The 72,089-nt window shown below is 45.0% G+C and overlaps 1 protein-coding gene across 1 annotated transcript; it reads right to left on the reverse strand.

The window, feature by feature from the left end:
* Positions 1–444: 444 nt before the first annotated feature.
* LOC147725934 (uncharacterized) lies at positions 445–26,318 on the reverse strand. Its single transcript, XM_086960061.1, has 3 exons — positions 26,162–26,318; positions 24,367–24,490; positions 445–2,771 (listed from the first exon to the last, which is right to left on the reverse strand). Exons 2-3 carry the CDS (start codon positions 24,449–24,451, stop codon positions 676–678), a joined length of 2,181 nt encoding a protein of 726 aa, XP_086816187.1. The 5' UTR covers positions 24,452–24,490; positions 26,162–26,318; the 3' UTR covers positions 445–675.
* Between the last annotated feature and the right edge of the window lie 45,771 nt (positions 26,319–72,089).

Below are 72,089 nucleotides of genomic sequence, written 5' to 3' on the forward strand. Positions count from 1 at the left end.
TGGATCCATTTGCTTCCAAATGAAGATAATATTTTATACAGTTCTGATTGTAGTGGGCCCCAAATATTCTTGGGCTGATTCGCTTGTGGAATAGTACATTTCTCATTGTAATGTATAATGTTGTTTAGCCACCTGTTCACAGCCGGAGCGTGATCCCCACCCCAGAAATATGCCACCCACCTCAGACACAGAATTGCTGGTCAGAGCAAGGCATAGGAATTAGGGGTACCTGACATTATTTTGATTTCAAAGACCAGGTCATCTGAGACAAGGGCAGATGTATCTTTTGCACCTTTAGATCTGGAGTAGAGATATTTGACACACCCTAAGATTAAGGGTAGAGATATTTAACAATGCTTAGAGTTCATGGCAGTAGTATTTTGCACAACCTCTAGCTCATCCATGAATGTATCTAACATACCAGTGCAAATAAATGAGTCATCATTGCTTGGTATCTGCCTTTAATTTAGTTTCCAAAGAATGGCGTTTCAAGCTCAATTTTAAATGAAATGACAAAATGTATTTGGAGCAAGAAGATTGATACAACAAATTTAAAGTGAATAACCCCCTCTACCAATAAAAAAGAAACAACTTCCACCCTCCAACTCCAATTCATTATTGCTTAAGCAAAGCTTAAGGAATTAAGCCTGATTTAAAGAGAACATATTTGTCCTCTTAGACAAAGCTTGATGTGTCCAGATTCATGTCACTCCTGTCCACCACGGCGCTTGCCCCTGCATTTACAGCCTCACTGATGCGCTTCTTTTCTGCTGCTGACATGGGTGGGATGGCTGCTCCCAGCTGACAATTGAATGCATCAACTCTTGCCTCTATACTCAGGTCAAACTCTTGCTTTTTGGACACCACTAAGTTTAGAATTGATTGTTGAGCCTCAGCACAGCCACTGTGTAACTTCTCGCGCTCGATCTTGAACTCTGGGTTTGAGGGATTCATGGTGAGAAGTCTTCCTAAAGCGCTCAAGCGGTCCATCAAGTAGCGTTGTGACACCTCGCAGTAGGTGGACGAGATCATGTTGACTAAGTTGGCAATGTTGCTGGCTTTGAAGGCTTGGTTGTACAACATGTCCTTCACAAAGGCTTCAGAAGAATAGTTGGGAATGCTCTGCACCGATTTGGCAGACTCCACTAATTTATTGACATCTTTTGAGAGGCAGGAATTAATGAGGCTGGATATCATCTGGAAGAAGCGGATCATCTTCTCCCACTGCTCCTTCACCTTCCCCAGGGCGTCCAAGCCTTTAATGAGCATATTTTTAGCTGTTACGAAATCAATATTTTGCAGATTATGGCCCCTCATTTCAACCAGGATCTCTGTTAGTTTCTCATTTTCTTTTTTAAGGTTCTCAAAGGATTCCTTGTATGCTTCCTGAGTTTTTTGAAAATGAAGGTTGGCTTGTTCCACTCGTGCCTGTGCCATTTGTGCAGACTGAGTGCCCATGCCGACACGGCCTTGAGTGCGCGCCACATTCGGTGGCTTTTGCTGCAAAGGCGGAGCATTAGTCGCTGTTTTACAATATGAATCAACTTTTATAGAGTTGCTAAATAGTGACTTTATCCTTTGAGCAATTGATTTCAATTCCTTCTCATCTGTATTATTAGATAATGCAGCTTTTTCCAAGTCTTCACAAATAGCAACAGCAGATAGTAAAACAGCATCCATTTTTACCTGTGCTATACACTCAGCTTCTTTCTCTATATCCCCTTTCAAAGACAATGTTAGTCTTTTTACATAGTTTGTCGTCACTGAATGCTCTCTTTCATTATAAACAATCTTCATGTTAATTTCTCCCTTACTGTCTAAGACTTTTTGAAAATTGTCTGTGATAGCGGTCAACTGATTGGACTTGAAGCAAATATTGTTGGTTGCATGTGTGGACTTCATATCACCCGTGTCAGCAGCACCAGCTGTCCCACTGGGCGAACCACCTGAGTCAGGCGTATTGTCCACTGCATTGTATTTAACTAAAGACAGTCCTTCAACAAGGGCTCCAACGAAATTAGCACTCATGGTTTCCCACACAGAGGGCACTTTATCCAAAGCCTTCTTATAAGCATCTGATGCATCCTGTAGTTGTGTCTCAGTAGTCTTCTTGAATTCCTCTGCCATTTGCACAGATTTCTTTGAAGATGCTTCTCTTATGGTGAGCTGTTCCAGGGCAATCTTCACATCAGTAATCTTCTTCTCGTAGCCCTTCTTGGAGTTCAGACAAGCTTCAAGCACCTCCTGGACTAGATGAATGGTGTTACTAAAACTAATCTCCACAGACTGAGCTAATGATATGCATTCATTGGACAAACTGAGTAAAGCGCTGAGGCGCCTCGGGAGCAGGGCATTAACAATAGCAGTCTTCTGGAACAGAATCTTGACTATTTCTGCATTGGCCTCTGGCATGGAACCTGTCAGGAGCCTGATCTGATCCATGTTTTTGTTTGCAATGCTGAAGGAAACCCAGGCTTTATTGCAGACTTGCATTAGGGTGGCAGCAAAGGATTCTGGGTAATTCATGTACTTGAATCCGTTTGGTGGTGGATCCAGATTGATCGAGAAATCGCCTCCAGCTGATGAAATGGCTGCCAGCTCTCCCAGAATGGCGATGGAGATGGGGGCGGGCACCAGGAACTCTTCCCAGCTGGCGTAGGGTTTCATCATCAGCTCAGTATCCCTCCTGATGTCCTCAGCTTTAGTGACACTCCTGACTGCATCGTTGAGATTAGCAGATGATGGATTACAGTCCACTTCTCTCTTGAATCCTAGAGAAAAAAGTTTTTTAAAAGTTGAATTAATTGTCTGCCTGACCATTAAACATGAGAGAATACAATGGGTAAAAACACAAATCTAGAGGGAATCATGTCCAGTTGGAAGAGTTAACAGATACATTATATAAACCTATCATATGTAATCTTTAGCTGTACTGCTCAGCTAATCTCTCTCACAGATCCAGACTTCACATGTAGGGCAGCAAGTGCAAGTTAGATGTATTCATTTAAAAAAATATTTATTTGGGATGTAACCTTTCCTCTAAATTACATAGCAACAAGCAACTATAGTGAATGATCACTGAAAACATGTTATCAATTAACTATTAATCCCTTATGTATTAACAGAGATAATATGGTGTTAAACTCTTCCGGGTGACCCAAGTGCACGTCCTGCCCATTGCCTGCTCCCTCTTTGCCTTATTTCATGAATTTGTTTATATTAACTTGTATTTGAGCTTGTAAAGCCCACTGCTACCCGTAGGTTTCCTGGCGCTGTATAACGCTGGGGAACCCGTCCTGGCTTTTCCTGTGGGATGGTCCCTGCTGGAAGTCCCCAAGGTGGAACCAGGCATCCCCGGCGTTGATGGGGCCGTTGTGGAGTTTAGGCAAGCTAATGCCCAGAGTTGCCGAGTGGGACCCCTGATTAGAGTAGGCACCGAAGCAAGAATTATCAAGTCCGCTGACCCAGGTCCACGACCCTGCAGCGTCGGGAATTGAACCCTGGTCCCGGGCTGACTTCTGCTCCCGGGTCTGCCGCCTCTAACCAGTGAACCACACCACACCACTTAAAAAGAGAATACTGGGAAAAGTAAGAGCATCTCAGGCATAGGATTTTGTAGCAGTGGAGGTGAGATGCTTCTGTTGGGAGATTGCAAACTAGGAGGTCATCACAGTGTCAAAACAATCTTTGGAAAAGGCAATAGTTCTAGTATTGGCTGTCAGATTTTGCCAACTCTTGTTTTGTTTTGCCATGATTTTTAGAAAACTTTAATGTTGAAGAAACTGCCAGAAAGAAATAAAAACACCTGGGGTTTCAAAGACACATAGAGCACACTCACTAGCTTATATTCAGAGTTTTTGTGCGCTTATATCAAATTACAAAAGTCAAATAAACAAGAGACACCAAAAGAAATGTACTACATCATATGCAGGAGATGGAGTCTGATAAAGCTAAATAGCCTCAATATGGCCCGCTCTCACATCAAAAGTGTCCTCCTATTCCATCAGGGTCTAAACACAAAGACAGCACTAAATTAATTATAACGTTTAAAAAAAACCACTCTCACTGAAAGTAACTAACTGGTTTACAGATCTGTTCACTGTGAAAGAGCAAAATGCAGTCACTCAAAGTGAGGTTAAATAGTGGGTTAAATAGTGTCTTAAATAGGCTGACCCCTTGTCCTATGGTTTATGCTGTAGAGGGTGGAAGCAAAATGTAAATGACAGAGCAACAGACCAATAGATAGACAGGTGGCTGAAAGCCAATTTAAGGAGGTATATTATACATATATATCCCTGATTATGATGTCAGTTGGAGTTACTTCCGACTGACTGACATCATCGCAGATTGTGGACCGACCAACCTACGGTCAGCGGTCCAGACCACAGTATCACAATGCAACAGAACCCGGTGCGGTTGCATGCTCCCATTACTCTGTGGGAGCCTGTGCTGTGGACGTAAATAGGCCATAGTGCAAGCTCACATAGAGAAATGGGAGATTCTGTTAATCCCTGCACTTCGTGGCAGGCACCTTGCGCTGCCTGCCACATGGTGCAGGGATTAACTGGGGGGGGGGGGGGGGGGACACCGTAGGTGCCCCATCAGCAACCAACCAGAGGCTGTGGAGGAGTAGGGGCCCTGCTAGGCACCCTCAGTTGCTTTCTGACCGGGTTTCCATGTCGGAAAGCCCAACATGGAAAGCCTGTCGTAAACCAACATTGTAATCCCAATGGGGGAAACATCGTCCTCAGAGATTAAGGTGGGGCCTGTGACTGGCTCTGTCGAAATCCAGCCTGAATGACCAGCCCATTTCCCAATCGAGTGCCGACATTGTAATGTGGCTGTCAAAAGTGAAACCTATGATGTGAGTCGGAAAGCCTCTGATCTGCGGTTGGAGGCTTTCCGACTCACATCGTAATGAGGCCCCTAGTTTTTGTAAAAGGGAAAGGTCTTGGGTAATGCCAAACCAAAAATCTTTTAACATACAAATATGTTCTAAGAGTAAACAGATACATAGTAGACATAGAAAAAATACTAATCCACACAGGCGTACTATAAATAGATATACTACACATAATGTGTAAAGTGGAGAAGTGTGGCTCAATGGTTGGAGTGGCAGACCCTGATGCAGAGGTCTAGCCCGGGACCAGGGTTCAATTCCCTGCCTCGGCGGGTCTTGGGCTCAAAGAAATTCCACGGACCTGATAATTCTCGCCTGGGTGCCTATTCCAATCATGGAGTCCCACTCGGCAACTCTGGGCAATAGCTTGCTTAATCTCTACAACGGCCCCCACAACGCTAAGGATGCCTGGCCTCCACCTTGGGGGTGTCCAGGAGTGGACGCCTCACAGGGAAACCAGGATGGGTTCCACAGCAGTATTTGTACAAGCGCCTTGAGACCCTTGCGGGTGAGTAATGCGCTATACAAGTATCAATTTACATTTACATTTACACATAATAAACATACATAGGCTGACTAGACAAACTAATTTAAAAAAGTCCTTTGCCACTTGTAAAAGTTAATTTTCAGAGCACTATGAGGATTTGCTGCTTCTTGAATTCACAAAGTTGATCTTGCTGCATAAATCTACTATTCTTATGTAATGTTACTCAATGTCAGCACCATGTTTTGCAAACGTGAGTCTCATACAAGTGGAGGGGAGTTGGTGTTTCGATATATTTTTGTTAATGGAATTTGTAGAGCACCTGGCTACTCAATCAGTGTTTCCCAGCACTAAAAATCCAGCTGAAAGATAAACATATGGATCCTTGCAATAGGAGAAGTAAAAACACATATCCTATTTTTTGGGAAAAGTCATGTTTTCAGAAGTTTGTGAATTCGAAACTTTGTAGGGGAAAACTGCAACTGGGGAGGAAGAGAATTCCAAAATGTTGCTGTCGAGAACTTAAATGACCCTTCACCAGCCCAGGCCCCCTTACTGTCAGAACCTGGGCAAGATAATGCTGAAAAGACCAAAGACTTCTAGTGGGGCAATACATTGAGATCATGTGGAGGAGATAAACCAGGCCACCTCCAGTCAAAGCTCTGCAGATAAAAGAAAAGAACTTTGAACTGGGTAAGTTTGCCCCCGGAAGCCAGTAAACAACCTTAAATTGGGCTGAGATGTGGGTGTACTTGGGCAAGTATCCCTAAAGGTGAACCCACACATTCTGAATATTATGTAGCTGTTGGACAAGAGATTTGGATACTCCCACATATAAAAGCTTATCATAGTCCAGCTAAGATATATTACCAGCCTGGATGACCATTTTGTGGCTCTTAGCAAGCAGAGATCAGAGAAACATCCTTAAAGCATCTAAGCATGTAGAAACAGGATACTGCCGCTGTGTTGATCTGCTCATCAAACTTAACCCGTTGTATGCTCATGACGGAGCCGCTCCGTCATGAACATCGGCTGAGCTGTGCTCATGACGGAGCGGTTCCGACATGGCCCTGCCGCCGCGCCTGCGCGGCGCGTTCTATTAAGCGGGCGGGGCCATGACGGAACCGTTCCTTCATGAGCACAGCGCAACCGCGGCTCGTGACGGAGCGGCTCCATCATGAGCATGCGAGCGCCGCTCGGGCCCCCCCCCCCTAGCGCTGCGGCGGAATTGCCGCCGCAGCGAAGGGGTTAAGGAGGTTATCAAGCAAGATGCCCAAATGTTTTATTTTGGATGTCAGTACTGGGAACGGACCTAGGTTTCTAGGCGACGATTGCGGACCCTTGAAGTTGATGGCTTATTTTCTATCACCATAACTGCTGTTCAATTTTAGACAATTAACGTCCATCCATTTAGCCACAGATTGTAAGCATAGCTTGAACGTAGACGAGCCGTTGTTCTCATCATGCACCAGTCTGATGATAATATGGGTGTCACCCGCATAGGATATGAAAACAATGCCAAATGCTTCCACTGTGTCTGCTTAGTGGTGCATATAGACATTGAAAAGGGTGGGACTCAGAGAGGTACCGAATATGAGTTTCAGATGACCTGGAAGATTTGGATGATTCCTGAAAAGAGTGATTGCACCAAAAGAAACAAACCAGTTTGGAGCAGACCTTCTGAGCATCACCAGGTGGACTCAGAGTCAATTGCCAGAATGAGGTCCAACAAGTTAAGGGCTGCTGTGCCTTTCAATCTAATGTCGTCGCCAAAGGTTCTTACAAGATTTAGAGCCCTGAACATAATGATGTTACTCGAAGTAATTTTAAAGATGGAGTTTGATATTCTTTTTAAAAAAATGTCTTTGAAAGAAAGGCAAGAAATAGGGGGAAATCCAGGCAAGGGCTGGGTCCGAAGGAGAGCCTCATTTTACAGAGGACACTACAGTAAAAATAGCATTTGTTGAGCAACGTAACATTTAGCAGATTGCCCCTCCCCCAGTTGCTCAATTGTAGGTGAATTCAAGGTACCACTTCCACGATTGTCTATGAAAGAAGTGTAAATGTCTAAATTCAAACGAAAAAGAAGTCTACAAGCTCAGTACAGTTCTCCTCTGAATGAGAGGGGCTGGGAGAAAGGTGTGCCGGATCCATCAGAGACTTTACAATTAGGAAGACATCTTTATTGGACTGTTGAGAATTTTCCGTTTTAACAGTCTAATATGCAAGTCTTCTGCTCTAATAGACCTATGGTACTCTTTAATAGTCTTTTTTAGTTCCATTTAGTACCCTCACCATAAGATATACACTAAATAAGTTCCAAAGACTTGCAATTTCTCTTCCTCTCTAATAGATGCTGATTGAATCAGGGGCAGGGCATGTGGTTTAAGTCTTCGCACATTCAGAAAAAGCAGAGTCTTGTTGAAGGAGCATTCTATTGCAGAGGTTATCTTCATATTACACTCACTCCTCTATTGAATCATCCAAAAGAATAAGTAACGGCTTGAGGGTTTTTGCAGAAAACATATTCGGACCAGAGTCTTTGTTGCTGTCTAGAGCTAGAATGATATACCCTCTGCCTGGGGGAAATAAAAAAAGGGAATGACACAATGATCTGACCAGTAAGAACAGATAGGTTAGAAAAGACAAGATCCAGAATATGTCTTACCTTGTGCGTAGGAGCTTTTCCAATTGGTTAAATTGAAGAGCCTCCGAACTCGGACCCAACTTCATTGGAAAGAGGAATTTAGGATCATCAAAACTAAAGTTGCACTCGCCCACAATTATTACATGCGTATTTATCCATATGAAGAAATATAATTAGCCAGCTGCACCCCAAAGCAGTATCGTCCGGCAATGCTCGTGGGTGAGGGGGCGAGTGGGAGGGGTTGCGGGGGATTCGCTGGGGTATCACGGGGGGATCGTGGGGAATTATCAATTTTTTAAAAATTCAATTCAACTTACCTTTCTGTACGCTGAGTCCCGTGTCTTCTCAGCTCCTGCTCCCCTGCCTCTGACAGGAAGCAGGCAGCCAGGCTCCCTCCCCTAAGACAATCACAAATCTGAAAGCCGCATTGTCATTGGTCAGGACGCCACCCAGCCAGGGGCAAATGGGGTGGCCATGTTTTCCATGAAGGCTGCGGAGCAGCTTGCATGCAGAAGGGCAGAGTGCACATGACTGGTGTAGATGGCCTGAGAGGTCCGACTAAACAGCCTTTGCACACTCAGAAGTGGGCAAACCAGTCCTCCCCTGCCCTGCTCAAAGAGCAGAGCAGACCTGCCTAGCTGCCCACCCACAATGCGCAAAGAAAACATAAAAAGGTAAGGTGTTTCTGCTTCTCGCACTGAGAGAAAGCAGTGGGGTGACGCTCCCCTGCCCTAGTGGAAGAGCCGCCCCTGCCCCAAAACTACAACCAGGCTCAGAGCCTGTTGGGGCGATAAAGTAGCAGCCCCGGCACAGAGAAAGTGCCTGATAGAAGAACTAAAAACACTATGCATTCACAATATAGAACATCGAGAGAAGTAAACAAACAAGCATACCATGTCTGATATATGACAGCAACTCCCCTTCCTTGCTTAATATGGCGATCCTTCTTAGCAATGGAAAACCTGACATAGAGGGCCAGCATTATATCAAGCGTCGAGTTAAGCCAAGTCTTAGTAAGAAAAGTATATCCAGGTTAAGATCAAACATTTAAACCTTATGTTTAGGTAATGAGCAACATTTCAAACTAGCCAAGAAAAACATTACTCAAACCCAACTCAATAAGGGGTTTGCTTACCTCCATCCACTGTACCCCTTGAAGAAAACTCACATTCACACCCAGTACAAACCTGAGAGGCATCCATAAGTATAAAGCTGTAGGTTCTTCATGCCTCTCTAATTTGAACCCAGTTCCTAAGACATTCTCTACTGTATTGAAGATATTGCTTGTCAAATAACCAGTGTTCCTGGTCAAATGTGGACATGGACGGGAGCAAACGGGTTTGCCTTTGGCATACCTTCGGCGCGTCAGTGGCGCATTCGTGTCTGAGATTATTTTTTTGAGCTGGTTGTCAGAATGTACCTGACATCCACCAAACTACCAGACTGCACCCAGGAAAATGTAGCCCAAGATGGAGGAGAAAGAGAATGCCACCCTACCCTCTCTGCAAAGGGAGTAGAGGACTAACAAGAGAGGAAACAGACAGGGATAATTTAAAGTTCCTTAATTTCCACATACATATAAGACTGTGGGAGACAAAGCTCTCCTATGTCCCTTTTCTGATTTGACCTGGATGGGGAGGCTCTCTTGCCAGGAGCCAGAGTAAATTCCCTTCTAGGGTGAGAAGAGTAAGGGACCAGTCCCAACCTTTGTTGGTGTCAGGTAAGAGATTCCGAAATGGGAATTCACATTATTCCTATGGAGAAAAACATACAGAAAATAGTGCCATTGCACAAGTAAGTTGGTTTTTTCCTGGACTAAATTTGATACTGTGTACAAATACTCAACTGGAAATTGCCATCCAAAGAAACAAATAGGAATGTAGCTCAAACATGCCTGGAAAACTGCAAAGTTGCTCAGGTCATCAAGTTCAAGTTTTTCTGAACTGTAGAAAGTAGAAAACCTGCCCCTGTGCAAAAATGTAATTCTCTGAGTGCAGATTTGCAACGTGACATCAACTACATATTGTGATCATATCAAGAGATAGAGTTATTCTAGACATAGAGCAGGTGATACCAGACATGGACACACTAGACTTATTGCAGGATACTCCTTAGGCAATACATTCCAGAGCATCAAATGATAATACTGGATGTGACACACAGTAATGAGGATTGTCTGAAAGATATTAAGTTTGGCCGCACCTCAAATTTAGCAATTGAAACTTAATGTGGTAAAACATACACTCCATTATAGACTCTCTTTACAATTAGCCTAGCAAATGGGCCACTATTTGCCCACACCCAAAGTTACTCATGCTAGAGGCAATGGTAACTCTTGTGGTGATAAAACTCCCACCAGTTATGAGCTGGGACCTGATGAATCCCTAAGAACTGATTTGCCATCAAAGTCTGTAATTCTGGGTTGGATTCCAGGGGTAATTCCTCATTTTCCCCAGGATTTTCACGTGGAAATTTCAGCAACCTAAATCCCCTTGTAGAATTAATGAGATCTACGGTCTTCCAGAAGATCTTTTAATGTTGATGTGGATAGTTTCTGTTGTTTCCAGCCCCAGTGGGATTGAGAAAAAAATTGTTCCTTAGAATTCTTCGATAAAAAGGGAATAATCATAAACTATCGAAAAAAGAGGGGCATACATAGCAAGACATTCCATTCTGCATAATGGAGGTATTCAGGAATATTAAATGAAGGGGTGTATATAGGCCCTTTATTATATATTGCCAGTCACCAAGTATCTCTGTAACAATATAGTGGCTCTGGGCCACGGGTCAATGATTATGAATCGTTGAACTTACATGGACTTTTAGAGCAGTGGTTTCTACCCATTTGACATCTGTGGACCCCCACTTAATCATTACTGGACTCCCTGAACCCTAAATAAATCATTACTGGAATTTGGGATCATCACAAAGTCACTGCTGGATGCCAGAGTCACTGTCTAACCAATGTCGAGTAAGGATACACAAAAATAAAGACATTTTGCTTCCATATTATGTGTATTCTATTAATCTGGAAATATTATTACATTTTTCAAGCAGCTGCAGGCCCCCTAATTAGTTTTCGCGAATCCCCACTGGTGCCCTTGAGCATTGGTTTAACACCTCTGTTTTGGAGAGTATGAGTGCTATTGGTGTGCAGATTCCAGGAGAGTGTGAGTGATATTGGTGTGCAGATTCCAAGAGAGTGTGAGTGATATTGGTGTGCAGATTCTAGGAGAGTGTGAGTGATATCGGTGTGCAGATTCCAAGAGAGTGTGAGTTAGATTGGTGTGCAGATTCTAGGAGAGTGTGAGGGATATTGGTGTGCAGATTCTAGGAGAGTGTGAGTGATATTGGTGTGCAGATTCCAGGAGAGTGTGAGTGATATTGGTGTGCATATTCCAGGAGAGTGTGAGTGATATTGGCGTGCAGATTCTAGGAGAGTGTGAGTCATATTGGTGTGCAGATTCTAGAACATTGTGAGTGAGATTGGTGTGCAGATTCTAGGAGAGTGTGAGGGATATTGGTGTGCAGATTATAGAAGAGTGTGAGTGATATTGGTGTGCAGATTTCAGGAGAGTGTGAGTGATATTGGTGTGCAGATTTCAGGAGAGTGTGAGTGATATTGGTGTGCATATTCCAGGAGAGTGTGAGTGAGAATGGTGTGCAGATTCTAAGAGAGTATGAGGGATATTGGTGTGCAGATTCTAGGACAGTGTGATTGATATTGGTGTGCAGATTCTAGGAGAGTGTGGGTGATGCTAGTGTGCAGATTCTAGGACAGTGTGGTTGATATTGGTGTGCAGATTCTAGGAAAGTGTGAGTGATACTGGTGTGCAGATTCCAGGAGAGTGTGAATGATATTGGTGTGCAGATTCTAGGAGAGTGTGAGTGATATTGTTGTGCATATTCTAGGAGAATGAGTGATATTGGTGTGCAGATTCCAGGAGAGTGTGAGTGATATTGGTGTGCAGATTCTAGGAGAGTGTGAGTGATATTGATGTGCAGATTCCAGAAGAGTGTGAGTGATATTGGTGTGCAGATTCTGGGAGAGTGTGAGTAATATCGGTGTTCAGATTCCAAGAGAGTGTGAGTGATATTGGTGTGCAGATTCTAGGAGAGTGTGAGTGATATTGGTGTGCAGATTTCAGGAGAGTGTGAGTGATATTGGTGTGCATATTCCAGGAGAGTGTGAGTGAGATTGGTGTGCAGATTCTAAGAGAGTATGAGGGATATTGGTGTGCAGATTGTAGGACAGTGTGATTGATATTGGTGTGCAGATTCTATGATAGTGTGAATCATATTGGTGTGAGGATTCTAGGACACTGTGAGTGATATTAGTGTGCAGATTCTAGGACAGTGTGAGTGATATTGGTGTGCAGATTCTAGGAGAGTGTGGGTGATGCTAGTGTGCAGATTCTAGGACAGTGTGGTTGATATTGGTGTGCAGATTCTAGGAAAGTATGAGTGATACTGGTGTGCAGATTCCGGGAGAGTGTGATTGATATTGGTGTGCAGATTCTAGGAGAGTGTGAGTGATATTGTTGTGCATATTCTAGGAGAGTGAGTGATATTGGTGTGCAGATTCCAGGAGAGTGTGAGTGATATTGGTGTGCAGATTCTAGGAGAGTGTGAGTGATATTGATGTGCAGATTCCAGAAGAGTGTGAGTGATATTGGTGTGCAGTTTCTAGGAGAGTGTGAGTAATATCGGTGTTCAGATTCCAAGAGAGTGTGAGTGATATTGGTGTGCAGATTCTAGGAGAGTGTGAGTGATATCGGTGTGCAGATTCCAAGAGAGTGTGAGTGATATTGGTGGGAAGATTCTAGGAGAGTGTGAGAGATATTGGCGTGCAGATTCTATGAGAGTGTGAGTGATAATAGTGTGCAGTATATAGGCCAGTGTGAGTGATACTGGTGTGCAGATTCTAGGAGAGTGTGAGTTAAATTGGTGTGCATATTCTAGGGCGGTGTGAGTGATAGTGGTGTGCAGATTCTAGGACAGTGTGAGTGATATTGGTGTGCAGATTCCAGGAGAGTGTGAGTTATTTTGGTGTGCAGATTCTAGGAGAGTGTAAGTGATATAGGTGTGCAGAATCCAAGAGAGTGTGAGGGATCTTGGTGTGCAGATTCTTGGAGAGTGTGAGTGACATTGGTGTGCAGATTTCAGGAGAGTGTGAGTGAGATTGGTGTGCAGATTCTAGGAGAGTGTGAGTGATATTGGTGTGAAGAATCTAGGAAAGTGTGAGTGATATTGTTGTGCAGATTCTAGGACAGTATGAGTGATGGTGGTGTGCAGATTCCCAGAGAGTGTGAGTGAAACTGGTGTGCAGATTCTAGCACAGTGTAAGTGATAGTGGTGTGCAGATGCAGATTCTATGAGAGTGTGAGTGATATTGATAACACCCTTGCCTTGAAAACACAGATCACAGGCCTTACGGGCACCTGTTTTGGTCTATTAAAAATGATGCGCAAATTCCTTCCTATGCTCCCTTTGGCCCACAGGAAGCTGACAGTTCAAGCTTTGATCTGTTCCAGGCTTGACTATTCAAATATCCTCTACTTGGGATTGCCAGACTATCTCTTGCACAAACTCCAGGTTGTCCAAAATTCTGCGGCAAGAGCCATCTTCGGCCTACCCCGGCATGCCAGATCATCTGAGTTGCTTTCCTCCCTGCACTGGCTTCCTATTAAGAAGCGTATCATATTCAAAGCACTTACTCTGGCCCATAAGGCACTCCATCGGGTAGGGGCCTCATACATTCAGAAACGGATTTCTTTCTACAAGCCCACCAGATCTCTCCGGTCGGAAAATCTTGGCCTGGCAATTGTACCTCCTATTAAGAAAGTCAGAATAGGTGGACGTTCTTTTAAATATCTCGCCCCCACACTATGGAACTCCCTTCCCGTTGATCTCCGCCACACTCCTAATTTGTTTGCCTTCAGAAAGGCCTTGAAAACCTGGCTTTTTCATTAGTAACTCTGCTTTGTTTCTGTTGTCCTTCTCCTTTCTTTCAGTAATGGGTCAGAAAGCGCCGGGACACTCCTTGGAGTAGCCGTGCGCTATACAAGTCACCCATTAACATTAACATAACATTAACATTGGTGTGCAGATTATAGGACAGTGTGAGTGATATTGGTGTGCAGATTATAGGACAGTGTGAGTGATATTGGTGTGCAGATTCTAGGAGAGTGTGAGTGAAATTGGTGTGCATATTCTAGGGCAGTGTGTGTGATAGTGGTGTGCAGATTATAGGACAGTGTGAGTGATAGTGGTGTGCAGATTACAGGACAGTGTGAGTGATAGTGGTGTGCAGATTCTAGGACAGTGTGCGATAGTGGTGTGCAGATTCTAGGACAGTGTGAGTGATAGTGGTATGCATATTGTAGGAGAGTGTGAGTGATATTGTTGCGCAGGTTCTTGGACAGTGTGAGTGATATTGGTGTGCGGATTCTAGGACATTGTGAGTGATAGTGGTGTGCAGATTCTAGGACAGTGAGAATGATATTGGTGTGCAGATTCTAGACATTGTGAGTGATAGTGGTGTGCAGATTCTAGGACAGTGAGAATGATATTGGTGTGCAGATTCTAAGACAGTGTGAGTGATATTGTTGTGCAGATTCCAGGACAGTGTTAATGATTTTGGTGTGCAGAATATAGGACAGTGTGAGTGATATCGGTGTGCAGACTCTAGGACAGTGTGAATGATATTAGTGTGCAGATTCTAGGACAGTGTGAGTGATAGTGGTGTGCAGATTATAGGACAATGTGAGTGATATTGGTGTGCAGATTATAGAACAGTGTGAGTGATGTGTGCAGATTCTAGTACAGTGTGAGTGATAGCGGTGTGCAGACTCTTGGACAGTGTGAGTGATATTGATGTGCAGATTCCAGGACAGTGTTAATGATTTTGGTGTGTAGAATATAGGACAGTGTGAGTGATATTGGTGTGCAGACTCTAGGACAGTGTGAATGATATTGGTGTGCAGATTCTAGGACAGTGTAAGTGATAGTGGTGTGCAGATTATAGGACAGTGTGAGTGATATTGGTGTGCAGATTATAGGACAGTGTGAGTGATGGTGTGCAGATTCTAGGACAGTGTGAGTGATAGTTGTGTGCAGATTCTAGGACAGTGTGAGTGATAGTGGTGTGAAGATTCTAGGACAGTGTGAGTTATATTGTTGTGCAGATTCCAGGACAGTGTTAATGATTTTGGTGTGCGGAATATAGGGCAGTATGAATGATATTGGTGTGCAGATTCTAGGACAGTGTGAGTGATAGTGGTGTGCAGATTATAGGACAGTGTGAGTGACATTGGTGTGCAGATTCTAGGACAGTGAGAATGATATTGGTGTGCAGATTCTAGGACAGCGTGAGTGCTATTGTTGTGCAGATTCCAGGACAGTGTTAATGATTTTGGTGTGCAGAATATAGGACAGTGTGAGTGATATTGGTGTGCAGACTCTAGGACGGTGTGAAGGATATTGGTTTGCAGATTCTAGGACAGTGTGAGTGATAGTGGTGTGCAGATTATAGGACAATGTGAGTGATATTGGTGTGCAGATTATAGAACAGTGTGAGTGATGTGTGCAGATTCTCGTACAGTGTGAGTGATATTGGTGTGCAGACTCTTGGACAGAGTGAGTGATATTGATGTGCAGATTCCAGGACAGTGTTAATGATTTTGGTGTGCAGAATATAGGACAGTGCGAGTGATATTGGTGTGCAGACTCTAGGACAGTGTGAAATGATATTGGTGTGCAGATTCTAGGACAGTGTAAGTGATAGTGGTGTGCAGATTATAGGACAGTGTGAGTGATATTGGTGTGAAGATTATAGGACAGTGTGAGTGATGGTGTGCAGATTCTAGGACAGTGTGAGTGATAGTGGTGTGCAGATTCTAGGACAGTGTGAGTGATAGTGGTGTGCAGATTCTAGGACAGTGTGAGTTATATTGTTGTGCAGATTCCAGGACAGTGTTTATGATTTTGGTGTGCGGAATATAGGGCAGTATGAATGATATTGGTGTGCAGATTCTAGGACAGTGTGAGTGATAGTGGTGTGCAGATTATAGGACATTGTGAGTGACATTGGTGTGCAGATTCTAGGACAGTGAGAATGATATTGGTGTGCAGATTCTAGGACAGTGTGAGTGATATTGTTGTGCAGATTCCAGGACAGTGTTAATGATTTTGGTGTGCAGAATATAGGACAGTGTGAGTGATATTGGTGTGCAGACTCTAGGACAGTGTGAATGATATTGGTGTGCAGATTGTAGGACAGTGTAAGTGATAGTGGTGTGAAGATTATAGGACAGTGTGAGTGATATTGGTGTGCAGATTATAGGACAGTGTGAGTGATGGTGTGCAGATTCTAGGACAGTGTGAGTGATAGTGGTGTGCAGATTCTAGGACAGTGTGAGTGATAGTGGTGTGCAGATTCCAGGACAGTGGTAATGATTTTGGAGTGCGGAATATAGGGCAGTATGAATGATATTGGTGTGCAGATTCTAGGACAGTGTGAGTGACATTGGTGTGCAGATTCTAGGACAGTGAGAATGATATTGGTGTGCAGATTCTAGGACAGTGTGAGTGATATTGTTGTGCAGATTCCAGGACAGTGTTAATGATTTTGGTGTGCAGAATATAGGACAGTGTGAGTGATATTGGTGTGCAGACTCTAGGACAGTGTGAGTGATGGTGGTGTGCAGATTATAGGACAGTGTGAGTGACATTGGTGTGCAGATTCTAGGACAGTGAGAATGATATTGGTGTGCAGATTCTAGGACAGTGTGAGTGATATTGTTGTGCAGATTCCAGGACAGTGTTAATGATTTTGGTGTGCAGAATATAGGACAGTGTGAGTGATATTGGTGTGCAGACTCTAGGACAGTGTGAGTGATGGTGGTGTGCAGATTATAGGACACTGTGAGTGATATTGGTGTGCAGATTATAGAACAGTGTGAGTGATGTGTGCAGATTCTAGTACAGTGTGAGTGATAGCGGTGTGCAGACTCTTGGACAGTGTGAGTGATATTGATGTGCAGATTCCAGGACAGTGTTAATGATTTTGGTGTGCAGAATATAGGACAGTGTGAGTGATATTGGTGTGCAGACTCTAGGACAGTGTGAGTGATATTGGTGTGCAGACTCTAGGACAGTGTGAATGATAGTGGTGTGCAGATTATAGGACAGTGTGAGTGATGGTGTGCAGAATCTAGGACAGTGTGAGTGATAGTGGTGTGCAGATTCTAGGACAGTGTGAGTGATAGTGGTGTGCAGATTCTAGGACAGTGTGAGTTATATTGTTCTGCAGATTCCGGGACAGTGTTTATGATTTTGGTGTGCGGAATATAGGGCAGTATGAATGATATTGGTGTGCAGATTGTAGGACAGTGTGAGTGATATTGGTGTGCAGATTCTAGGACAGTGTGAGTGATAGTGGTGTGCAGATTCTAGGACAGTGTGAGTGATAGTGGTGTGCAGATTCTAGGACAGTGTGAGTGATATTGGTGTGCAGATTCTAGGACAGTGTGAGTGATAGTGGTGTGCAGATTCTAGGACAGTGTGAGTGATAGTGGTGTGCAGATTATAGGACAGTGTGAGTGACATTGGTGTGCAGATTCTAGGACAGTGTGAGTAACGTTGGTGTGCAGATTATAGGACAGTGTGAGTGATAGTGGTATGCAGATTCTAGGACTGGGTGAATGATAGCGGTTGCTTCCAAGATTAACATAATATTATTCCCATGTTGATGATAAGGATTATTGTTGTTCTTGTTTTATTCTAGAGATTTGTAGCCTGCTGCACCGGCTTGCTCCAGGCTGATATGTCCTCATTGAAAAGACACATGTACCAGAGACAGAGCGTGTTGATATTCACCGCAGCTGAGAAGCCTTTCTTTCACTGCTCTTGGTGTGAATGTTCAACTCTTGACAGCAGTGTGCAGGGCAGCGGCTGTCAAATGTTGACTCTGAAAGCAGGCTGTCAGGAATCGGGCCTCTCGTTCTCCTCGGTTCGGCCCAGAAAGGGAGACTCAGGAGCTGAGCAGCATTCGCTCCTCCCAATACCTTCCTTAGCACATCTACGGTGCCCAGGGCTTGTGAACAGGCTAAAGTAATTCCATGACTTAAAAAACCTGCACTGGATCCAAAAAACAGAAAGCTATCGTCCCATCTTGCTGCTTCCTTGGGCAGCAAAGATCACAGAGGCGTGTGAATTCCCTCCTGTTGGACTTTCTTACTTTTAAAATTATACTGGATCCCTCTCAAAATGGCTTCAGGCCAGGTCACAGCACAGAGTCCGCTCTCATGGCCGTGACAGAACATCTTTGGTCAGCCATGGATGAGGGGCAAACGTCGGTGCTGATCCTGTTGGATCTGAGGGCCGCGTTTGACACGGTGTCTCATGAGATATTTTTGAGTCGTCTTGTAAAGATAGGAATTACGGGTCTGGCACTGGAGCGGCTCACCTCATTCCTTCATGAGAGGTCATTCTCGGTATCTGCCCTCCCGTTTGTTTCTGGTGAACATTGCGTCAAACAAGGGGTGCCACAGGGTTCCTCCCTCAGTCCCCTGCTATTTGACATCTATATTTAACCTTTGGCTGCTATAGCCAAGAGTTGGGGTTTGACCTTGGTCTTATATGCTGAGGTTACTCAGCTAGTGGTGGCACTCTCTAATAACACCGAGCAGGACGCCCTTAATTTTCAGGGCGGTCTTGTGGCAGTGGCCGAGTGGATGACTGCTAACTGCCTCCAACTGAATTCCAACAAGTCAGAGGTATTGTTGGTGGGTAGGGACCATGGTCTGTGGAGTGATCTCTGGTGGCCACTTAGTTTGGGCATATCCCCTTCCCCGAAACAGGCGGTAAAGAATTTAGGGGTCTGGTTGGACTCTTCCCTAAACTATCGAGTCCAAACCAAAAAACAGCAGGGATCTGCTTTGGACTCTTACGGGGGATCAGACCACTGCTGGGCTTTTTTGATGCCTACACATGTGAAGTCATTATTCAAGTGATGGTTTTGTCCAGACTTGATTATGTCTGTTCCCTCTATTTACGGTTCAATAAAGCAGAGGTTCAGAGACTACAAAGGACACAGAATGCAGCAGCCTGAACACTTCTAGGCTTGCGCAAGTTCTGCTCTCTGTGTCCAGTGCCATCCGCCGTCCCCACTGGTTACCCATGGCCAGGCGTATTGAATTTAAGGAACTATGTACCACATTTATAGTTCTGAAATCTGCTACCCCCCTTATTCTGGCCAACCTTCTTTCACCATATGTTCCATCACGGCCCCTCTGGTCGCAGGGCCAGCATTGGGTAGTGGTTGCACGGATATGAAGAGTTTGGGCCGGTAGCTGCTCTTTCGTTTTAAAGCTGCCACCTTATGGAATACACTCCCTGTGCAGATTCGTGGTCTTAATTATTATTTAGAATTTAGGAAGGCCATCAAAACTACTTTTCTATTCCCCTTAACTTAGCTGCTGTCAATTTTGCTGTTATTCCGTTTTTTCTTTTCCGCGCCGGGACGCCCCTTTGTTGGGGCAGCTGTCGCGCTTTATAAAATGTTAACCTAACCTAACCTAGCCTCCCTCCTTTTTAAGCCCCAGTGACATTGAGCTGCAGGAAGAGGGAAGGGTGATGGCTCTGTGTGTGTCGTCCCATGGCCTTACCCGTCACTTAGCAGTGCCCAGTCCATATATTTTGGAGTGGCAGAGGAACGAGAAAGGCACAGGACATTAGGACAGTGAAATGTTGAGGGCAGCTGTTCTGCACCAGCTTATATATGGAGCTGCTGCTCTATTGTCTTCAATTGAGTTCAGGTCTGTTTTCACAAGGTGAAATTCAAGTGTGGAGATAAAATATCTGCAGGGAGGTGCTATTCCTGAATCAGAAGCAGTGTCCTGTTTCTTCACGCATTATAAATAAAGCAGATCAACGACTCAAGCCTCCTCTGATCTTCTCTAAATAGAGCCTATGCATAAACTGAGAGCATGTGTACTACAGAGACATGCTTAAAGCTGAGAGCTGTAGCATATGTGGAGGGTGGTATAGATTTCACAAAAGCTATGGTCTTTCTAAAGAATGAATCAACCACTCAGCCTGTGATCCCCTGTTTTTATGACTCTTTGTAGAGCTGAGATGACCTTCGGCCCACTTGTGGTGGTGGACGAGGATGTCAAATGCAGTCAGGCCACTGTTGCCACTACATGAAGGCACTGTTTATCATGAGGTAAAGACAAGTCAAGAAATTTGTATAGCGCACTACATACCCAGAGGGTTTCAAGGCGCTTAGGAAGGGGAGGAAGATTATTTGTCAAATATCCATGTTTTGAGCTGCTTTCTGAACGCTAGGTGGTTCTGGGTGAGGCGAAGGTAAGCGGGGAGTGAGTTCCATGTTTTAGCAGCCAGGTAAGAAAAGGATCTGCCTCCCATGGTGGTCTTGTTGATGCGAGGTACAGTGGCGAGGGCTTGGCTGGAAGAACGTAGTTGGCGGGAGGGGGTGTAGAAGGATAGTCGGGAGTTGAGGCAATCTGGTCCGATGTCGTAGAGTGATTTGTGTGCGTGGGTAAGCAGTCGGAAAGTGATCCTTTTATTGACGGGTAGCCAGTGGAGGTCTTTAAGGTGACCAGAAATGTGTTCGTTGCGTGGGATGTCTAATATGAGCCTGGCTGAGGCGTTTTGGATACGTTGGAGTTTCTTCTGGAGTTTAGCGGTGGTACCTGCGTAGAGGGTGTTTCCGTAGTCCAGTCGGCTCGTGACCAGAGCGTGGGTGACTGTTTTCCTTGTTTCGGAGGGGATCCAGCGAAATGTTTTTCTGAGCATGCGAAGAATGTTGAAGCAGGAAGAGGATACGGCGCTGACTTGTCTGTTCATTGAGAGTGAAGAATCCAGGATGACGCCAAGGTTCCGTGCGTGGTCTGTCGGGGTGGGTGCTTTTCCGAGGGCTTCCGGCCACCAGGAGTCGTCCCAGGCAGAGGGGGATGTTCCTAAGATGAGGACTTCTGTTTTATCTGAGTTCAGTTTCAGACGGCTGTCTTTCATCCATTCGGCTACTTCTTTCATTCCTTCGTGTAGGTTAGTTTTGGCGGTGCTGGGGTCATTGGTGAGAGAAAGGATCAGTTGAGTGTCGTCCGCGTAAGAGATGATGTTGAGGTTGTGTTGGCGTGCGATGGCCGTGAGGGGGCTCATGTATACGTTGAAAAGGGTGGGGCTGAGTGAGGATCCTTGAGGTACTCCGCAGATGAGTTCAGAGGCTTCGGACTTGAATGGAGGAAGGCGGACTCTCTGGGTTCTTCCGGTGAGGAACGAGGTGATCCATTCTAGTGCTTTTCCTTGGATTCCGATGTTATTGAGTCGTTGTAGAAGGGTGCTGTGGCAGACTGTATCGAATGCTGCAGAGAGGTCGAGGAGGATGAGGGCGACTGTGTCTCCATTGTCCAATAGAGTTCGAATATCGTCTGTTGCTGCGATGAGGGCGGTCTCAGTGCTGTGTTTTGCTCGGAATCCAGATTGTGAGGGGTCGAGGGATTTGTTGGCTTCGAGGAAGGCGGCGAGCTGGATATTGACGGCTTTCTCGATGACTTTGGCCGGGAATGGAAGAAGCGAGATGGGGCGGTAATTTTTGAGTTTGGTGGGGTCGGCTGTTGGTTTTTTCAGAAGGGCGGTGAGTTCGGCGTGTTTCCAGTCTTCTGGGAAGGTAGCGGAGTTGAAGGAACAGTTGATGACGTCTCTGAGGTGCGGTGCTATGACGGAGTCTGCTTTGTTGAAGATGTGGTGAGGACATGGGTCAGTGGGGGATCCTGAGTGGATGGAGTTCATCAGGCGGATGGTGTCCTCAGTGGAGATTGGGTTCCAGTCGTTAAGGGTGTTCACGGGGGGAAGATGGTCAGCAGAAGGTAGGGTGGGATGGTATCCGGGTTGGTTGTCAAAGCTGTTGTGGATGTCTGCAATCTTGTTGTGGAAGAATGAGGCTAGGGAGTCGCAGAGGGTTTGAGAGGGGGTGATGTCGTTGGAGTTGGCTGAGGGATTGGAAAATTCCTTGACGATGTTGAAAAGTTCCTTGCTGTTGTGGGCGTTGTTGTCAAGTCGATCCTTGAATGCTGTTTTCTTGGCTTTTCGGATCAGTTGGTGGTGAGTGCGGGTGGCGCTTTTGAAAGCGTCCTTGGTGCTGGTGGTTGGGTCTTTTTTCCAGGCCTTTTCAAGGGAGCGGCAGAGTTTCTTGGACTTCTTGAGATCAACGTTGAACCATGAGGCTTTCTTGCTGCCATGTTTGCTTTGACGTTTTTTCAGTGGGGCTAATGAGTCGGCGGTGTTGGATAACCATAGGGTGAGGTTGGCGGCGGCTTCGTTGGCGTCAGAAGAGAGGGCTGGGGAGTTTTGAAGGAGCGATGCGGAGATTTGGTCCATGGTGATTTTGTTCCAGTTTCTTTGTAGGGTAGGTTGGGAGTGGTTGATGGGTTTCGGCTTGTTGTAGGTGAAGTGAACGCAGCTGTGGTCGGTCCATAGGAGATCCGTAGTGTGGCTGAAGGAGATATGATTGCTGGAGGTGAAGATGGGGTCGAGTGTGTGACCTGCGATGTGGGTGGGGGAAGTGACCAGTTGTTTAAGTCCGAGGTTGGCGAGGTTGTCCACGAGGGTGGCGGTGTTGTGGTCGTTTATCTTTTCAAGGTGAAAGTTGAGGTCTCCTATAAGAATGTATTCTTTGGAGGGGAGCGCGTGTGGAGAGATGAAGTCCGTGATGTCTTCACTGAATTTTGCACGAGGTCCTGGTGGTCTGTAGAGGAGAGTGCCTCTGAGTGTTGTTTTGGGGTCGATGTGGATCTGGAAGTGAAGGTGTTCCGAGTTGGCGAGGTTGGCGTCAGAGCTAGTAGAGATGCGGATAGATTTCTTATGGACGATGGCGATTCCTCCTCCTGTGTGGCTGGTACGGTCTTTGCGGGTGATCTTATAGTCTTCAGGGATGGCAATGGTGATGTCTGGGGCGGAGGAGGCGTTCATCCATGTTTCTGTTAGGAAGGCGACGTCTGGAGAGAAGGAGTCTAGTAGGTTCCATAGGTCAATGGCGTGCCTGTGCACCGATCGGGTGTTGAGAAGGATGCATTGTATGTGGTTGGGGTCGGGAATCTGTGGTGTGGTCGTAGCGGGGATGTTGTCGGTGCCGGTGAATTTGCAGGAGTAGCAGGAGAAAGGTCCATGGGTGTGTCCAGGAGCGGTTTGGACGCAGGTGGGGGAGCGGCCGGGGTTGAGGGCTAGGAGGGTGGCGGCATCATAGGTAATGCGGGAGGGCTGGGGAGCACGAGGGACAGGGGGTATGGCGCTGGGCGCGGTCCAGGCGCGGACGGGCGTAGACGGGCTTACCTTTGGCGCACCTTCGGCACGGTTTGGGCGCGGTCGCTGCGCGTAAACGCTGCGCGCGGGAACTACTGTCATATGTGGATAGTGGAGGGGGAGGGGCGAGGGCGTCACAGCTGGGAGGCGGGGCGGGCACACGAGGACAACAACAAACAAAATGGAGGCGGAGGGGGGGGCACAGCGTAGCGCTACAGTCAAACGCGCTAACAGGACTGAAAGCGGTGTGGAAACAACTAATAAAGCGCTCGCGAGGCAAAGCGGCAATAAGCAACACAGCAGATGAAGAGAATACAATTAAAGCAGTTCAGGCAAGGCAGCGCTATAAATACAGCAGGCGGAATGTAACAGATCAATTCAAACAAGGCAGCGCTAACAAATAATAATGCAGCAGGCGATATGAAACCAAATGAGAGACGCTTTTGAATCAATGTTCTGGCAATGCAGCGCGGTAAAACCAGATGCCTGCAAGAGACACTGGGAGCGACCACTCAGCTTGTAGGCGAGGAGCGAGTCACGGCGCATGTAGGGAGTGGAGCACTCTTTCTATTCTGTGGGAGGGCGTCACAGCTGGGAGGCGGGGCGGGCACACGAGGACAACAACAAACAAAATGGAGGCGGAGGGGGGGCACAGCGTAGCGCTACAGTCAAACGCGCTAACAGGACTGAAAGCGGTGTGGAAACAACTAATAAAGCGCTCGCGAGGCAAAGCGGCAATAAGCAACACAGCAGATGAAGAGAATACAATTAAAGCAGTTCAGGCAAGGCAGTGCTATAAATACAGCAGGCGGAATGTAACAGATCAATTCAAACAAGGCAGCGCTAACAAATAATAATGCAGCAGGCGATATGTAACCAAATGAGAGACGCTTTTGAATCAATGTTCTGGCAATGCAGCGCGGTAAAACCAGATGCCTGCAAGAGACACTGGGAGCGACCACTCAGCTTGTAGGCGAGGAGCACAGACTCCTGTGGCAACACACTTACTGTAAATGGCAACTGGGCCGGAAAAGGAACTTCCCAGGATGGAGAACAGAATGACCAGTGCGTAAATTTGTATTCGGGGTCCCATGGTGCCGGTGCGGACTAATCTTCTAGCCAGGTCTTCTTCCTGCATAGGAGCCCAGAGAAATATAATTTTTCACATATGTAAAAACCCCAGACAACTTAAAACCCTAAATATCTGAAGTTTCAACTATCAAGAACAGCATTGTGCCAAATATTTGAATACGGAAATGTCTTCATAAAAAAGATAATTGAGGGGCGGATTTACAAGAAAGTGATCCATCTGTAGAGATGCATCACTTTACCTGTGCCCCTCTTAGAAACCTTTGTGCCACCAAGGATGTGCCGTATTTACAATATTGCACACCATGGCGCATGGATTCACAGATGTGTCAGAAATTCTGACGCATCTGTTGGGGCAAAAATCCGGAATTGCTGGAGTCGTGTTGCAAGCACTTCAACTTGCATTTTAAGGCATATTCCCACTACACTGCGTCACTCCTTATTCCTGCTCCAAGCAGACGTAAGGTTTTGACGCAGTGGCATCCTAGAAATGACGCTGTGAAATCTTGTAGATAGAAATGACGCAAAAGTAGCGCAAAAGTGTTGCAAGGGGCTTGTAAATCCGCCCCAAAGTTTGCAGGAGTTTCCATCTAACTCTGCCCATCCATTACATGTCTCTCCTCCCCAGAAGAGCTCCCGTATCTGGAGTGCAGATTGAACGCCTAGCTCCTCCTGTTATAGTCAAGTGCCTGGGATACACAACAACGAAAACAAGGAAGGCTTGGGTCTATATCACCTTAGCTGCTTCGTAAATATCCCTCCCCAGTGCTGCGCTGTCCATTGGAACTAGTGCTGAATGGACGTCCAATGGTCGTGCGCAGCACTGGGGAGGTAGCGCTCGTGACGACCGTTGGCCGTCAGCAGCGCTTAAGAGGATATACTATCTGGCCTAGACCACTCAAATTGAAACAACAAAAATACATTGGCCAGGTAGATTAATTATGACAACAAAGTCTGGTACCACTTACCCAATTGATCTAAGCGAACACACTTTTCATTTAGTATTTTTTACTCTTTTTTCTTTTTCCACAGAATTCATTCGTATATGTCAAGAGAACGATGCAATTTCAGTAGCAAAAATTCACATAAAGTTACACTTTTCACAACATAAATTGGACAATCACTGTGAATGAAACATATTTACATTTACACAATATATACATAAAACACAGACAAAATGCCTATTGTCAATAAATGTTTTGAGGCACCAGTCCTGATATACAACCTATAGACAACCAAGAGGCACTGAGTATTTTTGCTAGCCTGCTTGTTTGTTTATACTGGAACAATAGCAAGTACTAGGGTCATAAAACAGGTACACACTACTGGAACAAGATTCAGGAAGGGCATGTCAGGATTTTGATTGTGGATATTATTCTACCTGTTTTATGACCCTACTGCTTGCTATTGTTCCAGTATAAACAAACAAGCAGGCTAGCAAAAATACTCAGTGCCTCTTGGCATTTGTGTCTGTGTTTTATGTATATATTGTGTAAATGTACTGGAAGCACTTACTGTGGGGAAATGCCTCCTGTGAGCTGTGTGTCCCATTTACACACTTACAGGTTTGCAGGTTAAGTTTCTCTGACGCTTAGGACTTCCCTCACAAGCAAACATTTAGCAGAGATTTCCTACTGAGACATCTGCTTTTTTATATCTTCAAACTTCCCAGAGTTGTCACGAGAATAAACCTTTGAACATCCTTTCTACTCACCTGCCTATCTGATTATTCGGTGTTCGTCTCTGCTGCTCTCTTCTGTCAGCACAGGTGGGATCTCCCACACTCAGTGAGTGATGGTGTCAGCTCTCACCTCTGCCTGCTGCTGTCTTCAGTGAGTGCAGGAGGGATCTCCCACAACTGGTGAGTGATGCTGTGGAAGAAAACTCTCTAGATATAGAACCTGAAATGCAAATTAGGAGCAATCTTTCGAGGTATAACTGTTTCTACGGAACCAACCAGAAGGAAATCTTCCCCCTGCAAACATTCTTCAGGTGAATAATCTGGACAAACATCTGAGAGCAAGTGATGTTGTTTAATCTTTATTAGTTGAGGGCTGGCAAGCCATGAGTCATGTTACATGCATCTCACCCCGGCTCTGGCAGTAAAGCATGCTATTCAGATGTAAAACCATTCAAAGTAAGTGTGACGTCAGAGCCCGACCTGGGCCTCATTAAATCATGTTTAGTCATCCTAAAAGTAGGTGTAGTCCCACAACAAAGGACTCGATGCTGCAGCTGTAGGTCCCGAGTACATGCACAAGGATGACACTGAAGGTGAGGGAGACCCAGGACCTGCGTACACTCCTGAAAGACCGGAAGTGACATCAAAAGACTAGCATACCTCTATGCGTCCTTCTAAAATGTAACTCAACAGCTGTAAAATGAATTCAAATACTAATTTGGCACAAAAGTGCCTAATAATGTAACCCTCAGGCATTGCCACTAGAAATATGCAAAACACACAAGATGATGGATGGAATGTTGCACAATGGCAAAACATTCACCCCCAGTCAGAGTTCTGGGTTTAAACCATCGTTATTTTGCTCACCTAGCCACCTCAGTTCAGACATAGCCATATGCAAATCAGTCTGACCCTGTGCCTCACGGGAACAGTCCAGCCCGAACTGCCAAGCCATGTCTTCCCTGGACCGGAATCAAGCATCCTAGGACCGGTTTCTGGCTATCAGCCGTCTTCAGCCAGGATAGCTTGACTCCAGTGGCGCAGTGAGCACGGGACCCACGTCTGGGCATACCCTTCCCACATAGGGTGAACAGCAATACACACAAGATGGTGGACAAAATGTTGCACAATGGCAAAACATTCACCCCCAGTCACAGATCTGGGTTTAATCCATCGTTATTTTCATCACTAAGCCACCCCAGTTCAGACATGGCCATATGCAAATTAGTCTTGACCCTGTGCCTCATGGGAACAGTCCAGTCCGAACTGCCAAGCCATGTCTTCCCTGGACCGGAATCAAGCATCCTAGGACCGGTTTCTGGCTATCAGCCGTCTTTAGCCAGGATAGCTTGACTCCAGTGGCGTAGAGAGCACAGGACCCACGTCTGGGCATACCCTTCCCACATAGGGTGAACAGCAAAACACACAAGATGATGAACGGAATGTTGCACAATGGCAAAACATTCACCCCTAGTCACAGATCTGGGTTTAATCCATCGTTATTTTGCTCACCAAGCCACCCCAGTTCAGACATGACCATATGCAAATCAGCCTCGACCCTGTGCCTCATGGGAACAGTCCAGCCCAAACTGCCAAGCCATGTCTTCCCTGGACCGGAAACAAGCATCCTAGGACCGGTTTCAGCCGTCCTCATCGAGGATAGCTTGACTCCAGTGACGCAGTGAGCACGGGACCCATGAGGCACAGGGTCAGACTGATTTGCATATGACCATGTCTGAACTGGGGTGGCGAAGTGAGCTAAAGAATGGGGATGGATTAAACCCAGATTATTTGACTGGGGGTGAGTGTTTGGTTTGCTCAAACGCTCCGTCCATCATCCCCTTTTGTATTGCTTTGTTCGCCCTTAGTTGGCAGGGTATGCTCAGACGTGAGTCCCTTGTTCTCTTTGCCACTGGATTCAAGCTAGCCTGGCTGATGACGGCTGCAAAGCCAGAAACCAGTCCCAGGATGCTTGTTTCCGGTCCAGAGAAGACATGGCTTTGGCAGTTCGGCTGGACTGTTCCCATGAGGCACAGTGTCAGACTGATTTACATATGGCCATGTCTGAACTGGGGTGGCGGAGTGAGCTGAAGAATGGTGATAGATTAAACCCAGATCACTTGACTGGGGGTGAGTGTTTGATTTGCTCAAACGCTCCGCCCATCATCCCCTTTTGTATCACTGGAATTATGCAGCATAAGAGGATCCCATTATGTGGCAGGCTTGACTAAATTATATGGCACAAAGGGCAAATTAGTAGGCGTGATTCAGCTTTCTTTGTGATAGTACCACTTACTCGTCTCTTCAGGTGAACCGATACCTTGTTCCATGTGTACATAGCACATTTTTACACCGGTGCCCTGGGACATTCTACAGTAGCTGGCCCATCCTCTGCCCGGTGGTCTTCTCCCTGCCTATATTGAGCATGCAGTGCTGTCCCCTACTGCTTACACCAAGTGCATGCCGGGTTTCATCTTCAACCGCCCCTCCCAGCATCTAGAATCAGCGCCACTGTGGATACCTTTCTTCCCAGCCCCACATGGCTCGCACAGCACTAGCAGCACAGTAACTGGTTACCTGCCTGAGCATCCTGCCACCCACAGCATTGGCCACAGTGCTCATAAGACTCAGAGAGGTGGCAGCCCTCCATACTCATTGGAGTCCATTTTGAATCGGGAGGCTCTTGCCTAACCAAGTTGTCTTCTGCCTGATAGCAGTCATCATGATTGGGATGTCCCACCATTCTTCAGCTTGAACCTGCCTACTGCTGGTGAGCATCATAGATGGGAGTCATTGGCGTCTGCAGGGGGAGCAATGAGGGGCACTTCCCCCCCTGATCATTCACCAGTCGCCTGGACCACTCGGTGGGGGCAGGGGCGGCTCTAGGCTCATGGTGGCCCTGGGCAGGGAGCATAGGTAGGGGGCTCCGGAAGATGGGGTCGGGGCAGAGCGCGGAGGCCGGTAAAGAGGGCGGGGGGGTCATGGTGTTTGAAAGTGGTACAGAGCCGGAGGCCGCAAAATCCCTGCCAGGGGCCACCACGCAATATGGATCCATCCTCAGAGGATTATTATATTAAGGATATATATTGGTGTTGTGGACCCTGGGGTTTGGTGGCCCTGTGCAGGTGCACAGCTTGCACATGCCTAAGGCCACCCCTGGTGGGGGCCGGCCTGTCCGCCGTATTGTTACGCTGCACTAGTCGACTCATCTAGTGTAGATGAGTCGACTAGTACAACGTTACCAATTAATGGTGCCTGCATGGCTGCAACGTGAGCAGTAGTGCTGTGCAAGTTCAACCACCATAAATGCATGCATGCATGAGTACTGTGGGAGTGCGGCATTACAAAAAATAATGGCACCCGCACTGTGATCCATAACTAGAATCTAGTTACGGATGGGCAGTGCTGGCGCCATTGTTGGGAAAAACAGTCCAGTCATGCTACCAGTGAAACTTAGCATAGCGCTCAGCTGCAAATGACAGTCGGACTGGTCCCATGGTCCGCATCAGGCGCCATTGCAGGTAGTGACGAGTCGAGATCAGGACCAATCATGGTCCGACTTCAACCTGCCCTCTGGGCCCCAGTCCCCAGCAAGCGCGCACTGTGGCTGAGAAGGCTCCTCTCCAGAAAGACGGTCTCAGGCGGAGAGAGAGTAAAGAGTGAGAAGCATTGTCTGTGGTGCGCAGGGCTGCAGAGAGGGCCACATTGGTTTCAATCACTTTACTTCAAGTTCTGCCACTTTTTTTCAACCACCCAGCTACTACTGCTTGCAAAGAGCAGACTTGTCCTCCTGGCAACAGTGGCAGCCAGCTATATGTTTAAGTTTGCTGCCTGGGCTCGCTTGAGCCTCAGATTGTATTGTTTAATTGAATAGAAGAATACAGGAAAGAAAAAAAACAGAAGGAGAGGAAGTTAAGCCAGAAAAATGGGGGCAGGAACGAAAAATCAGAAAAAAACTAGGCAAAAGCATGAGAAAGCACTTCCAAAAATGGGGAAATTCACTTAATATCGCTATTTCTACAAAAATTAATGTGCCCTTGTGTAAAGTAACTAGTGCTATTGTAAAGTGCTCCAATGCCTTTGGGTGGTATTGGCGCTATATGAAACATCACAGAAATTTAACTGGTGCTAATGTAAAGTGCTCCAATACCTGTGGGTGGTGTTGGCACTGCACAAAACTGTGCAAAAAAGTGTGAAAATCAGAGTCGGTGGAGGAGGGGGTCTGTGCAACAGAGTTCAGCTGGGCAAGCAGCGACCAGCGGGAGCCGGACGTAACTCTAAATGCAGGCAGCCATGGGGAAATTACGTTATTTGCTTGCAATCACAAAATGTGGAGCTGAGGCCGGGGTAAAAGCAGGAGCAAGCAGTCAGACAAACATGGGGAGAGGGAGGGAAAAGCATTAAAAACAAGGCAAAAGCAGGAGAAAGAACTCAGAAAAATGAGGGGAGCAAGTACAGAGCAGAAAAAATTAGGCAAAAGCAGGAGAAAGCAGTGGGTTTATATTTTGCGCCGCTGTGGGGGTTATATGACTTATTATCTGGTGTGCTGGGGTTATACCTGGTTATGTGGAAATATCTGGTTAATGATGTGGCTGCCCAGTGCCACTGCCAAGGTGCACTTGTCAAGCGCTGTGGGTTTATAGCTGGTGGTGGTGCTGTGGCAAGTGTTTTGGGTGCAACCTAGTGCTGCTAGGGCAACTGCTGTGCTTTAAGTCTGGTGCTGTGACATGTAAAATCTGGTACTATATATATCATAAACTGTATACATCTTGGGCCAGATGTAGGTAGCCCTTTACCGATCGGAATCGGCCGAAAATACCGATTTTCGGCCGTTTTCGATCGGTAAAGGGCTATCGAGATGTAGGGGCACATTTTCGGTATTTTTACCGAATCGGTATCATTACCGAATCGGTAAATTTACCGATTCGGTAACATGTACCGAATCGGTAAAATAATTACCGATTCAGTAATATTTACCGATTCGGTAAAAATACCGAAAATGCAATGTAGGTAGCCAATTTACAATTGGCACATGGCTTACAGAATCGGTATTTTACCATGGAATACAAATCCATGGTAAAATACCGATTCCTGTGTACATGCACATCTGTGCATGTACACATGTGCCATGTGACAGACAGACGTGCCCTTAGGGCATGTCTGTGTGCCACATTGCACACATGCCCGTTTTGGGGGTGCTAGAGGGTGTCAAAGTGACACCCCCTGCACCCTTGACAAAATCGGTATTTACCGATTCAGTAAATACCGATTCGGTATTTGAATTGAATCCTATGGGCTTCAAAGGCCCATAGGACTCAATAGCAAATACCGATTCGGTATTTACCGAATCGGTAAATATCGAATTTGTAAGGAATCGGTAACGATTCCAGATGTTGGGACCTACATCCCATTTACCGATTTTGAAATACCGAATCGGTAGCATTCGGTATTTCAAAATCGGTAAATCGGATTTACCTACATCGGGCCCCATGTGTGTGTGCAACAGTGTGTGTACATATATCCACTCACAGACACTTTTCCTTTTTCAACTTTCTATCACTGCATATAGGGCTATATGTATTCAATAAATAGTGCATTGTATGTGAGTAATTTAACGTTCACACATCTCATCTTACCAATATAATTATGCATTTTGCAAGGAAAGCTTGGTACTCCTTGCAGGAGAAATTTAAAGGGAATTTTTGACTCGATGCAGCTCATCTACAACTCCATTTATTTCATACAGCCAGCCTGGTGATGAGCAGAGGATTTAATTATCCCCAACGAAAATCGGGTGACTCAGAATCTGATATTACGGAAGCAAGAAAAGAATCTAGACATGGTGAACAGGAGGAGGCAGAAGAGCCAAGCACAAGCAGTCCTGCAGGTCCAGTTTCTGCTCCAACAGAATTTTGCCATTATGTTGATGCTCCACTAAATGATATTGGATTGCGTTTTAACAGATGATGTAAAATACAATCTTCTAGTAAATACGTATACTCCACCAGAAACTTATGGCTTCAAGAAGGATTCAGGTTGAATATGCTGCTTTCGTCATTTTATTTATTTATTTCTAAAGTTTTATATAGTGCGAACGTGACCCACAAGGGTATCAGAGCGCTTTACAATACACTGTTATTATACATAAGATGATTGGGGTAATATACATGCATTTGAAAATCGACGTTCAATACAAACGAGGTAGACGGTAGTATATGGGTAGCATAGGTGGTTAAAAGTCATCAATGAATTAAAGGCTTAGGATGTGAATTTGTTAATCATAAACATTTTTACTTATTTTTTGAAGGAGGTTAAGGAAGAGATTCTGCGTACATCTGGAGGTAGGGAGTACCAAATCTTTGGTGCAATCCCTGAGAATGCTCTGCAACGAGTTCTCTTTTTGTGGAAGGATTATGGTTTCAGTAGTAGTAAACTCACACTTGGCGATAGTCTGCATCCTCCCGACCGCTCTAGCTTTTGTGCAAAGTAACTGGGGGCATTGCTATGCAGGGCTTTATGGGTCATGCAGGTGATCTTTAGTTGTATTCCTGCCTCGTAGGGCAGCCAGTTCAGAACTTTCAAGGTCAGAGAAATGTGGTTATTTCCTTTAGTTCCTGAGACCAGTCTGGCCGCAGTGTTCAACGATGCCCTCAGTGGCACCAGCTTGTATTTGGGGAGAACGCATAGAGTGCTGCTTCCATAGTCCAATTTTGGTAACAGTAGGGCTTGTACCACCATTTTTAAGTCGGTCTGTGGGAGGAAGGGTTTAAACTTCCTTAGGATATTCATCTGATGATTAGCTCCCTTGGTGGCATTATTGAAATACGCTTACATATTTAAGTGTTTGTCTTGGGTGACTCCCAATGATTTCGCTGAATCAATGATGTGGGGAGCACAATCAAAGGTAATTGGATGCTTTAGCCATAAGTTTATCTTGGGAGTGTGATTGGGGGAGAGATGAGAAGGAATTCCATTTTTTGGTGTTTTTCCAGCAGTTTTGCCAAAGTGAGGATGTTGCATATAGGGCGGTAGTTGAGAATTGAGGAGAGAGAGTTGGCTTTCTGTAGTATAGCTGTGACCTGCCCTACTTTAAGACAGTCAGGTATGGAGCCTTGTCTCAGAGAGACGTTTACAATCTTTGACCATAAGGGGAGAATAGAGGTTTTTTATCATTTTGAATAGAAAAGGAGGTAAGAGATCAGAGAAGTGATTAGAGGGTTAAACGCTAGAAGAGTATTATACATTTCGTATTTAGGGATGGGTGAGGTGGGCCAAGTCGTATTGTTTTTGGGAATTTCAATCAGAATACTAAAATGGTCCTTGATCTGTGAGTAAAATGTAGACTCATGAACAATAGTTTGTGGAAGGGCATTCTTAGATTGAGTGTCGTATTCAATGATTTTTGTCTTTTCAAGGAAGAAATTGGCAAGCTCACTGCAATTAGGGGTAGCCGAATCACTTAGTTCCATAGCATTAGGAGTGTTGCGCGATTGTTGTTTTGAAGAAGTCAGCCTTAGCCTTTAGGATTTTCCTGTTGTATGCATTCATCAGCACTTTCAGGTGATATAGGTGATCAATGGAGGGTGCTGATTTCCAAAGTCGATCAGCTTACCGTAGCTTGTGCAGATCAGAGTTCAGATTCTCATTGAACCATCTTTTGGACATTTTGAAGGAAATATTTTTTTTCATAGAGGAGGGGTCAAGAGTTTGAAGCATAGTGGAGCTTTAAAAGACTATGAGGTCTTGAACGTTAACCATGCCAGTCGTGGGGATCAGGGCGGAGTTGCATCCTTTTACCAGGGTGGTGGGGTTAATGTTTTGGATATTTCTTTTCCATTGTTTTGTTTTTGTAGGTTGGCATATTTATTAAATTACCTCAATATTGATGGAGAAGAAAATGCTGTAATGGTCGGTCCAGTCACATGGGATGACATACTCGCATCCCTCCATCACCCCACCAAGCAACACCCACTGAAGGCCGCCTGGTTCACCTCAGAACTAGTGAAAGCCAGACGTGCATGCAGATGCCTAGAGAACACCTGGCGAAACCAGAAAACAAAGGAAGTACAGAACAACCACAGGAGCTCCCAAAATGAATACCACCAGTACATAGGGGACACCAAACGGACCTTCATAAAGGACAAAATCCAGGCCAATGCGACCAATGCCAAGGAACTGTTCAGCGTCAAACAACAGCTCACAAAGCCACCCAGTCACACCTTCCCAGCAACTCTACGACAAGCTCAGCACGTACTTTCACTGTAAGATCAAGGACCTCTACAACAACTTCAGCAAACTGACGAGGGACATCACCCCCCATCGCGACTGATCAGCCAATGATCTCGACCTGGAAGCCTGCGACCATCAAACACATCATCGTGACTATGCATACAACCCACTCAAGTGCCCCTACGGACCCCTGCCCACCGCACATATTCCAAAGGGCCGCATCCACCATCGCACCCGAACTTGGATGGACCATCAACACCTCCCTCACATCCTGCATCTTCCCAGACGACTGGAAGCGGGCGGAGGTTAAACCCCTCCTTAAGAAGCCCATGTCCAACCCAACAGACCTGAAGAACTACAGGCCTGTCTCTCTCGTCCCGTTCGCAGCCAAAGTCATCGAGAGACTCATGAACACTCAACTGATCACCTTCATCGAAGAGAACTCCATCCTAGATGCCTCCTAGTCATGATTCTTCAGAAACCACAGCACCGAGACCACTCTTCTCCCCCCACAGACAACATCCGCATGCTATTCAACTGGGGACACACTGCGGCCCTCATCCTTCTTGACCTCTCAGCAGTCTTCGACACTGTCTCTCATTGCACCCTTGCAGCCAGACTTCATGACGCTGGGATACAAGGAGACTCCCTCCCTTCCTCTCCTCTCCAAACCCACCGACATCAACTGCGGAGTGCCCTAGGGCTCATCACTCAGTCCCACAATCTTCAACATCAATATGGCCCTCCTCGCAACCATCGTCAGACAGCATGGGCTCAGCATCATTTCCTATACAGATGACACCCAGCTCATCCTCTCACTCACGAAGAATCCCGACGACACCAGACTCTGCTTCCAGGAGGGAATGAAGAACGTGGCAACCTGGATGAAGGGCAGCTGCTTCAAGCTCAACTCGGTGACGACTGAGGGCCTCATCCTCGGTCCCTGCAATTCCGCCTGGGACAACTCCTGGTGGCCCTCCACCATCGGGAACCCACCCACTCCTACAGACCATGCACGCAACTTCAGCATCATCCTCGATTCTTCCCTCTCCATGAACCGCCAGGTCAACGCCGTCACTTCCACTAGCTTCAACTGCCTGCATATGCTCCGCAAGACCTTCAAATAGATGCCTCCCGACTGCAGAAAGATCATCACCCACGCACTCATAACCAGCAGACTGGACTACTGCAATGTGGTATATGCTGGAATCAACAGATCTCTCCTTCACAGACTCCTGATCATCCAGAATGTCGCCGCCAGACTCGTCCTCGGAACTCCACGTCACAAAAACATGACTCAACACCTATAAGAACTTCACTGGCTCCCTGTCGAGAAGAAGGTCACCTTCAAGCTCCTAACCCATGCCTACAAATCCCACAACAACATCAGATCCAAATATCTCAACGAGAGACTATCTTTCCACATACCCAAGAGAAACCTCCGCTCCACCGACCTCGCCCTGGTAGAGGTCCCCTGGATCTGCAAGAACAGACAGAACAGGCGAGAGAGCTTTCTCCCACATTGCAGCCAAGATCTGGAACAAGCTCCCCGTCAACATCAGCCACTCCCCAACCCTGCACGCTTTCAGGAAGTACCTCAAGACCTGGCTCTTCGACTGATCTGAAGCTCCCCCTCCAGTGCCATGAGACTCTCACGGTTGAGTAGTGCACTTTATGATCCACTGATTGATTGATTGATAATGGATTCTAATGATACAATGTTCGTTTTCGCTATGATGAGGTCTAATGTCTCTCTCTTGTTGTGGGTTGGACTGTCACAGAATTGGGAAAGATTCTGATCTGACAGAAAGGATTAAGACAGCATACATCATGATCACTTTTGTTGCTCCAATGTGTTGCTCCAATCTGCAGCACTTGTGAGCTGTCATTGGAGTTAATGACTTCCATCAGCTCATCGATGAACGTCAGATTATCACCCGGGGGTGGTATATTATGTGAAGTTTGTTGGTGAGGCACTTGTCAACTGAGATTTTGATACAGAGATATTCACAGGAGGATAAAGAGAAGGAGTTTGCTTGATTGACTGAGATTGAGTTTCGATAAATGAAGGCGAACCCACCACCAGGTTTCAAGGTTCTGTCTAGGTGGTTCATATCATGACTAGGAGGGACCAGTAGGTCTAGGATGGGAGGGGAGCAGCTATTTAGCCATGTTTTGGTAAGGACGATAATGTCCAGATCATTCGAGAGGATGAGATTGTAAATGTCAGGAGCATGTCTGCAACTGATGAGAGCACACTTCATCTTTATCAGTCTGCACTGTGTTGATAGTTGTGAGGTTTTCTCTGTTAATGGATCCGTAGTTGTGAGTGGGTTCTCTGTAGCGATTGGTTTGAATGGTTTGGATAATGCCGCATAGAGACTTACTGTTGTCTGTAGGACTGGCATAGGATATTAGGAGGTCATGTGTGTCTGTTAGAATTGGGGGTCTCTGGTTGGCACAGGTATGTACTTGTGACAAGCAGGGACTCTCTCCTCTAAGTCAGGGCACGGGAATTACCCCTCAAGAATAACCCCGGCTCACCCTCTAGGTTGCGTGGCGCGAGCAGTCAAGGCCAATCTCAGGAGCGCTGTCAGTTAAGCAATTATGATTACACACAGTAAATCCAATGATCCCCCCCACAAATGGACACCAGGTGGTATTTCTTTAAAAATACGTAGACTTTATGTAAAAATTATATATATGCAGGCACATGTATCACAAAACCTTTTATAACGTTTCAAGATTGGGGCCACGAGGTATAAAAACAATGGCAAGTGTTCTTCTCAGTTTCAAAATACTTTAGGTTGCTTTGTTAAACGGTCACCTCAAGATTTTGTTCTGTTTTGGCAGTCTATCTACTGTGGGGCGCTTTGTAGCGCTCTAGTACCTCACTAACGGGGGTCCGGGAGCCGTCCTTCCGACTCTCACACCCCATGCAGACACGTCAGTACCAAGTGCTGCAGTAATGTGAAGTGTACACCGCTAGAGGCCTAGACGGGAGTGCGCGGCGTACCCCTCAGTGCGAGGCATACTTCAAACAGTGGACACGGAGGCTTCCAACGGCTACCTGCCTCGCATATGAGGCGCACAATGCAGGATGGTTGAGACGTACTGGGTTTAAGTAAATAGTGACGCTATGGTACTAGACAGAACGTTGCAGACCTTGAGTCTGTGTAGTCACAGTACCTTTAGTTACTTTGTTGTTGCAGATGCGCTTCGGTCCACACGGCGGGTGTAGAGGGGTCAAGATGTACACCTCTCAGTACGTGCCGACGGGTGAAGCGTACTTCCGGGTCTTGGGGGATGGATGCTTTCCACCAGGTAGGCGCAGCACAGGACCTCCAGTACGGTCCGTACGGGGGGTCGTTCCAGAGTGCGGCGCGGCCTGTTACAGGGGTTCGGAGGGCAGCAGCAGGGCGGCCGGGTACGTTGCACGTACGGGTGGCCGTCCGAGGCAGACGCTGTGCTTCGAGTCCTGGATTCCGGCAGGAGGGGGGGGTGAGCACATGATGCACTCCTGTTACAGGCGGGGTGGCAGAGGAGCAGGCGAACCCGGCCCAAGGGGGAGAGAGCGGCTCTACACGAGCGGGGCTCTCAGAGGGCGGCAGGGCGGCCAAAGCATCCGAGCGCCACAGCTCTAGGAGGGGCGAGGGGGCACGAATCGCAGCTCCGGCGGGAAGGAGCACACACCTGGGCCAAGACGAGCGAAAGCACAATGAAACCACTGGTCGTGGGGTTGAGCTCAGGGGGCAAGCTCAATCAAGCCCTTGAAGATAGTCTAGTGCACAAGTCAGCAAAGTCCTCTTTGGTCTTCTCCTCTCCTTCCTCGGCAAGGCCCCACTGCAGGTCAGTCCTTCAGCTTCTTCTTTGGTCCTTCTAGTTGGGCAGAGGATCGTTGTGGTAAAACTGGATCTGATTTGTTAGGAGCAGGGCTCCTACATTTATAGTCAGTTTCTTTTGTCTTTTCAGGCCAGGGGGGCCTTTGCATAGTCCTTTTCAGCACTGGAGCACTTTGTTGTGCAGACTCTGCCTTCTCCTTTCAGTGTGTGGGGCAGGGACAGCAGACGCTCCGCAGGAGGTGGAGCCAGCATTGAGATGACAAGTACAGCCAGGAGCACTTTGTTGCCAGTCTTCCCTCTTCCTGGGCTAGGTGTCGGGCAGAGTCATCAGTCGCTCCCCAGGAGGTGGAGCCAGCATTGTGGTGGCAGAGCACAGCCCTATTCAGAGTCAAGGGGCACTCCCACCACCCACTCTGGTGTAATCCCTCCATTCACCAGCTGTCATCCCCAGCCCTGTCACTCACACAACCCAGACAGCAGATACACATCTTGGCAGAGGCGGGCTGAAATGGTTAGGCAAGCAAATGTTAACTTTCTAAAAGTAGCATTTGCAAACACAGGATATTAAAATAAACTTTACTAAAAGAAGTATTTTATTATTCTGAGTTCAGGCATACTAAACTTGACTTTCTAACATGTTCCCTGAGACTGCTGGGATTATAGAGTGCAATAATTCCAGCAGCCCATTCTGGCCTATGAGAACAGATAGCCGTACAATAGTGAAAAACGAAAATAGCTTTAATTCACTATTAGGACATGCCACACACTTCAGGGCTTGTCCTACCTTAAGCTTACAATGCACCCTGCCCTAGGGCCTACCATAGGGGTGACTCGCATGAAGAAAAGGGAAGGTTTAGGGGCTGGCAAGTGTGTGCACTGGCAGACCTTAGACACATTTTAAAAGGCTGCTTCTGTGGGTGGCGGAACCAGCGCTGCAGGCCCACTAGCAGTATTGGTATTCACAAGCCCTGGCACTCCAGGTGCACTTTACTGGGGACTGACAGTAAATCCAATGAACCAATCATGGAAATCAATCACATATACTTTTTATAGTAGGGAGAGAATATGCACTTTATCTCTGGTCAGCAGTGGTAAAGTGCCCAGAGTCATTAAACCAACAAAAACAGGTCAGAGAGAATATTGGAGGAAGGCAAAAAGTTCAGGGATGACCCTGCAAAGAGGGCCAAGTCCAACAATGTCATTTTCAGATAGTTCAGAAATTGCCCTCCTAGGACGAGATGGGTCATTGGGGGAAGGCATCTTACTCTGCCTAGTGTCCTCAGGGTGTGAATACTTGGTGATGTATCTGCTAGTTTGGTAACTAATTTGGTTCACAGTGGCATTAGTGGCTCTGTGTGGGTTTAGGAATTCTTTGTTGATGGTTGATAGATTTTGCATTTGGACCTTGAGATCGGATAGGCCGATGTCTAACTCATTGAATTGTGCGATTGAATTAGAGTTAGGATAAATATTTATGTGTATAGGCGTGTGTTCTATTTTAGGGAAGGTCCGCAAGTAAGGTCTGGTTGCATGGGGATATCGTTATTGGGATCCGATGGGGTTAGTTGATCATTGTTTGTTGGTGGGTCCGAAAGAGGGTGGGGGATGGCCGTGAGAGGTGATAGCAATATAGGGGCGGATGCATGTGAGTGGGATATGGTCGTTGAGTGGTGAGTTTGGATGAGCGGAGAGAGTATCGAGAGTGTTAGGTGCCGATCAAATATCAGGGTAGATGGAAAGTCATCGGGAGCTTTGCATGACAGTTCAACTGTAGATTGGGCGATTGGGAAGTCGGGGGTGGAATCTGGGTTGGTGGATTCTCCATTGGTCGGGATGCGTAGTGGCAGGGAGTGTGTTTTTCTTGCTGTTCACTGCTTTCTTGAGAGGAGGAAAGATCGTGTCTATGATAGCGAGATTGAAATTAGAAGCTTGTATGAGCTTGTATGAGGATATTGCCATTGTTGTATATGGATATGGTAACATTCGCAGTGCAGAAGTCTGAGGCTGTTACTGACAATTTGAGGGCATGAGGGTTTTTTTTTTACATTGGAGACACGAAGCATGCAGTAGAAGATATTTCTCCACTGTGCACGTTTTTTGGTGTGGAATATGAGGTAATTATCAGTATGCCTTTGTTGATGCAGAAATAGGGATTTGAAATAAGAGTCTCAGGGTGAGTTTTCATTAGCCTGTGCTTGAACTTCTTGGCGAGCATTTTTGGAAACATTGGGAGGATAGGTAATGGAGAAGGCATGAAAGCCTGAGGGTTCTAGGTTTTTATCCATTTTTCTTTTTTTCTTTTTTTACTTCTCACTTTCTTCTTTTCTTTTCACTTTCTCTTTCTTTCTACACTTATTTATTTCCTTATTTCTCAGAGATTCCCTCTCCGCTTCCTTCCTTCACCAATTTGCTGGTAACATTATTCACTTTCTGTCAGGTGTAAGCACTGGTGGAAGTTAGTACCATTCTAAGATGGCCGCCACATTTTCAATCTTGTTGGACCTTGTTGGTCCTAGTTTGAGGACGTTCTTCATTAATTCCTTATTACTTAGGGACACTTCTTTATTTTACTTCATGTCTGCCATATATAGAGTTGTCCGATACTGTTTCTTTGGTGTCCTCTCTGTTATGTGCGGATTAATAAATATTCACCATGGCTTAGCTACTCTCCACAACTGAAAGGTGCAATTTGCAAGTTTTGCACAGTTTTTCCACAGACAGTTCATTGTTGGATACAAGGAGCATTCATAACTATGCCTTTCACTAAATATAAAGACTTCCATAAAAGTGCACCCAAGCATGTCTTATCGTCTCAGCATAAATATTCACAAGTGAATACAACTCACTTTTTGGCGATCACAAATAAACCGGAAACAAGCATTGTCTGCCAAATAGACACCACTGTTAAAAGGCATGTTGAAGAAAATTGAAAAACATTATTATCAATTTTGTCTGCTATTTTATTTTGCGGCACACATAACATTGCTTTACGTGGGAAAAAATGTACAACTGGAAATGTGCAAAGTCTGTACCATTTTCGCATTGAACCAGGATATCTGATCCTAAAGAATCATCTGGAAAATGCACCAGTAAATGCATGTTATACATCAGTTCGAGATGAATATGAATTGATTGCATTATGCGAAGAAACATTAGGAGAAGATCTACTATCCTTGATCAATATGTCAAATGGATTTTCGATCACTGCTGATGAAAGTGCTGCCATATCCGAAAAAGAACAGATGTCATTTGGAGTACGTTTTGTAGACACAAGTCGCACTGTAGCTGTCATCAGAGAAAAATTCCTTGGCTTTTGCAACCTTAACCCCTTCCATGCTCATGACGAGCTCAGCTCGTCATGCAGCACAGTGCTTGTGTGCTTATGACGAGCTGAGCTCGTCATAACCACACCCGTTTTTATTGCTGTCCAGCACAGCAGAGGAATATCTCAAGCAGCGATGTGGTTAAAAGAAATGGATGCTATCTCAATTGCAATGCATGATTATGGATACATGTTCTAAATTTGGATTAAACTTAGAAAAACTCCATGGCCAAAGATGTGATAGATGTTCCACAATGGTGGAAAGCTACACATAAACTTACTTTGGCTATAAATGACCTGAATGCGGTTCCTGAGATTTCACAGTGAAAGCCATCATTAGGTTTTTTCCACAAGAGTCCAAAAGAAGATCTCCTATTCCTAATGTGCCATTGCTAAGTGAAACACGATGGACTGCAAAATACAAAGGGCATTCAAATGTTTAGGTCTGAAGAGATTTGTAAGCACTTGTCACTGGTCACTACCGATCAGATAAACATGTCAGGATGCATATCAATAGCAACGTTCCTCCAGCACAGTGACCTTTCTCTTTTGCTTGTCCATAATTTCAGATTACTCTTCATGACTGGAATTTGGAAGTCCGGCTCTGCAAGCTGTTTAGCTTGCTATCCTCAAGGTGTGTAATCACATGCAAGACCTTCTGACTGTGTTCCGTGATCAGCAGAAGGGCAATTTAAGGACATTTTTCCAAATCTTCATATACTGGCAGAAAAACTGAACGTTGAACTGTTTGTTCCCGGACAGTGTGGCTGGAAAGTATTTCATTCTAATTTTGGTTCCTCTTCTGTGGAAGATTACTATCCCCAGTCTAACTATGTGCCATGAGTCTGTTTTCACTTTACCCAAATAATATGGCAAAAATGACACTTGAGCAATACAAATGTCATATTGCAAACATCAGAGAAATGTATGACATTGAAAACCTGGAAGCTAAAGCAGTCACATGGTTTCAGATCTGGTCAACCAAGAATGAGTACTTTGACAATGGATTTCTAGATTTGCTAAACCACACAGATTTATTTCCATCAGTCCAGAAAGCAATTCTTATTGCTCTCACATTACCAGTGACCACTTGCACAGTGGAAAGTTCTTTCAGCACTATGAGAAGGGTGAAAACCTGGTTGAGGTCGACAATGGCAGATGGTCGCTTATTGGGTTTGTGCATGATGAGCATACATCGAGCAAAATTTGCTGAAAACAAACAACAGCTGATCGACAAAGTAATTGATAACTTTGCACCAGGCTACAGATGTTTACAGTTCCATTTTCCAGATCACTACACTAACCAGCAAACAAAAACTGTATAAAACTGCTCATTGAAAAATGTGACTGTTAAATTTCAGCAAGAATGCAGATGTTTCCAGTTCCTGCAACAGTTCTCAAGGTTACATATATATGTTTTATTTTCCAATTTGTCATATCATATAACAGGGCCTCTGCCCATGCACATGGATCGGCTGTCATCAATATTCGCCGCTCTAAAGGATGGGGTGTGGATGGAGAAGTCATCTGCGAGACTGGGCAGGAGCCTCGAGTGAACCCAATTTTGAGCCAAAGACTCTATTGAGCAGAATATTAGGCACTTTAATCACATATCAAGAATAATAGAGCAACACCAGAATGTCTGCAACTATGAAAAAACAAAGGGAAGCCAGCCAGGTTTAAAAGACAACGGAATCAGATAAACTATGTACATTATTAGGAACATTATCCCAGGTGCACTTTGCTCTCTGGCGACATGTCAGTCACATTCCCGAGAATTCAAGGTTATTTAAATTAAAAAGGAAAGCAGCATCACCTCGGTCAAAGAAGATAAGGTCTGTCAACATTACAGAGTTTCGAAAGCCAGTCAACCTCCCCTAATGAACTTGTAAAATTATGTGCAACTTATTAAGAATTGACCGTCCTTATTTAGTTCTTGTAACTTGACAAATTAACCTGCCATAAAAAATATTCTTTAAAGATAAAACAGTGGAGCTAGCCCTTGGGCCACCTGTGGCATTCACTGCTTTTGCCGCCCGGTTGCAGTGTGACAAAGCTGGAGGGGTGCTGGGGATTTTTGTGGGGGTGGGTGGACAACCCCCTCCATCCCCCCTTGCTACGCCACTGAGCCTAAAAAAGATTTCAAAAGGAAGGTGTTCCTTCAAAAAAAGTGTAGCGCACGTAAATGCAAATGAAAAGGTTAAGCAATCATAGGGATTCATACTAATGCGTCCCATTATGGAAACCTGCTTTACTTTATTCAAGGGGTGTATTTAGTTCATACAAGAAGTACAATAAAATGTATAGAGCGATTAATAAAAATCAATATCAAGTAGAAATAACACACCAACCTAAAAGCAACAATGAAATAACCAATATTAAGTAGTTCAATACATATCTGCTAAGTATTCTTATACAAAATTCTCTGTTAATGACTTTTGTGAACACAGTTCCCTATTTTTTTCAATATTTGTTCTTGGGCAGAGGCCCTGTGATATCACCCATATCAATTTCATTAATACACCAGTGGGTGTGCTAGCATTCCTTCCAGGTAATTTTTTTTACTATAACATTGGCTGAAACAAATGTGAGCTTCCTTACAACTTATAAAAACGTTACATAAAACAGGCGGCATTAGTTAGTGCTCCCCTCATGGATTAGGCATATAAAGAGGCAGAACATATGTTGCCAAGATTGGGGAGTAGTAAACAATAAAAGAAAAAAACAAAACAAGTGAAAGCATAACTGATTCCGGGGTTACATCCACAGTCTGTGAGGTATAGAGCATATTAGGCCAGATGTACGACACTCACCCTGAAAAGCATTGGCCCATACACAAACAGTATTTTGCGACTCGCAAACAAATTGTGACTCGCAAAATACTGTTTTGCGACTCGCTATTAGGAAGGGGTGTTCCCCTTCCTTATTGCGACTGCAAAGCTATGTACCAATGTTTTGTGACCGCAATTGCGGTCGTAAGATACTTGCAAATTGCCACCTACTACAAGTAGGTGGTAATGCATTCACAAGTGGGAAGGGGTTCCCCATGGGACCCCTTCCACTTTGAAAATACATGCAATATTATTTTTAAAGGGCATGCAGTGGTCCCAGGGACCACTGCCTGCCCGTAAATAATGAAAAGAAAAAGTTTCAGATTTTAAAAATGCATCCTGTTTTCCTTTAAGTAAAACGGGCTGCATTTAAAAAGAAAAACTGCTTTATTTAAAAGCAGTCCCAGAAACGGTGGTCTGCTGAGCCCAGCAGGACACCATCCCCGGGAGGGCCGGTCATTCCCAATGGGCTCGCAAATTGCTAGGGGCTCATTAATATTCACGAGCCTCGCAATTTGTGACCCCATTGGAAATCACAGTGCTAAACACACTGTTGTACTTTACAAATAGCACCTAGCAAATTGTAAGTCGCAAATGTGACGCAATTTGCTATGGCTATTTGGCAGGTCGTACATCTGGCCCATAGATTGTAGATTGCAACAGGTTCAGGGCCTGAGAGAGAGTCCTATTTATGACCAATGGCAAGTGTTCACGGGGATAGGCCTGCGATCGCATGGAATCATCAATATTAATGCATGGATTATCTAGGAGATTTATGAAACAAGTAAGAATTAATATCAGGAAGAGACATCTTTAAAATTGAGAGCTGCTTGAGTGTGGAAGTGAGTTCACAAAAACCACAGGCAGTTTGGTTTGTGATTGTCTGTTCTCTTTGCTCTCTATAAGGCAGACATGCTTGTCCTCTCTTTTGTGTTGTGGCTTTACTGTAGTAGAGCAATTATTGTCAGTCACTGCATTCAGTCACTAGTAGACATTACAAGTCAATCCCTGAATTGAATCACTTCCTGTAAATGGAAACAGGTCCAGAATAAGAACAGTCCAGGGTGTAGAAGAGTATGTCGATTTCCATGGTGCATGCTTGGACTGATCAGCAAACTTTACCTTCTAGCTGTGGTGGGGGAAAGAGAAATATCATTTGACATAAGATACAGACGGCTGTGTGTAGGAGATTGAAGAAAAGATCCATGTGGGAAGACTTTTACTGCTGCTAAATCCTTACATGGTGCAGGTATCCCTGGTGCATCCTCATTAGCACTAATGGTCATATCTGCACAAATTGCAAGCATCACTGCTAAATTTGTATATGTTCCCTGAAAAAACACAAATGTTAAAGTGATGTTCTAGTTAGGTGAATATGTCAGTGACAACACTAATGCTTTGACCTAAATGAAATGCTGAAATTTACCAGTTATAGTTAGCAGAGCTAACTATAAATTGCATCCCCGCCATGCACTGTTTCTGACCACACATAATATTTCACTTATGACATGTCCTATGACATTATTCATGAAATCACTTATGACATCTCAAATGACATCATTGATGACATTGCTGATGACATTTTTCAAGCTTCTTTTGAACACATTACTTTATAAACTAGCATGGCATTAGATGTCTAAATACAAATTAGGCGCTTAAACAACAAGAGAGTGGGGGTAGAGGAACACTTCAACCCCGACTAAATACAATCAAACAACAAAAGAGTGATCCAGGGCGTGCTTTATCATCTACTCAACAGTGGTGTTTCCTCAAAGGGATAAGCACACAAAATATACCAAAATGAGAACGTTGTTGGAGAAGGGTTAGTGAGGGGGGATATACCAGGTTAGTATGAAGAACCCTCACTCACCGACCTGGTCGGTGACATGCTTCATCATGGGCTTCCCACCGGGTAGACCAAATGTCTGCCCGGTGTGCTTCAACGCCTGATGTTACAGCGGAGCTGGTTTTTTGTGGTTTGACTGGTGCAAAAAGTGGTTGGGTGTTGTTAAAAGAAAACAGTCTGTGTCTCGAAAAACTTAGAATGTATTCGTTAAAAACAGTGTAGTGGACGCCAAATGGTTGTAAGTTTGAACCATTAGTGGCCCACGGATGCTGCCAGAGTTAGTCGTAGACGAGGGGAGTTACCAAGAAAGAACGCTTCACTTGGCGTGAAGAAATATATCCCCGCCGTGAGACCACGGGAGCGGGAACCTATGCTTTGACACGGGTTTGGACGCTGGGAAAGTCCAGTTTAGTGTAGTTCCTATATTCCCAATAGGCTTTGCACACTGGAATAACATAAACAGCAGTATAGACGTAGGACTGAGGTCATCTAGGTCTCTACTGACTATGTTAGACTTAATTAGTTTTGCCAGCTAGCCAGAGGTCACTAGAAACTTTCTCGAATGAATAGGGAGGGGTTAACTTCCCTGATTTAGACAAGAAGGGATTAGCTTCTGACAACCATATAACATGACAACTTTGCTCCCCCAGAATAAGGCGTGTATCTCCAGAGTCGTGTGAAAACAATAGACAGCTATTTCACTCAGTCAATCGTGCATGCTTAATTTCACCAGGGTGCAGAGAAATAAAAAGACGGGCGTTTTCAATAAAAGGTGTTATTTTATTGAGCAGTCTTCTTTCTCATGCAAGAGAAATGAGTTGCCACAATTGCAATACTTATCATGAAGTAAAGTGCGTACAGTAAAAGGAGTATTATAAAATAATACTGTAAAAGCATTGATGTGGTTTCTTAGCCATATGATACTTTAAAACGGGTAAAATATTTACATACATAAAACATTGACTAACAAACTCAACTGGTGCTTCTAAGATACGCCTACCCCGGTGTACCTGACCTAAGCCTAATACGTGGGAAGGAGTAAGTAAGTTGCAGTTTTAAGTTAAGTTGGGTTTTTGCCAAGAATCTGAATCAAGAATTTGCTCTAAGTTTTGAATCAGCTCTGTACCTTGGTTATAAAATGAAGGAGGTCTTGTATCTTGTTTCTCAGGACTCGATCTCCCGGTAACCCACAAGGATGACTGGAAACACCCGAGCCGTATTTCCCGGCGTGTGAAAAGGCAGCTTCTCCTGTGTGTCAAAGGGGAGGGGCGGCTTCCTTCTGCTCTCGCATCAGCTGGGCTTCGGGTAAGTAGATAGCCGCTCTGCTACCTTGTGTTGCTTAAGGCAAGTGTTGGAATATTTATACCTGGAAGGTGCCGTGTTTGACGTAAGGTTGGACATAAGACATCAAAAAAGATGTCACTAAGAACTGACTGTTCCTTTAGTGCTCGCAGGAGTTCAATGACAAATCAAAAAAAAGACATGGGGAATTCCCAGGTTGCTGAAGGTTTGGTGTGTCGAAAGAACTCCTTGTGCTCTCTAGGAATTTAAGGAAGTAGCCTTGCGGTATTTGGGCTGCGTGGCCTATGACTGAATATGGGTAAGATTCTTATGCCTTCATTAGGACATGATTTATCATAACCGCATAAGGGCATGAATCAGGAATATTTAATTAGGGTCCTAGATACATTCACAACACCCACTCCACGTATAATGTCCATCATTACTAAATACTAAGCAATATATAAACATATAGGTATGAATGTGTTTTCCAACCCACCCCAAAATACAATAAAAATGCATTTGAAATGGTATAGATACACGAAATGAGTATTATACTGTACGCTTTCAAGCAGAGTTATCATTCAGGAAATGCAAATATGAATATAGGCTGAATGAATTGCAAAAATTACATTTATGAAATGGCTCTGAATACAGAAAAAAGTAGAGACCATTTCATCACAAAGTTATATAACACTGTACATATGCTAGAGGCTGATTCAAAATATTGTCTCTAGAGTCTCTAAAAATAGAACTTCTGTTCTCTAAGAATAGTTCTACTTTAAGCCGAGTACCATGTGCCAAAAAATGGTAAATATTTTGGAAATTAGGGGAAAATAATTTAATTCTCGGGAAGGGAGAAAAAAAAATAGTTTCACTGTCTTTTTGGAGTTCTGTTTATCAAAACTGAAGGCGGAATTCAGAGTTCAGGGAACGCTGTTAGCTCGCTTTTTCAAATATTATTCTCATTGTTAGGGGAGAACATTACTTCTGATAGGCCGGTAAAAAATTTGTCTACAACAGTAGGTGAAAGTTGGGCCAACTCCGAAAAGGTGGAAATAGTGCATATGTGCGATGCATTGCCATCATCGATGTCAGGATCAGCAATGTTCACAGAAGGTTGTACCTGTGTGGTGCTGCTTTCATCTTGTACCTCACCGCCACTTAATCGTAATGGTGAAGTCTCAACGAATGCTGTCATCAGAATAGGTAGCCGCTGGGGACAACACGTTGCATGAGTCGTTACCGAGCAAAGCAAAGCGTCGATATCCATTGGTACTGCTGCTGGTAGTGTAAGACAGACGTCCAACACGCATTCTTCTCTGCATAGCAGACATCGAATCACAGGTAAGATGCAATTGGTCTGAATGAAAGAAATCAGGTAGTATTCAGATCTCTTAGCCGGGCCAATCCGAGGACCTTAGTGATACGGTCTCGATATCGTATTGCTAAGATCGTTTCTTCCATCGTAGCCGCCTCCATGTCTGGATTGCTGTTTGGATACAATACTTGCATACAGCAAATGACCCTGGCCGTCACAGTTACGAGATAGGGTTTTCCTGGCACCAGGCCACAGCAGCTGTGATCACTTATTAGAACGTAGCTACCGTTGGAAAGCTGTCTGAAAAATGGCTCTATCTGTGTAGTAGGGGTGCCCTGAAGATGACATGAAAGGTTGTTCGAAGAACCTTCACAGGCCCCATGCAAGTTAATACCTTGACACAGGAGTGTACTGCTTAGTGATTTTTTACAATCATTACCACTAAGAAATACCTCTTTTTTTCCTTCACTGTAACATTTGTGTGTATAAGGTAAATTCCAGGATAATTTGATGTATCCTTTGCCCAACCTTTCATACAGGCCTGCTGGTATATACTTTTGGCAGTATTGAAACTGAAAAGTCGTAATCGGGATTGTAATGGTGCCATGTATTATCCATTCAATGACAGGTCTTTCTTACAGTTTCAATGGTAATCTCTCAAGTTTTTCAATGCTCAGTATTGTATAGTCTGCTCCTTTTTGTGCCAAACTGATTTGTTTATCAGTAAGGTTAAAGATAGAAAACAATGCCGTTGTGTTGATTAAATGCCATGGCATATAGCCTGAACGCAGGTTTTGCAACGTCCAACCTAGCTGTACAACAGAACGTAATTGGGACTGGCCATGTTGTAACATTAGCATGTCCTGCTCTATTATATCAACAGCAGATGATATGATGCTGTCCAGTGAATAGATTCTGGAGGACAGAGTCGTTAACCCATTGTCCACTACAGAAAGTGATTTCTCCAAATTGATACAGTCAATTTCCCGTATTTTTTCTGCAGTTTCAATTTGTTTCAATTTCCAAGCTTCATTGTAAGCTGCGTATATACCGGCGTATATGAAACGTTTTTGACGCTGTTTGCGAGGTCCCATTATGCAATCTCGCAAGTCAGCATCTTCTTTAAGTAAAGTTAAGTGTTGCTTGATTTCGGGAAGTGTGGATTTCTGTAGCCAGTCAAGGCATAGTTTTCCTACACTGTATGTTGTTACTATCCCTGGATGTTGTCTCTGGGAATATCTAGGGTCTGGCCTGTTCTGTTTGAACCCCTGTATTTTGTTCAGGAATCTATTTTGACAGTTATTTGTGTCTATGGGCCAGATCAACCATTTTTTCCGATCAGGATTTGTTCTGTTTTGTTTTATAATATAGGACACGTCTAACCCCTCATCTGTAGTGGTGTTTCTATCAGGCATAGGTTTTGGTACAGACGGGTTATTTAAATCTTTTATCTTAGCTAAGCCAAGACAGGTTGTTTGCTGAATTGTGTCATTCAGGAACATTATTTGTTCTGGGATCATGCAGGCTCTGAATAATGCTTCTAGACCTTGTACCTGCCATTCTTTTGTTCCCCATATGGTTTTTGTTTCAATGTTGTTTTTCCAAAACTCAAAACCAAAAGTTGATATTTTGTCATAAAATTTTTCAGAATAAATCAATTTAGTATTTGTCAGGATGTTTTTCATTCCTGCCTTATTTAACATCTTGAAATAAAACATTTCTGGATCAGTGTGATTAAACCCTGAGAAGTATGGGAATTTTTCTTAAAACGTTTTCGAACTGCCTATTGGCGGAGTTGGACAATGTTCCCACTGATTATACGTAAAAACATTTCTAGGATTTGCCGACTTATGCAGATAATGATGACCATAGTGGTTATAACAGTACATCTCTTCATAATTCGATGAGCCCTGTAAATAATCATGTTCTGTAAATGTTGCTGACATTTCTAAATCTGACATCATATTATTAATATCTTCAAAGTTCCAATCATCAGAATAAGAACTTGATGTCGCAAAGTCACTTAATGAAATCTTGAATTGGTGTGGATACTTCAAGAGCTCTACCGGGCCATAGATTTCATAGTCAGTTCTGTCCCATGCTATACCACCAGGTATAGGCTTTGCTGTGATGTTCACTGATGATAGTTCTCTTTTCTCTATGTGAGAGGATCTGTGTGGTTTCAGGACCAGGTTGATGTTCTGACTTGCTGTGTCCATTGTTCTGTATTTTCCATCAATACATTTTCCCAAAATAAGAACTAAGATTAGCCAAAGTAGAAGGATAATTACACCTAACACAATCCATAGTTCAATCCAAGGGGAAATCAGATATGTTTTTTTGAGTTGATGAAAAAGTTCTTTAATTTTTATTTTGAACGTTTTTGTTGCTGGCTTGTTTCCATGTTCACTCGGATCAACGGAAAAGTCATCAAAGTTGATAAAGTAGCCAGATGCAGTTCTGTCAATTGGTGGGATTGCTTCTGGATTTCCATTGATCTTTGCATTTTCTTTTGTTACATTTGTATAGTCCGAGGCTACATCATTGTAGACTGGTGTTTCTTCATGAACTGTTGCAATTTGGGTTTCAAGAGGCACAAGTTCCATGGCTTTGTTGCATAGTCCTTTTTTATTCACTGAAGGTTTATCGAAAGTGATTATTCTTTCAGTTTGAACCTCTTGGATTGTAGCAAGATTTGGTCTTCTGCTACTTCTTGGGAGTCCACTCGGCCTACTACTTATTATTGGCCACATGATTGTGGTTTCACCAGGTCGATGGATACAACTCTGTTCTCCTTTTTACCAGCAAGTGGCGGTAGTACTTCTGATCTTGTTCTGCTGACAGCTAAGACAGGTACTGCTTTTCTGTAAGAAGGCCCAAATTCCTTCTTCACCGCGATCTTTTCTCTGACCAGATCCCCAATCTTTGGAAACCAGACAGGTCTTGCTGGGACAGGTGGTTCTTCAGTGGTTGTTGGCTTAGACTTAATGTTACTTAGACTTTTTCTTGTTTCATTAAGGTCCTGTAAAACAGCCAAACGATCTTTGATATCAAAGGTTTTTTCTTCCACCACAGAAGTTTGACCATCTAAATCCTGTATTTTCATTCTAGTGCCGAACAATAGTTCGTATGGAGTGAAACCCTTTAGAGAATTTCTTGGCAGATTGTTAAGACCATGTTGAACACTTGTTAGATGTTTGACCCACCCATCACCCGAACCTAATACCCTCGCTGTTATAGATTGCTTTATGTCACGGTTTTTTCTTTCCACAACCGCATTTCCCTGAGGATGGAAGGGAGAAGAGTACCGCAATGCAATGCCCATGCTGCTCATGGCCTCTTTGTAAGCTCGAGAGCTAAATGCAGGACCCTGGTCAGAATGTAGCATGCCAATTGCGTATGTGCCGATAAAGACTCGCAAATCTTTTATAACAGTTCTGGCATCAGCCGAGCGCTGGGACCACAACCTTAGTGAATCTAGTCTTAATAATTATGGGACCGCATTTGTCCGGTCGGACGTCTGCGCATAGATAACCTGATGCTGTCTAATAGCGGTATCCAGGATGGTGCCTGGTCCGGTTCAGTACTGCGATCTCTGCTGCAGTCCTTACAATTTATTGCAAAATTTTAAATTTCTACGCTCATTCCCGGCCACCAGTATTGTGATTGTAATTCTATCAGAGATTTCAGGATCTCTTGGTGCCTCAGACCCAATCCCATGTGTGCTTCTTGTATCAAGAAGATTCTCTGGTTCGTGTTTGGAATTACTCTATCCCCGACTCCAGGGATTCGAGCAAACGGAACGGAGTTCGCATCAATTATGTATGTATTATTGAGTGGATAGTTGAGAGGTAATGCTGCATAGTCGCCTTTTAATGAGGCTTTTACTGCCAGCATGGTTTCTCCATCTTTTTGTTTTCCTGGACGCTTTTTAGTGGCTACGGAAGCCGGTTGACCAGCCGCCGCTGTGGCTCTATCAGCCAATGAATTCCCTGCAACGTGAACGCCATCCAGTCGATGACTCAGTGTATGTATCACATGAGTCTTTTGTAGTTCTTTCTGCAAAAGAACTACTTGTTCCCAAAGTTTTTTATGCTTTATTGTGGCACCTGTGTCATCTTTGAAACCCTTTTGAATCCAAGTCTGTATGTTCTTATTGTAAGATTGGATGCAGTAATGTGAGTCGCACACTATTAGTGTGGGAAATTTGCGGTCCGCATTTTCAAGCGCCATCTTTAGGGATCTTATTTCAGCTCGCTGAGCTGTACAGTTTCTGAATGATTCCGTTTAGTGACCATTGGTCTGAATTTACCTAAGCACCAACGACCTTTAACAATCGTGTACGCGTTGTTGTGAATTTGACTTTCCACAACAAAATGTCGTGCAAATCTGTCTGTGTAGATTACACAGGTGTATTGTTCGAGAGGCAGGATTTCAGTCGGCAGAGGATATTCATATTCGTATTCCAGATTTTCTATTTTTTTCATTTTCGGATTAAAATAGTGTTTCACGTCTTCTGTAGCAAGAGAAGTTTCCCATTTTATCCATTTAGGATCTAATGCCACAGCATTTAGATTGCATGGGCTTGTTAATGCCTCAATCGCTGATTCTGATGTAAAAACAGTTATTCCCTTGGGCTATGGCTCTTTCTCTTGCTACAGCAGTTTGAACCGCTGTCAGAATTTTTTCTGTAGAACTGAATTTTATTTCAACTTGTGTGTACAAATGTGATTTGTAAGCTGTTGGTACCGTTTCTCCCTCATTAGAGGTCAGGTATGTGAATCTGCATCTTCCTGGGATGACTCGGATTACCAGATTGCGTTCGTTTGCACGTGTTTGCAGTTTTGTTTTAGTTAACATGTCTGTCTGTAATGATCTCAAAATTTCTGTATGTTTTTGAGTCCAATTATTTGGTTTGAAATCAGGTTTTATTAGTTCGTAGAGAGGTTTAACCCTCTCTGCATAATTTAGAATGTATGTTCTTCCGAAATTCAGGAAACCTAATATTGATTGTAAATTCTTCAGCGTTTTAGGTGCTTGGAGTACTGCACATTTCTCTAAGAAATTGTCTGCTAGGCTTTTGCCTTCACTTCATAATTCATATCCTAAAAATAGGACAGTTAGATGGGCTATTCTTGACTTTTTAAAGTTGAATTTGTAACCTTCCGATGCGAACCCAAGTATTATGGTGTTCACTCTTTTCTAGTGAATCTCCAGGTCATTGTCTGTTAGATAGATGTCATCGACATAGGATAATGCCTCATCATCATACATTTGTAGTAATTCTGTTACCCTTGCAGAGAATAATCCTGGGCTATTCTTGAATCCCTGTGGGAGTTGACAAAATTGTTTTTGCGACCCCATTATTGAGAAAACAGTCAAAAACCTGCTTTCAGGTGCAATGTTTTGACAGAAGAATCCATTAGAGATATCTAATGTCGTTTTATATTTTTTGCGCACAATGTTATTCATTAGTGCTGCACTGTGAGAGTTTAGAAATGCAAAGGTTTTACAGCAGGAGTTTAAATGTCTGTAGTCCAAAACTAGACGATATGAATTGTCTGGTTTGTAGACACGGAACAAAGGATTGTTCATTTGTGCGGTGCATGTTTCAATCACCCCTTGATATTCAAGCTGATCTAAGATCTCCCTGACTTGCTTTTTAGCTTCTTGTTTAACTGGGTTCTGCCTTTGTGCAGTTGGATGATTTTTTTAACTGGATTTTGTGGTGAGGTGAATCCTCATCCCATCCTACATGATTTTTATATAAAGCAGGAGCTATTTTCTTGCAAATGTGTATTTTTTATGAATTGGGATATGATTTGAGAAGGCAGGCATAATCATTTCTTCGCCATGAGGGCACTCGCTGACAAACTCTGGTGGCCAGTCTTTTTCAGCTAACAAGATATCATAGCCTTTAGAAAGATTCTCCCAAAAGAGGCCTTTTATTTTCCTAGTTTTATCTCCCTCAATACGTAATGTTATTTCATATAGTTTATGGGGCACGCTAACTTTCGTGTCTGCAGGTTCCACCTGAATGTATTCATTCATGTCCACTGTCTCCAGAAGCTTCATCAGGATCTTGCGAGCTATGGTAACTTCTGCTGCGCTGTCTAGCATTGTCTGGGCCCACTCTCCGTTTTCAGTTGTGTCCTCAGGATTCTTTCTGGGAAATTGTGATTTTTTTACTTTGATGAGCAGGTTCTTTGTCTTTGGGCTTGACGTGCTCTTCCTTGTGTTCTGACCGTCCTCTTCTTTCCGATTTCTGTGAGGAAGTCTGAAAAGATCGAGAGGGACGTGTATCAATATCTTGATATCTGTCAGGTTTTCTTAATTTATCCCTATCTCTAAGGTTATTTCTTTTTTCAGAGGGATCCCTTTGGGGAGACTTGTCCCCTCCTCCTGGAGACTTATTTCTCCGTTGGGGAGACCTTCCTCTGGACTGAAATTGTTTTTCTCTGGGAGTGGTTTGTTTATTACCCTCCCATTTCTTCTTTTGAGAATTGAGATTGTTTTAAAAAAAGTTTTTTTCAGGATTTTCAATTAGTTGTTCTAATCAGTAGGTTGTACCGTCAAGTGTAATTTGAACTAAATCTCTATATGATGTTGTTAATTCTTTTATTTTAACTAAGAGTTCTTCGTTTGACATTGTTTCAATGTCTGGCTGTGATGTGTAGCTGGCTAGAACCGGCCACGTGGCTCCTGGTCTACCTAGTGGACCGAGCCTGGTAATGTGATTTTGATGTTTTAAGGCACCATTAAATAAGAGCAGGTGCTCTTGGTATGTTAGTGGAATTTCAATTTCCTCAAAAGGAGAGTATTCCTCTGGAGATTCCGCTATTTTATAGTAGTGGAACTCACGTGTCACAGCATGTGCTGCTGGAAAAGTTATCCAGGAATAGAATACCTCTGTCTGCGGATTCTCATGTGCCCCTACCACAAATACAACTGTACCACCTCTTGGTGATACTCCATTTTCTATAAATTTTATAGTTATGGTTTTTCTTATATTGACCGGGATAAGTATTGCATCCTGGTGTTCTTCATTAAACCCTGTAAGGTCTTTACCTGGTTGATTCGCATTTACTGCGGCTTCATCGGTTTCGTTGTTGTCGCCGTGATTTGACATTGTTTAATGAAAGTTTCTTGCAGAGCAAGTTTTGAGGAAACAAAGATTAGGTGCACAATATTTTGGAACACTGTATCCTTCAACGTTGACTATACCGTAAGCTAATACATAGGATTCTCATCCTACTAAGTTTCGGCGGATATTAACCTTTCACCCACTCCTGACGTCTATTGGAGTTTTTACGAGAGAAAGGGGTCTGTGTGAAAAGCACGACTGAGTTACTCTAGTATCTTGCGTTAGATTATCGCCTTACCAAACGTTGGGCGCCATGTAGTGTAGTTCCTATATTCCCAATAGGCTCTGCGCATTGGAATAACATAAACAGCAGTGTAGATGTAGGACTGAGGTCATCTAGGTCTCTACTGAATATGTTAGACTTAATTAGTTTTGCCAGCTAGCTCAGAGGTCACTAGAAACTTTCTCGAATGAATCGGGAGGGGTTAACTTCCCTGATTTAGACAAGAAGGGATTAGCTTCTGACAACCATATAACATGCCAACTTTGCTCCCCCAGAATAAGGAGTGTATCTCCAGAGTCATGTGAAAACAATAGACAGCTATTTCACTAAGTCAATCGTGCATGCTTAATTTCACCAGGGTGCAGAGAAATAGAAAGACGGGCGTTTTCAATAAAAGGTGTTATTTTATTGAGCAGTCTTCTTTCTCATGCAAGAGAAATGAGTTGCCACAATTGCAATACTTATCATGAAGTAAAGTGGGTACAGTAAAAGGAGTATTATAAAATAATACTGTAAAAGCATTGATATGGTTTCTTAGCCATATAATACTTTAAAACGGGTGAAATATTTACATACATAAAACATTGACTAACGAACTCAACTGGTGCTTCTAAGATACGCCTACCCCGGTGTACCTGACCTAAGCCTAATACGTGGGAAGGAGTAAGTAAGTTGCAGTTTTAAGTTTAGTCGGGTTTTTGCCAAGAATCTGAATCAAGAATTCTCTCTAAGGTTTGAATCAGCTCCGTACCTTGGTTATAGAATGAAGGAGGTCTTGTATCTCGTTTCTCAGGAGACGATCTCCCAGTAACCCGCAAGGATGACTGGAAACACCGGACCTGGATTTCCCAGCGTGAGAAAAAGCAGCTTCTCCAGTGTGTCAAAGGGGAGGGGTGGCTTCCTTCTGCTCTTGCATCAACTGGGCTTCGGATAAGTAGATAGCCGCTCTGCTCCACACCACCGTATGTTGCTTAAGGCAAGTTTTGGTATATTTATACCTGGAAGGTGCCGTGTTTGACGTAAGGTTGGACATAAGACGTCAATAAAAGATGTCACTAAGAACTGACTGTTCCTTTAGTGCTCGCAGGAGTTCAATGACCAATCAGAACAAAGACATGGGGAATTCCTAGGTTGCTGAAGGTTTGGTTTGTCGAAAGAACTTGTTGTGCTCTCTAGGAATCTAAGGAAGTAGCCTTGCCGTATTTGGGCTGCGTGGGCTATGACTGAATATGGGTAAGATTATTATGCCTTCATTAGGACACGATTTATCATAACCACATAAGGGCATGAATCAGGAATATTTAATTAGGGTCCTAGATACATTCACAACACCAGGACAGTCCTTGTAACCGTGACATTCGGTCTACCCGGTGGGAACCCAATGATGAAGCATGTCACCGACCAGGTCGGTGAGTGAGGGTTCTTCATACTAACCTGGTATATCCCCCTCTACTAACCCTTCTCCACCAACGTTCTCATTTTGGTATCTTTGTGTGCTTATCCCTTTGAGGAAACACCACTGTTAAGTAGATAATAAAGCATGCCTGGGATCACTCTTTTGTTGTTTGATTAAATACAAATGAGCTTAGAATAATATATAGCATTATTAATGCTATCACCAGATGCAACTATCTTAGCAGTAGCTAGTATGTATTATGTACGACATTGAACCTATGCCATACACTTCACGGATAGTCTAGCTCACTTTAACAATCAACCATGGGGTATGGGAAACACACATTGCACACGGTGTTCAATATGTATACAACTGTTCAGATAAAGCCAAGTTCCTCAAGATACTCAGCAAAAATTCCAACATTAATGCCCTACTATGGACCGCTTGTGTGTGGATCAAACCTCTCATAGTAACCAAACCTACATTGGGAATTGAAATGGAGAGTAGAAAAGTGGGTACTGCAAGCATTGTTTACTCTATGAAGACAGTTTACTCTGTGCCACACTAATTGTAGATGGTGAAACTCCAAGACAGACTGTGGTTTCCAGGCCTAGACCCCATGGTGGAGACAGAACTTAAGAAATGCCACCTATTTATCTGCCTATCACCAGCCATATGTTCTTTACCACTAGAAATGTCAGAGATGCCGGAAGGCGTGTGGGAAAGGATAGCAGTCAACTTGTTTGGCCTGCTAGAATCTGTCAAATACCTGTTAGTAATGATCAATTATTACTCCAGGTTCCCATTGGTCAGGACTATCTCATCCACCTGCACAGCCAAGGTTCTCAAAGTCCTCAACAATGTTTTTGCAACTTGGGATCATCCTTGGTTTTTATTTCTGACAATAGCCACCTTTCACCAGCGGAGAATTCAAAAACATCCTGAAGTGCCAAGACATCAGGCATCAACGCATAACCCCACTTTGGCCCCAAGCCAATGGAATCGTGGAACGATTTATGGGAACACTCAAGCCAGCTTTGCAGAAAGCCACAGAAGAGGGACTGGTGCTGGAAGATGTTCACTTTCAGGTCCTTAGAGCATACAGGACCAAGCCACACTCTGTCAGGTCTCCAAAACATTGAACTTGACCCGGAGGAACATTTGTGCAGTTCTGGGCTGTCAAAGCTTGATTTGTTGATTGGCAGCAAGACAATGCAGGGTGCCCACCTAGTGCCTTGCGCGGCATGAAGGCAGCAGAATGCCAGTCTCCTCTTTATCCCTATCCCCTTTCCCCCCAGTTTTCACCCAGTTTTCAGTTGCAGTGGAAGCTGGGGGGGGTCCGAGAGGGGAGTTCGGATTAGTCCATCATTCTGTTTCGGTGTGTTATAGAGTTCATTCTGTATGTACGTTTCCATGATAGAGTGGAGTGCCCCCATTGAAACACTAACCCAAGCAGAATGGCGGCGGGCTTTGATCTGAAAGGAATGGGAAAAGTCTTAGAGGTTATTCAGCAAGAACTAATGGCAGTTAGAGAAGAAAATCAAACCTTGAAACTAGAAATGGAGACTTCTAGAAGAGAAACTTTAGAATTAGCAGCTAGGTTAAAATGTGGGGTCCCAGGTCTAAAATGAGTTCCATCATCTTCAGATAATGGTGATTCAGGATATACTTCTATCTCAACCTCAGGGGTTACCACACAAGTGGTGCCTTCATTAGCTCCAGTAATTCCCTTAGCCCCACTGGAGCATTTCAGGCGAGATCCCCAAAAAGCCCACACATTTTTTAACTCAGTGCTCCCTTCATTTTATGTGCCGTCCATGATATTTTCAGTTGCACAGTCTGGAATAGCCTTTATCCTGTCTTATCTTAGAGGCGATGCAGCTTCATGGTCAATGCCTCTTGTTACTCAAGATGCCCCAATCCTATATAATTTGGAAGAATTTAAGATGGAATTTCTGAGGATATTTGATTGCAGAAGAGTGGCTCAAGCTACAGATAATGAATTGCTGGAACTAAAACAGTTGAATTGAGAGTTGGTGGCTTACCTGGCGTACTTCAAATAGCTGGTGGTTGAGACAGAGTGGCCAGAAAGTAAAATTGCTGCATTGTTCTATTGAGGGCTGAAGGATTTAAAAGCATTGTTAGTACAAATCCCAAGTGGCCAACAAAAGTATCAGCTCTCATAGATTTAGTTCTCAAAATAGACTAAAGATTGACATAAAGAAGAGGAGAACGTTCGAGAGAGTTTTTTTCCAGTGTTCCAAGATTTAACTGTATAAGATTACATCCTGAAAGAACTCCAGAGAAAGATCAAGGAGTGGATCCCAGGTAAATAGGTGCAGCGAGAGGTTCCCAAAAGGAGAAAGAGAAAAGTAGACAAACAAATTTGTTCTTGAATTGCGGAGCAAGCAGACATTTTGTAAAATCTGTCCAAGAAACCAAAGAGTTTAAAGAAGGAAAACTTGCAGCACTATCAGTGGGAGGAGTTGGACTGGTGAGTGCTACTGAAGAAACAACTGCAAGAGACCATCCAGCAGCCAATAGTTTCCAATCGTCGGCACCACATCTTACCCTATCAATGACACAACAATTCAGAGAAATTACACTACCCAAAGTAGCAGTATTGGTGGATTCTCAAGTAACCAGAAATGTTTGTAATATCAAATTTGCAGCTCAAGTGGGTCAAAAGAAGAGAAGTGAAGCAGTAAGAGCAGCGGATGGAACCAACCTGTTGCTGGGGCCCATAGTCAGACATACAGAACTTGTTGTACTCATTTCCACCGAAGGACATTGAGAAGAAATACAATTCAATACAAAAGATGTTCCACAATTCAAACTAATTGTGGGTTTACCATGGATAACAGAGCATAACCCTATGATAAACTAGAGCGAGAGAACCATAGTTATGGATTCTAGTTACTGAAAGAATCATTGCTTCAATGCTGAACTAAGTGTAAAAAAGACAATCCTGCCACAATGTTGTGCGAAAGTGATGTGGTAGTGTGTATGGTACAAACGGTTGAAATACCACAAGAGTATTGAGACTGTGCAGATAATTTCAACGAGGCAAAAGCCAAGAAACCCCCACAACATTGACTGTACAACTGCAAAATAGATTTGGAACCAGGAGTAAATCTTCCCTGTAGCTGAATATATGCACTGACAAAAGAAGAAAATGAACATCTTAAAGAATATATTCAAAAGTATTTGACTAATGACTTCATACAACCCGCGCTGTCCCCGGTCTCCTCACCATTATTCTTCATTTCAAATCAAGAGGGGGTGTTAAGAGCTTGTATTGATTATAGGGCCTTAAATCACCTCACTACCAAGAACCGATACCCTTTGCCCTTAATTTCAGTCCAGTTAGATTAACTAAAAGGAGCTAAAATGTACACCAAATTGGACCTAAAATGGGCTGAACACCTAACAAGAATACATGAGGGAGAAAAGTGGAAAACAGCCTTTAGGATAAAGTACGGTCTCCTTGAAAACCAAGTAATGCCATATGATCTCTGCAATGTACCAGCGGCATAAATAATGTATTTCATAGAACAGGGTGCTATAATGTGCACTGATGATATCTTGATCTATTCCACTTCAGAGGACGGACATCAGTCCCAAGTAAAATAAATAGTACAGCAACTTTGGGAAAATAGTTTATTTCTGAAGTTAGAAAAGTGTGTCTTCAGTGCAATAGCTGTATACTTCTTGGGAATCATCATCTCTCCGGAGAGAGTTACTATGGATGAGAAGAAGATATGAGCTGTGCTTGATTGGTCACCTCCTTCTCTGGTGAAAGAAATTAAAAGTGTCATCAGTTTCGCAAACGTCTACTGAAGATTTATAAAGTACTCAGAAGGTCATCCCAATCACCAAACTTCTTAGGAAGGGATTTCCTTTTCAGTGGACTAAAGAAGTACATGACAACTTTCAATCTTTAAAAGAAAGTTTCACCACTGCACCAATCTTGCTGCAGGCAGATCCTCTTAACCATTTTTCTTGGAAACAGATACCTCAGGTCAGGCTATAGGAGGGGTGTTGTCAGAGACAGTAAGGGTAGTGATCAATTACATCTAGTCTCTATTACTGGGGGGGTTTTGTCCAATGGTGTGGCCGGGTAGGACAAGTTTCAATTGAAAGAGGAAAAGAGAAAGACCCGGTCACTCGTTCTTTTGTTCTGCTCACTTTTTATTTAGGGCAGAATCATACACTGAGGTATTTAATCCTTAAGTGTAACCATTATGTTTTAGAAATTAGGAAAAGAGAGTTGCAACAATTTTTACAAATTCTGTGACAGTCCGAAGAATTACTTACTGCCCTACACAAGAACACATATATTTACAATAACTGCAAATGTACATTACATCTAGTGGCATTTAGATTCAGGAAATGTCTTCCAGCTGAATAAACTAACCCCTAGACAATTGCATTGGTTTATGCATTTTTCAGACTCTGATTTTCTTATTTGTTATCGATCAGGTAATCAAAACGGAAAAGCTGATCCCTTGTCTCAAATCGACATGGATGGGCAAAAGTCTCCAATCAAGATCAAAACATAATTCCAGAAAACAAAATAATTGGAGCTATTGTGGAAGAAACTCTGGCAGAAGAAATCAAGAAGATACTGGCACCAGAAGAGTTCCATTTGTGGAAGGTCTTCGTAAAAGGTTTGGGAGTTGAAACCAGGAATTCCACTAGTTTTCACCCTGAAACTGGTGGACAATCTGAAAGAACCAATCAAGAACTAGAAAAGTACTTTAGACAATTTCTTATTGATCAAGAAGGAGACTGGTCAGATATTCTTTGGATGGCAGAGGTTCCACATACCAATGCAAAAACTACTTCTACTGGATACTCTCTATTCTTTTTGAATTATGGCAGAAACCCAAACTCCACATTGAGGATTCAAGAAGTTGCAGTACCAGCAGTGAAAGATCTAGTTCGTCATATGGACGAGGTTCAAGAATCAGCCACTAAAAATCTAGATCGAGCCAAGCAATGTTATAAGTTTCATGCATAAAGGAAAAGGAAACCGGAGCCAGTTTTCCAGAAAGGAGATCAGGTTTGTTTAAATACCAAGCATTTGAGATTAAGAGGCAATAGGAAATTCCAACCTCATTTTGCGGGCCCATACTTGGTAGAAAAGGCAATAAATCCTGTTACATATAAAAAAGTTGCCACCTCAACTCAAGATTCATCAAGTGTTTCATGTATCCCCTCATTTGAGAACTTCCCAACCACCTAAGCCGATTTTGATAGATGGACAAGAGGAGTTTGAAATCAAAATAATTTTGGACTCAAAGAGAGTTTGTGATAACTCAATTCAATTAAAAAATTCTTTATTTCGGCCAATTTGGCCATAAAAGAGTACAATCTAAAATACAGATAGTCGGGAAGGGTCAGGAAAGGTATGTGAAAAAAGGGATGGTTAAAAGCAAGTGACATTAAAATTTGTTTCTATACATGCAATAGTAAAATTCATTTCTATACACATAATAATGTACTTATACGAGCAAAAATACCCATTCTGCAATACACTTTTTTTTTAAAATATACCCCATTCAGTGCACTCATTTCTCAACAGTAAGGCTATCAGACAATATCAATTAGCTTGCGCCGCTTACACCACATAGCTAGCAGGAATTTAGATAGTGCAAACACAATAGGGCTCAGTGTACTTGTTTTAAGAATTCTAAATGCATACAGGCACTGTTTAAGACCCGCATTTCTGCACAGTGGTAGCAGCCAATATTTTCTTGGTTTGATATATGCTGGAAAAAAGAAGACAACATGAAGCTCATCTTCTAAGTCACAGCAGCAGCCCGGGCAAGACTTATTAGTAGAGGTCACCCAGCTACTTGTGACGGCCTTAAGGGGTAAGGTGCCATGACGCCATAGGATAAAAAGTTTACGGGCTAAAAACGGGAAGACGACATCCATGTAGTCCTCAAAATGATAAGAATTTTTGAATTCTAAAAACGAATTAGTTAGAGTACCAGCATTAGGATTCGCGTTTAGGAGCTCCAACTTTTGCCCTTTATAAATTTTGGTAAACATTTTGCGTGAGACCCGTCTGCAGGCCCTTTCTGGATCTTCCCACGTGGATTGTAACCCAATACTTAAAAGTTCATGTTTGATGAACGCAAGCCAGGGAATTTTGCCTACACAGTTGAAACTGAGGATCTGTTTCAGTTTGTCCCTATAGTTTGAAAGATCTGGAGTAGTCCATATCCTATGCCAGAACCTTAGGGGTTTTACTGTAAGTTCATTTGCAATAGGCGTCAGCCCCAGATCTAGTCTCAATGGTGTTAATGGAGTACTTTGGGGAAGTGAAAGTAATCGCCTTATGAATTTCGACTCAAGTTTGGTGATTTCAGGGGCAGCACAGTGACCCCAGAGCTCTCCCCCATAAAGAGCGGCTGCCCTTGCTTGCATCTTGTAAACCTCCAGTGCAGGGATCACTGGGCTAAAACTTGAGGAGTTGGAAACCTTTGTAATGGCACCCGACAACTGGGAAAGTTTCATGTGTGATTTAGCATTTTGCGGACCCCATGACAAATTTTCATGAATAGTAACTCCCAGGTACTGGAAGGTAGTGACCCTTTCCAGACGTACATCGCCCAATGATGGATTTGCGCGAGTTGACAATGGCGGGTTAAAAATCATGAATTTTGTCCTGTCGGCGTTAATCTCTAGGCCTCTGTTCCGACAAAAGTCCCCAAACCCCTCCAGTATCCTCTGAATCCCCATAGGAGATTTGGAGAGCAGGAGAGTGTCGTCAGCGAACAAAATTGCCGGCACCCTCCTACCCGCCAGCCTTGGTGCATCATTGTCAGGGACATTGTCCAGATATGAGATTACCCCGTTGACATAGAGGCAGAACAGGGTCGGTGCTAGCACACAGCCCTGTCTTACCCCCCTGCCAACGGGGAACCTGGGTGACAGCATCCCGTTCTTACCGCAGCGGACCTGGGTGAAAGTCCCCTCATGTAGTCTCATGATTAACTCCAAAATCTGCATCGGGAGGCCCAGTTCCTGAAGGACAGCCCACAATTTCCTCCTTGGAACTAAGTCAAACACGGACCGAAGGTCCACGAAGACCATGTAGAGGCTGTCACCCTCTACCTTAACTGTTTTCCAGAATAATAGGATCAGTCGGAAAATTTGGTCCATAGTGGACGTATTCCTTCTGAATCCTGCCTGGAAGGGGCTCAGTACATCTTGTTTCTCCATCCACCTCAACAGGTGGTCCAAGACCAATCTCGCAAATATTTTTTGTTGGACGTCAATTAAGCTGATTGGTCTGTAATTGACTTGGAGCAGTGGTGACCCCTTTTTGAATATCAAGGCTATATCTGCCCCCAGCCAAGTACTCGGAATTCCCATGCCTCTCGAGATAGCATTAAATACTACATGTAAATAAGAGGCCTAGATTTCCGGATGATGACTGTAGAGATCCCCCGGTATTTTATCAAGTCCCGGGGCCTTTCCCATTGCTAGTTTGCCTATTGCACTTGTCACCTCTTCTATGGTGAACTCCAGGGGCTCATGCTGTTCTTCTAGGATTTGTGCGTGGGACAAGATACATGACCCAGCTTCACCCCCGTATAGACCTTTAAAATGAGCCTCCTATGCTGATGCCGCAATATTCGGTTCTATGGCTGATTTCGTACCATGGTTAACCAGTGACCAAAATCTGCGCGCATCATTTGTGTCCAGTTCTTGCTTTAAGTTTATCCACCTTTCCATATCCCATTCTTTTTTGGCATGGGTCATAACCTCTTTCTAGTGCAGTCTGCACTCACGAATCACAACTATAATATGCCCTTCCTTAATAGCTGTGACAAGGTTGCACTTTGCTCTCCTACATGTTAAATTATACCAAGATGATGCGGGTACTCTAGGCCTTCTAGATGGTGTTTGGGGGTAGAAAACTTCAGCCAGATTGTTGGACAGATCTCAGTGGATTGAACTAAGTTATCCATTAAAACCCAACCTCCAAGAATCGTGTGAGGCCTATATTATAGACCTTGGCTAAGTTCTCTCCAGAGCCTACTATTCTCCCCCACTTTACCCTACGCCTTTTAGTAGATAGAGTCTAGCCAGTGGCCTCTACATCTCCCCCTGCGTTGTGTGGGTCTAATCCTTGTACCCCTGGATACGCCAGCTCTAGGCGTAGCGCATTATGGTCACTATCAGCTCTCTCGACTATCCTAAAGTCAGTAATCATCGACCACATCCGGGTTTCCACCATGATGTTGTCGACGCGGTACTCTTGTCCCTTCTTGTTGTAGGCACACACTGACGGGCTGTCGGACGCAGTACGTCCATTACATGCCATGAGGGAATTGTTTAGCACCAGGGCTATAATCTGAGTCGCTAATGGTGACCAGACCTTGTGGCGTGGGGACTGACATTGGGGATCCCCCAATAGTCGTCCTCTCCCATTAGAGCACCTTCGCTGCTTTCAAAGAACGGCTCAAATTGACAATTAACATCCCCTGCCACCAAAAGCCTAAGATCCCCTGACAATGTCCCCAGAAATTGGGACAGATCTTCAATAGTGGATGACTCAAGTCCTAGGCGTACTGGCCGCGAGTAGGTATTCACAACCGCCAGACTATACCCATTGGGCCATTTTAGTACTAAGCACTGCACATCGTCTGAGTGGGTGGACATATTTTCCACCACACAACCCAAGTGAAGAGCAACCCATATGGTCAGTCCCCCAGATGGTCTTCCTTTCCCTCCCCACCTCGCTGGGACATGGAAGGTGGCAAAACCTACTCTTGAATGTTCCTCTCTAGCCCAAGACTCCTGGAACAGGCATAAATCCATCTGGTCTACTAGAGCACCTCACTCTGTAGAATGTAGCTTGTTTATTATTCCAGCCACATTCCAGGATAGTATTTTAATTGATGTCAGTGCCGTGACTTCTTTAGTTGCTGCTGCACATCCTAGTGTCATACTGTCTGTTAATGGCCCGCTATCAGGCGGAGCTTGATGCTCTAGCACCAAACTGACATCTGTCACAAACGCCTCTACTGTGTTCGATTACCAACTCTGAACAATTGGGAGCACTCTGTCTGGACCCACCTCTGGCTCCACTACACTTCCCTTAGTTTTTTTTGAGGTCATGGTCTGGGATTTGTCCACCATCAAGTGGCCAGCCACATGGAGTCAGTCCACCATTTCAAGTGAGCTATACCTGTTACAGGTCACTGGATAGTTTGAGGGAACTACGTCTCTGTGGCCACCCATGTTCATCCTTTGGCACCGCCCCTGGGTCACAAGTATCCAATCTGTTTCAGAATCTGGCCTAAGAGGTCGGGGGTAAAAGAAAGACAAGGGATAGGGTTGAATCCTAGTGCCTACACTATTGTGCATCCAGTTACAAATATGTTTTACTGTGCGCGGGTCCCTGAAATTAACCAGGACACAATCGCCAGAGATGGTCTTCCTACTGTGTCTCACCCAAGCTACTCTTCGCACCATCAGTACTTCACTTTTAACATTATGTGTTAGGGTCCTATGTTGGTTAAGCAACTGAGTCACCTTATTTTTGAAAGAAAAAAATTATTCCAGACCTGGATTCTGATTTCTGAGATACCGGTCAATACCACCACGTATGGACTGGTTTCTGGCAGTAGATAAATTCTTGTCATGACCTGTGATCTTAGGTTGAATGTGAACATATCCCTCTCCGGAGCTGTCAGCCTAGATTAGGGGTGGGCGTAGTCAGACTAACTGCTGGTGCAGTCCCAGCACTAGCTCCTATGACCAACGATGTCATATTGGCAGCTGTGGTCGGGGGGCCAGCAGTAGGAGGCGGAGCAGGACAAGGGGCCCCAGTAAGCACGGGACTGCCTGTGGCTGTGTCTACTGACCGCTCTTTTCTCTTTCTTTTTGCCCCATTCCCTATCCCCGCCATGGCCTGTTGTAGCTGGGAGAGTTGGAGTTCCATACGAGCAAGCCTCTCATCTAACGGTACAAGCGCTGCCTTTAATAAGAACCCCAGTCTCGCAATTAAACGTTGATCCTCCCCCTTGGCGTCCCCCTTAACCTCCCCCCCCACACTGCACCAAGTTCGCGGGTCCTTACATAACTGGTGATAACAAGGATAAGTCAGTGTCCGAGGCAATTGAGACATTCAGAGTAGAACCTCTCTTGGATTTAGGAATAGTTGCGCTGGCAGTCCAACACTTCGTAGTTCTGATCTTTCTTTGATGCGTTGATTTGGTGGCAACCTGCTTCCTCCTGTATTTTGCCCCTCTTTGATTGCCCTTCATTGGAACTACGAGTGATTTCTCGAGCCGGGTAAGCGAAGATAAAACCTCAGGAGGCTCTGTTTCCTCAGGAGCAGAGGAGCCTCTGGTAGGATACCTAAAGTCATCATCCTGAGGAGCATGTACAAGGGCAGGAACTAATGTGGTTTTGGGATGGTCATTGTGGACAGGCGTCCTAGCATTTGCTAGGTGGCCCATAGAGGAGCGTTTGGCCATAGCAAGGTCCTGCGAGACTCTACGCTCCATAAATATAATACCCTGGTCGATCACTGAATTAGCTTTGGTAATAAAAAAATTGTCTAGTGGGCCAGTGATCAGCCCTCTACAGGCCATTATATTGCTCCTTGTCCCCTGTGCAGCCATAGTAAAAGAAAAAATGGGCCCCTGAGAAGTACTCACAGAGTCAGATGTAGACCAGGTATGATGCCACAAATCAAAGAGGGATGGCCCGGTCCGGTCTCCAACGGGCTAAAAACGAGCCCGCCCATGGCCCGGCGCATGCCTGCGCGCGTCCCGCGGAGCGTGGTGCTGGGCCAATTATGTAGGGGATTAGCGATGGGGGCGGGAAGAGGACGAAGCGTTGCCACACGGGCTGCCGGCCCTCGCATTACCGCAGGTAGAATGCCCGAGCAGCACCTGTGTTTTAAATTAGGACATTTCTGTCTCTTCATGGCTGAGGCTGTCTGTGTGCGACACACCAATCGCATTAACCTTTTTAGATATCTGGGCAGTGTTTATTTTAAACGACAGGCAGCGTTTCACGAACTTCCCAATTAGCTCGTACGCTTCTGTCTATCACTCGCTATCACTCGCTGCAACACTGCCGAGCAGCTCCGCTTCTGATTTATGCCTCACACTCTCATCTCATTTTCCAGTGAAAGCGTGGCATCTATTTCAGATTTAAAGTGGCGTTTCATTAACGGCGGAGTGCTCCATGCAGTTCCTCTCGCACTCGTCAGTTATCTCCTTCTCCACAATGCCCTCGCTTTCTTCGTATGCCGCTTTGCTTTTCCACAGTAACGCGGCAACACTCCGAACACTTCAGGGTGTTTCCTTTCTTCTAAACTTCTTTAGCCAAAGGATTAGTCAGGGGCTCCTCCGTAAAATGTAAATAGTCACCAAATTCGTCCGCAGCGGTGGGCGCGCTTCTCATAGCTGGTCCCAAATACTATTTGCTTGTCTTTGGTGAGGTTTATAACAAAGTATCTCCCAACCAGTAAATGTTCTTACAACAAACGTGACTCCTTACCACACAATGGAGCCGATTAGGATCGCGGACGGAAACGTGTTCCGTCCGCCAAGGAAGCGGCCAAGTTACACCAGACCGCACCGCGGATAAACCTCCTTTGCAATTAGGATACAAATGGGACGAAAGTACGACCGCAGCGGACGGACCACAGCAAACACCGTCTGCGGCGAACGGAGTACACTTGAGACCGCTGCACGCGGACGGAACCGATGAAGCACCGCCCGCCGAGGACGCACATGACCGCGGGAACAGCCACATCTACCGCTATACCTGCGGAGGCTCCGTGTCCGCGATTAGGATAGCGCCGCCTGTACCCCGGTACGCACCGCAATCCACGGCCGCAGCGGAAACAGTGCAACGAGAAACGGTGCATCTCAGCGGAAGGCCAACACGAACAACCTCCCTACCGTCAAACCAATGACAAAAAGTGTCACGTAAGGAAATAGCAAACACACGAAACAGGACTACCACCCACCTGAAACACCAACACCAATCACAAGCCCAAGTACCTACCAATGCACACTACTCAACACACCCACCTAGCACCTGACTGCCAACAACCATTGGGACACGACCACGACACAGACTATAAAATGACTCCCACACACTACCACAATCCTTTGCATCACAGCATAGCTGCTAGCAAGAGGCCCAAGACGACCGACAGCACACACCAATTGAAGACATACAACCACCACCCAAACACACCCACCACACTAACACCCACCACACCATTCCTACATACCACACACCTGCACCTCCCAACTCACTCAACCCACACCCTGAGCACCACACACCATGGCACCCAAGAAAAACCCAAAATTCACGGAGACCGAGTTGAAGGTGATGGTAGATGAAATCATCCGTGTTAAACCCCACATATTCGGGGCACTAGTCCAGCAGACCACCGTGGCTCACAAAAATCACATGTGGGACAGGATCGTAAGTAGGGTGAATGCGTCAGGGACCGTGCAAAGGACAAAGCACGAGATATAGAGGCGGTGGCATGACCTGAAAACGCGTGTCAAAGGGATCTGTGCCAAAAACCATCTCCGAGCACAGCACACTGGCACACCCCCGGAGCCCATAACCTACACTGATTGGGAGGAAAAGGTGTTGGGCATACTGCACCCAGAGAGCCTGGAAGGAATTGAGGACGGAGAAGAGGCTGGTAAGTACAAACCAAGCACCACCAGTACAACAACATGGTCTGCCTCACACAACTCTGAAGACACATCTCCCAGGCCCCAACCCATGCATGTGGTCCACATACTCACCAAAATGTAAACGACTCCCAACAGGCCCCCATGTCCACAGGGAGGGCGGTGGTGGTGTGTGGGGTGTGTGACAGGTCACAACTACAACTCCCAACAGGCCCCCATGTCCACAGGGAGGGCGGTGGTGGTGGGTGGGGTGTGTGAGAGGTCACTACTACAACTCCCAACAGGCCCCCATGTCCACAGGGAGGGCAGTGGTGGTGGGTGGGAGGACACTACTACAACACCCAACAGGCCCCCATGTCCACAGGGAGGGCGGTGGTGGTGGGTGGGAGGACACTACTACAACACCCAACAGGCCCCCATGTCCACAGGGAGGGCGGTGGTGGTGGGTGGGGTGTGTGAGAGGTCACTACTACAACTCCCAACAGGCCCCCATGTCCACAGGGAGGGCGGTGGTGGTGGGTGGGAGGACACTACTACAACACCCAACAGGCCCCCATGTCCACAGGGAGGGCGGTGGTGGTGGGTGGGAGGACACTACTACAACACCCAACAGGCCCCCATGTCCACAGGGAGGGCGGTGGTGGTGGGTGGGGTGTGTGAGAGGTCACTACTACAACTCCCAACAGGCCCCCATGTCCACAGGGAGGGCGCTGGTGTTGGGTGGGGTGTGTGAGAGGTCACAACTACAACTCCCAACAGGCCCCCATGTCCACAGGGAGGGCGGTGGTGGTGGGTGGGGTGTGTGAGAGGTCACTACTACAACTCCCAACAGGCCCCCATATCCACAGGGAGGGCGGTGGTGGTGGGTGGGAGGACACTACTACAACACCCAACAGGCCTCCATGTCCACAGGGAGGGCGGTGGTGGTGGGTGGGAGGACACTACTACAACACCCAACAGGCCCCATGACCACAGGGAGGGCGGTGGTGGTGGGTGGGGTGTGTGAGAGGTCACTACTACAACTCCCAACAGGCCCCCATGTCCATAGGGAGGCCGGTATTGGTGGGTGGGAGGACACTACTACAACACCCAACAGGCCCCCATGTCCACAGGGAGGGTGTTGGTGGTGGGTGGGGTGTGTGAGAGGTCACTACTACAACTCCCAACAGGCCCCCAGGTCCACAGGGAGGGCGGTGGTGGTGGGTGGGAGGACACTACTACAACACCCAACAGGCCCCATGTCCACAGGGAGGGCGTTGGTGGTGGGTGGGGTGTGTGAGAGGTCACTACTACAACTCCCAACAGGCCCCCATGTCCACAGGGAGGGCGGTGGTGGTGGGTGGGAGGACACTACTACAACACCCAACAGGCCCCCATGTCCACAGGGAGGGCGGTGGTGGTGGGTGGGAGCACACTACTACAACACCCACCAGGCCCCCATGTCCACAGAGAGGGCGGTGGTGGTGGGTGGGGTGTGTGAGAGGTCACAACTACAACTCCCAACAGGCCCCCATGTCCATAGGGAGGGCGGTGGTGGTGGGTGGGGTGTGTGAGAGGTCACAACTACAACTCCCAACAGGCACCCATGTCCACAGGGAGGGCGGTGGTGGTGGGTGGGGTGTGTGAGAGGCCACTACTACAACTCCCAACAGGCCACCATGTCCACAGGGAGGGCGGTGGTGGTGGGTGGGAGGACACTACTACAATACCCAACAGGCCCCCATGTCCACAGGGAGGGCGGTGGTGGTGGGTGGGGTGTGTGAGAGGTCACTACTACAACTCCCAACAGGCCCCCATGTCCACAGGGAGGGCGGTGGCGGTGGGT

This window comes from Lissotriton vulgaris, chromosome 3_1 (genome assembly GCF_964263255.1).
Source record: "Lissotriton vulgaris chromosome 3_1, aLisVul1.2, whole genome shotgun sequence".
NCBI lineage: Eukaryota > Metazoa > Chordata > Amphibia > Caudata > Salamandridae > Lissotriton > Lissotriton vulgaris.

Bases quoted from the DNA above. Each gene is read 5' to 3' on its own strand.
- LOC147725934 (XM_086960061.1), bottom strand. From the start codon at position 24,451: ATGGGACCCCGAATACAAATTTACGCACTGGTCATTCTGTTCTCCATC. The intron at 2,772-24,366 runs GTAAGTGTGTTG...TTTTTTCTCTAG, and splicing joins CGGCCCAGTTGCCATTTACA to GATTCAAGAGAGAAGTGGAC.